Genomic DNA, 60,948 nt, shown 5'->3' on the forward strand with positions numbered 1-60,948 from the left:
ACTATGTATAGAGCAGAGAAACATCTCCTGAGCCATCTGCCATGCACCAAAGCCAAACTCTGCTTAGAGCCTGATGAGGCTTTAAAAAAATATATAAAAACTGACTGGCTTTCATTCAGGGCTTTCAAACCACTTCTCTTTATAGGGCTGTTCAAATATGGCTCCACTAAGCTGCTGTCCATCATAAATAAGCTCTTGTTCTTGCTGTCAAGGAGAAAATTAACCCTACCTCTGCCTCTCCACTCCAGGGAGGGCTGTGTCCAGAGTGGGAAGAGTCCTCATGTCCAACCTCAGCTTTACCAGGCTGAGGGAGCACATCTTTCATTTTCTGCTGCTTCTCAAAGGTCCTGGGAGGGACCTTTGCAAAAGGTGCACAAATATTTTAATCAGTTAACCCACGTTGGTAATCTCCAAGGAGATCCTGCTTCTCTTCCCATCGTCCATTCCTGTGTTTGGTTATTGTGGATTGATGTGAAATCCCTCTTTTCCCAGATCTAGGACCAGCTCTGTATCTCTCCAGGCCTCATCCACAGCCCATCTGTGATTTCTAGGCCTTGTCCAAGCTCATTTTTCCTGCTTCTTTTCCTCCCTCTCATGGCCAGCAATAAAGCCCAAACATCTTTTTGTGAATGCATGGAAGTTCCACACATCCCAGTGCAGAGCCACATTACTGCTGTATAAATCCCTTCCCATTACATGGAAGGTCTGCAAATCACCAGGCTTCAGGATAAAACCCCTTTCATCATGGAGAGATGAATAATCATTTCCCTTTCTGAATGAGACACAGCAGATTTATTGTCCTGACTCAGCCTACAAGTTGATGTGAAGGAGTGAGGTCAGGACAGAGTTTATAAACTCTGTCAATATTCCTGCTCTAGGAGGTTTTCTTCTCCCTGACAAAGTAATTCAGCAATGCTGGTTCCTTGTTTGGTGTCTTTAATACAGCCAGGACATGGATATTTCACTGATAATTCTCTCATCTGCTGTGAAACAAGTAGGAAATCTCTGCATGGTCTCAGCTGATGCTGAAAAATCATTCTGTTCTCCCCAACCCAAGCCCAGATGAGGACAAATCTTCTCTGAACTTCTATATATCTATAGTGTTTCCTGTTCAGAATAATCTCTCAAAATCTGTCCAGAAGCCAAAAGATCTTGTTCTGGTTTTGATTTAAAAAGGACAAACCTCTGGTCTGCTTTGGGAGTTTTTAAATTATTTTTACATGCTTAAGTTAAAATCCCCAAAAGAAGTTCCAGAAGGGAAAATGAGCCTGGTCCATTTCAACTTTACAAGAACACTTTGCTCTGGAGATATTTCAGTGAGTTTTTGAAATTAAACCTCTGAAATGTTGCTCACTGAGGGAGCCCACGGCTCATTCCATGTCAACATCAAATGTTGAATGAGTCCTTATGTCCAAGCTATTCCCCCTTGTCCTGTCCCTCCACCCCTTGTCCCAAGTCCCTCTCCAGCTCTCCTGGAGCCCCTTCAGGCCCAGGAAGGGGCTCTCAGGTCTCCCTGGAACCTTCTCTTCTCCAGGTGAACCCCCCTCAGCTCTCCCAGCCTGGCTCCAGAGCAGAGGGGCTCCAGCCCTGGAGCATCTCCAGGGCCTCCTCTGGACTCTCTCCAGCAGCTCCACGTCCTTCTGCTGTTGTTCCCCAGGGCTGGAGGCAGCTCTGCAGGGGGGTCTCACCTGAGGGGGCAGAGGGACAATCTCCCCCTCCCCTGCTGTGGGATCAGCCCAGGGCAACAGAGGGTTTCTGGGCTGGGTCATGTCCAACCTCTCACCCACCAACACCCCCAGCTCCTTCTCAGCAGGGCTGTTCATCCCCCAGAATGGATTGACACCAACATTTATCATCCTTTTTGCTCTCAGGTCACTTGGGAGGCCACTTTTTATTTCCAGGCATCTCAGAACAGCCTGTGGGGAAAGAAACCCCTGAGGCTTCCTGGTTCCTGCTGTTTCCTCTCGCAGCTCCAGCAGCTCCGTGCTGGAAGGCTCAGCCGAGGAGGAACACACCTCCCTGCAGATGGTGAGAGCTGCTGTCAGCTCCTACAGGGAGATCACAGCTGAAGTGGAGACACAAACTGGCATGTGGGAAGGTAGACAGGGAAATTATTCGGGATGGGTGAGTCTGTCACTACCTGTGAGCAACAGCCCGGTGATTGCCCGTCACAAAGCAGCCCTGCTGAACCTGACTACAAACCTGATCTCACATGTTCCCAGCCAGGCTGTTGGCAGGAACAAGGAAACAGGAGGTTGCACAGGAGTGCCAGCAAGCTCTCTGGGATTAGGGAACACCAGGTTTCCCAGGAGGGGCCGTGGAGGATGTCAGGTCCTGGGCGAGCCCAGGACTGAACCAGTGCTGGTGACCTTGAGCTGGCAATGCAAGGGAGCTCCTAGAAGAGGCAACAGGCAGGAACTGATGCCCAGGGAGTTCCACCTGAACATGAAGAAATTCTTCACTGTGAGCACTGGAACAGGTTGCCCAGGGAGGGTGTGGAGTCTCCCTCACTGGAGATATTCAAGGACCTTATGGACACAATCTTGTGCCATGTGCTCTGGGATGACCCTGCTGGAGCAGGGTGGTAGGACCAGGTGAGCTGCTGTGGTCCCTTCCAACCTGAACCATTTTTTGTGAAAAAAGGAAATCCCTCATCCCAGCTGCCTGCAGAGCTTGCAGGGGGGAGGCAGTGGTACAAGAGGGCTCACAGTTAAGTGTCATCCAACTCTCCAAAGGGAGGACAGGTACCTTACTGGATGCAGAGCGAGTCCCTGCCGTGGTGACTCACAGACCCTTATGTTGCACTTCTTATTTACACTCCCCAGTGGTGACGTTCTGCTTCTTAATGGCTCACAGGACACTATTTCATCTTCTAAATATCCATTCCCATTGTGCTGCTTGAACTGCCTTCATTCCATCATGAGCTGACTGCAGGCATCAGTCATGGCTGTGATAAACACAAACTGCCCTGATATTACTTCCCAGCCTGGGAAGAGCCTGAGCTCAGCTGTGCAGGAGCCAGATGGGAGAGGGAGTGTGGAATAGAGACTTACACTCTGTTAAATGTATGTGACATTTCATTATGACTGCAATAGCTTCTCTCTCATCTCGGGTAACATGAGGCTGAATTCTGCAAATAAGAGGAAAAACCCAGACAATTCAAGCTTTGCTGCTTCCAGACCCAGCCTGGGCATTCATTCACTGCAGCACAACCCTGTTCCTGGAGGATTTATTATCTCAAACACTGCATCACACAAACACAAGAAGCTGCTCAGGGTCAGAAATAACCCACCTGAATCCCTTGTGAGTTTTGTAACTCGGGACTGGAACTGAGCTGCCCACAGAGGGTCGATTATTCCAGTTATTTCTGCTGTTGCAGTGCTGAGGAGCTGCCCTGGGAACTCAATCCCATCTCCAGGTGCTGTGGAAATGCTGGATGGAAAATCAGTGCTGTTTTAATGGGCAGGTATTGGCCCAGGTGGATGGAGACAGCAGCTTCAGCCAGGGGGAGCTACAAGGAGGCAGTTTGGTCACACATTCCTGTGAATCCCACTGCTGTTAGGACTCATCCGAGGAGGGATATAGGAAAGAGCAAGGATGTGGCTGCACTGAAGTTTATGAAGTGAGGAAAAAAATGGAAGAAAGCTCCAAGGATATTCTCCAGAAATTCATCATTACCTGCCACCTTCCAGGCCTGGCTGAGCCAGGCTTTCCATGCTGGAGAAGCAGGGATAGAAAATAATAGGGCTTAAACCAAGGAACAGGAGCTCATGGTGCTTTGGAGAGGTAGAACATGCAAATCAGAGCCTTGGGCAACGATATAAAAGTGTTCTGGGTTGGCCCAGACACGACACGTGGGAATTGCTGCCATGGAGCAGGGCACAAGGATTAGACCTGGACACATCTCCAAATGGGAGAAAGATTTTCCAAGTGGGAAAAGATGCTGCAGAGGGATGTGTGAAAGCAAAGCTCTCCTGGAGTGCAGGACTCAGCTTCGCTGGGCTCTGGGCCATGAACCACTGAGCAAGGGGTGACACTTTCTCGGAATAACACCTTCAATTATTAATATAGTCCTTGATTTCTTTGTTTTAGGGCAAAAGCAGGAGTGGTGACCTCTGGTCTCCCAGTTTCTCTCAGCCTGTCACCTGCTTGCAACAATGTGTGTTCAGGGAAAGGTTGGGTAATCACACAGCTGAAAACCTTACTGATGAGTTCCTATTTTCTCCTGATATCCTTTGTAAAATTAAAGCCTTTTTTTCTTTCTTTTGGAAAGTGGAAAGCACAAATATCAGCAAACAGGAGCCCGTTTAATACCAGACTTTTAGCAATGGGTAAGTCTCTATCCAGCTCTCCAATTCTGATAATGATCTCCTCCCCAAAGCCCTGCTTTCCAAAATAATAAAGCCTTTTTCTCCAGTAACACAGAGCTTTGAGGCAGCTTTATGGGTGGTGGGTACATAAATAGGACCAATTTGTTTCATGCCTGGAGGAATATTTCTTTTCTGGCAAATGAATGTCAGAAAGGCAAGGTGTGAAAATACAGTTTTCTGGGCTGGTTTTCCTTCTCAGGCAACCCCCCACATTCCTCCAGCCCAGTCCTTGGATGACAAACACTCTGGAGCAGGTACAACATCACATATATGTGGAATTAGGGACAGAATGGATTTCTCCATAGCATAAGACAGAGCTTATGGAATCCCAGAAGGGTTTGAAGAGGACCTTAAAGCCAATCCAGTTCCACCCCCTGCCTTGGGCAGGGACAGCTTCCACTAGCCCAGGTTGCTCCAACCTGGCCTTGGACACTTCCAGGGATGGAGCAGCCACAGCTTCTCTGGGCAACCTGTGCCAGGGCCTCCCCACCCTCACAGCAAAGAATTCCTTCCCAATATCCCATCTTTCCCTGCCCTCTGGCAGTGGGAAGCCATTCCCTGTGACCTGTCCCTCCATCCCTTGTCCCCAGTCCCTCTCCAGCTCTCCTGGAGCCCCTTCAGGCCCTGCAAGGGGCTCTCAGCTCTCCCTGGAGCCTTCTCTTCTCCAGGTGAACCCCCCCAGCTCTCCCAGCCTGGCTCCAGAGCAGAGGGGCTCCAGCCCTGGGAGCATCTCCGGGCCCTCCTCTGGACTCTCTCCAGCAGCTCCACATCCTTGTGCTGTTGGGGTCACAGAGCTGGAAGAGGTGTCCTGGAGGAACTTTTCCCAGATAGAAAACCATTAAAAACAGCCTGTTCCCACAAGTATCCAAATAGAGGATCAGCTTCCTCTGACTGTGGGGCTGTGGGATCACAGGGAGTGAGGGGCAGGATCCTTGCCCACCACCCAAGGGCACAGAATCCTGCATGGGAGGGAGTTTTGCAATGCTAAAATATCAGTGTGATTGGGAGAAATGTCCCTGTGCACTCCCACCAGGGGCTGCCTGTGCTGATTCCCCCCTGGAGGAAGCAAACTTCCCCATTCCCATCTCACTGGCACACGCTGGTAGATGAGAACAATACCCAAAGTCAGAAATAAATGGGTTGAATAATTTAGAGGGCTCTGGAACATGGGAATGGCAGAGCACGTCGCCAGGAATAGGAAAGCAGGGCTAATAAAAGCAAGAGACAGAGGGAAATTCATTAAACATTTTTCAGACAAGAACATTTTGCCACTCGCAGGAAAAAAAGATAAATATTAAACTGGAAAGGAGGGAAATTTTGTTCTCCAGATGGGTTTTTTGATAGGAACTACATAAAAAGCTGAAGAAACATTTGATTAGAGATTGGGAGAGAAAAGCTTTAAAAAAAAAATAAATCTACAACCCTAATTTCAATGTTCTGAGGCTCAGATCCACTCCTTTGGGTCCTGCCTGTGCAAACAGCCTGCAGGTTCACCTGCATGTGCAGAGGTGTTTGTAGCAGCACTCAGATAAAGAAATGCCATCAGGTTCCAACACAGGGCATTCAGTGTCTCAGAGACTCACCAACAGCACCTTCCAGCCCCTTTTTCATGGAGCATTTCTCCATTTCTGCCTTTTTTTTCTTCCCACAGTCACTCTCTCTGCTCTCCAATAACCTCCAACCCGGTTGCTGCCACCTCCAGCGCTGGGGAGTCCAAAGTGCTGGCAGGACCCTCCCCACCTAAATTTGCCATCAGCATGTGCATCCACGTTTTAGCTCAGTCATTTTATGTTTTTGGAGCACTTCTGGCACTTTTTGACACCTTGCTGTTGCCCAGGGGCAGAGCACTGTTGTCCCCTGAGTGCAAACCTGCTGAGAACTTAACAGGAAAATCCCTTGTTGAGTGCAAAGAACATAAAAATCCTTCTTTAAATGCCAGGCCAGGCCCAGCACTGTATTGCAGGAAAGTTTTTCAGTGTCTTTATAAGGTTTCACCACCATTTCCCCTCTTTCTTGTCCTCTTTTCACCCCCAACCCCTTCTCTGAACCTACAAGTCTCTAAATTTACCTCCAGTTCGTGGCTTTAACATCAGGATGAGCCTTTTGTGTCATCCCTTCCTTCCCTGTGTTTGCAAACTCCACTGTTTCTGACATTTAAAAACTAAACAAACCAGGCTAAAAGCCTCTGGTCTTTGCAAGAATAATGATTAAAGGGGACAAAATAATCGATGCTTGCAAGGCAAATATGCCTGAATAATTCAGAGTGTTTGCTGGAGCCTTACAAAGACAAACCAGGGCTGGAAACAAGAGGTGGGACAATCAGAACAGGTAAAAGCCTGGAATAAAATCACCCCAAAAAACCAGGAAAACGGCTCCCTAAGGAGCAACAGCTACTGCCTTTGTAGTGAGAGGAATGGAGGAGCCTCATCTCAGCTGCTTTCCAATGGTTTGTGATGTAATTGGGATGCAATTGGTTGTGGATTTATTATTTGGGATGGCCTGAGGAAAAATGAGGATTTCTGTCCAAGCAGCCTCTTTTTCTGATTCTTGGTTGCCCCCACCACACGTTGTGCTCAAGCTGCAGCACAGAAAGCCTCAAACTAACCCAGCACTGCAAAGCCTGGCTCAGATAAATAGACCCAGCCCACCTGAGAGGGGAGAGCTGCAGGGGAGGCTTTTCCATCACAGGTGAGAAAAGGCCTCTGGTATTTCCATCAGCACCTCTGATGTTTCCATCAGGATCCCCATGGATCAGACCCCAAGGAGTCAAGGAGAGGTGGGAGCACCAAGCACACCTGCTTTGGATCAGAGGGGAAAAGTGTCAGAGGACTCTGTAACAGATGACAGGGCAAGAGGAAACAGCCTCAGGTTGAACCAGCCGAGGTTTAAGTTGGATAGGAGGGAAAATTCCTACCTGGAAAGGATTGTCCAGCCCTGGCACAGCTGCCCAGGGCAGTGGTGGAGTCCCCATCCCTGAGGGATTTAACAGCCCTGTGGGTGTGGCACTTGGGGACAGGGCTCAGTGGTGGCCTTGGCAGTGCTGGGGGAGCAGTTGGAATTCTTGGGCTTTTCCGACCTAATTATCCTATGATTTAAGCTCTTCTCATCCCAGCATGTGCTGCTTCCAAAAGGGTCTTTGTGGAACCACAAGGACATAGCAGAGAGCAGTGTCCACGTGAAATACACATTTGTCTCTCCGAGTTTGCCATAAAAGATTTTATTTTCCTGACTAACTGCCTTGCTGGTGGGGAAGAATCAGGGCCCAGAATGAAACCAAGAGTTTTCCTCTGCAGGTACCTTTAAATGTAATCTTCCAGGCCATAAATCCAAGTTTAATCCGACATGGGAGTACAACTCCAGTCCTCATCAATTCGCCTCCCTTGGTTACACGTGAATATAAAAGGCTCCCTGATTTATCCAGCCTGGAAGAGCTGCTCGGGGTCTCTTTTAACAGCTGATGCTTTATCTATCAATTCCTCACTCCCCTGTGTCTGTTCCTGGGCACCTGATTGGAATTTATGGAGATCTGCACTCTGCCTCAGAGCAAACCCACTTCCCCTTACAGTTCCAAAGCACAGGCTTTTACCAAGGGAAATGGGAATATTTATCAGCCCCCGGGTACAGAGACATCAGAAAAATAAGAAAATGCCATTTTAAGCCTTATTTCATTGCCTTTTTTTTTAAATGCCACTTTTCTGCTAAACCAAGACTAACAGCCCTTCTCTCAAGACTGTGTTGCTTCTGGAAATCAGGAGGAAGGGCTGATCTCACCCAAATCCTGAGCTTCATTCCCTGGGATCCCATTTTATTTGCTAAGCTTTGTTGACTTTAGATTAACTATAGGAGCAAAGTAACATCAAAATATATCAAGTGTTAATTGCCTTCTGAAGGGACAATGCTGTTTCTGTGGCCATCCATTGCTTTCCCTCATAATCTCAGCGTGTCCTTAGATTTTTCCAGCTTGAATTCCCAGTCCCTGGCCCTCTGCCTTCTCCTTCTCCTTGCCCATCTTCCTCCTTCCCCATCTTTTCCATCGGCAGCACATGGTAAACATGCTCAACTCCTCCACCCCGTCACACTCTGTTGTGCAGGAAATCACCTTTGGATCTTGGGGTGTGGAATTCCCACTGCCACAGGGCAGGGTTAGGTGGGACCTTGGGAAGGAATTCTTCCCTGGGAGGGTGGTGAGGCCAGAGAAGCTGTGGCTGCCCCATCCCTGCAAATGTCCAAGCCAGGTTGGAGCAACCTGGGATAGTGCAAGGTGTCCCTGCCCACGGCAGGGGGTGGAATGAGATGATCTTTAAAGTCCCTCCCAACCCAAACCATTGTGTGATTCCATGATTTCTCTCCCAGAAGGATCACCACAGTGCAGCTCTCGAGGCAGAGCACAGCACGTTATCCCCATTCCAGGGCCACTTTCCATCAGGGAACCTGCCAGAAAGAAGTAAGATCACTGGGCACTCCACAACGAGTCCCCTGTGTCCCATCCCTGCACCGAAACCCTCCGTGCTGAGCTGTTATTTCTATTACCCACCATTTAAGTCCCTCATTAAGACCTGTTAACACTCACTTAATTCTCTCCCAGGACATAAAGTGCTCGTGTTTAATGAACTCTCTGCAGAGCCAGAGACACCTGGGGAGATTTAAAACAAGCTCTCCAGCAGCTGGTCAGGGTGTGATTAATGCTGTGGACTCGGGAGGAGCAGAACCGAGGGGACAAAAACTCCGAGAGGAAGAGGCACAAGCTCTGCCTTGGTGAGCAAAGCTTGTTCCTTCCCCAAAACCAGGCCACATTGTAGTGAGGGGTCAGGCAGCAGTGACATCCACCATCTCTGGCTGTTTTGGAGTGAAGGGTGAGGAGCTCCAAGCAGAAATTATGACCTAGAAGGAGAGAATGAACTATTTGGGGAATGGGACACAAGGATTTTCAAGGCATTGGAACAGGCAGAGTGGTACCTCTAAACCACAAAAGTATTTGTCCATGGAAAGGAAGGTACTCTGGGGTACATAACCTGGCCACAGTGCCGTGGGATGTCCCCAGGAGGGAATTCCCACCTAGATACTCTTATTTCCACTGCCCAAACTCCTGGAGGTATAAAGACAACCCAAAGATGCTTTTCACTTTTTCTGTTTCTGCAAACGAGGTGTCTCTATCCCTGCAAAGATGCCCCCTCCCCCTTTTCACTTTTTCTGCCATTAAATAGTTAAATATTTGCATCCTCCACAATATCCCCGAAAGATCCTTAAGGAATCTGTCCCAGGGAGAAACCCGTGCTGAAAAAAGGGGTCCAGAACCAGCAATTCCCTCTGCTCTGGGACTGTTCCTGCCTCATCCACCTCCTGCCAGTTAGCCAGGGAGGAGCCAGGGAGGGTCACTGGAAACATCTTCCAGCTGCAGGCTTTGCAAGGAAAGCTCTGACAGCTCGGGAGCCATCGATGGAGCAAGGAATAATTTGGCAATAATCCCGTGTCCCGAGCAAAGATAACGAAATTGCAGTCAGCTCCTGACAGAAAATGCAGAGAAAATTCATTTACAAATAACTTCCCAGGCACCTGGGGCACAGTCCGTGTCTCTCTATGTGCACACCAGGCATTTATCAACTTTATTCCCCCCCTTTTTTTTTTTTAATGTTAAAGCATTCTTCCCCAGCTGTCTCTTGGTGCTCTACATATCCTGTACAGCAACAGATCACGGCCACGCTCCTCTCCTGCCCTTTGCCATCCACAGCCTTCAGGGATTCATCGAGCTGGAAGTACTGGAATATTGACACACATGAGGCATTTGCTGTTCAGAGTGTATTGGTTGGAATTTAGTCCTTTTGCTGCTTGGATGAGGCTCTTAAAATCCCCCTCCAAGAGAAGGCTGAACAACCACCCCTCAGTTTGCAGAGAGGTCATTAGACTTTACCAGCAGTGGCATTTACCCAGCGCTGTGCCAGGGGAACACTGAAGCTCCAGAATGTCACGGCATTGTGTTAGGGCTGTAAAGGTCCAGCTTTCTCCCAGATAGATCATATTTCCATGTCAGAAGGCAGCAAGCAAGGGAAGTTGTTTATCTCTGCAGTGCCTGGCTGCTGGGTCACCTTCCCACACCACCAGCTGCAAAGCCAGCTGTGATTTTCCTCTCTTGACCCCAAAGGGTTTTTCCCCCCATTCTCGTGCAGGAGCTGTAAATTCTTTCAATCCATTTATTTGTTTCTTCTTCTCTCTCATTATCTGTCCCTTGCATATCCCAGGATCCCAGGGAGGAGGATGCTCCTCCGTTGCACCCATCCATCACCTGCTGGCATTTCTGGCTCTCCTCCTCTGACAGCCCCCTGTCCCTCAGTACACAAACACTCTCTTTACCATCATCATCCATTTTCAGGTCCAACAGACTCCTCTTAAAGAGCAACAACCACTGGGAAAGCAGCCAGCACAAAGGAGGGGTGGGACGAACTGGGATAATTCTGGAAAAGACGGGAAGAGATGAACTGAGGCCATGAAGATCCCTGTGCTGCACATTTTTACAGGAACTTCAGGATGAAGGTGATGCTGAGGTATCACTTGAACAGAACTCTGCCCTCCTTGTGCTCCTCCTTTGCAGCTCCTGCTGTAAAGGAACACGATGAATGAGGCTTTGGGATGAAAACAACCCAAAAGAGTTTCCAGTCAATGTAAGAGGGTAATTGCCAACCACATCCTGAGCTGCATCCAGAGAGGAGTGGCCACAAGTCAAGGGAGGTGATTCTCCTCCTCTGCTCCTCTCTGGTGAGACCCCCCTGCAGAACTGCCTCCAGCTCTGGGGTCCCAGCACAAGAAAGACATGGAGATGGTCCAGAGGAGGCCCTGGAGATGCTGCCAGGGCTGGAGCCCCTCTGCTCTGGAGCCAGGCTGGGAGAGCTGGGGGGGTTCACCTGGAGGAGAGAAGGCTCCAGGGAGAGCTGAGAGCCCCTTGCAGGGCCTAAAGGGGCTCCAGGAGAGCTGGAGAGGGACTGGGGACAAGGGATAGAGGGACAGAACAAAGGGAATCTATCCCACTGCCAGGGGGCAGGGTTAGACGGGATATTGGGAAGGAATTCCTCCCTGTGAGGGGGAGAGGCCCTGGCCCAGGTTGCCCAGAGAAGCTGTGGCTGCCCCTGGATCCCTGGAAGTGTCCAAGGCCAGGCTGGAACCTGGTGTAGTGGAAGATGTCCCTGCCCATAGCAGAGATCTTTAAATGTCCCTTCCAACCCACACCCAGGCAGTTCCAAAGGGGCCAACACAGAACCTCCCACCCTGTGCTGGAAGATCCTTTCTGCAGAGGGGTCTGTTCCCACCCTCCTGCCCAGGGAGGTGTTTTGCCCCCAGTCACCCCCAGGACTCAGGAGAGGGGGCTGTGACCAGGAGAGCACTGAGGACACATCCTTTGGGATGGTGGCATGACTCCCAGCACACACACAGATCAATCCCTCTGGCTGCTGCTGGAGCCATCAGACTGATGCAGCACTTTCATTCCCACACTGAATTGCTCCCTTCCTCCTCATCCCTCATGTGGAGGCCTTTTTTTCCTCCCTCAGTTGCTTATTCATACCTTAATGGCACTTGATTTTCAATGGGCTCTCAGAGCCCTTTCTATGCCTGCTTTGCAATGCTGTTGGGATTTTCCACATTCCTTTGTTCTTTAAACAACCTTTTGCCTGCTTTCCCTGCAGAGACATCAAATGGTGCCAGGGTTACACAACTTCCCCTCTTGGATTTGCCATCGAGCTGGATGTGGCCATTCTCAAACTGAAACAGGAATAGCAGCAAAGCCTTTGGAATATATAAATACACTGAGCTGAGCCCCTCTTGGTCTCTGTTCCAAAGCAGGGACACCTCCCTGTAGACCAGATTGCTTAAGGCCTTATCCAAGCTGGCCTTGAACACTTGCAGGGTTGGGGCATCCACAGTCTCCCTGAGCAACCTGTTCCAGTACCTCACCACCTCAAGGTGAATAATTTCATCCTAAAATCCAGCCTAAATTTCCCCTCTTTCAGTTTGTATCTGTGACTCCCTGTCTGCAGCTCTTGATGAAGAGTCAGGAGAGTTTCTGAGTGTGAGCTGGGCCTGAGGAGATTGGGCTGGCAAACAAAATCCAGCTGCAAACAAGGCATCTCAATCCCTGCCCAGCCTTTTGCACGTCTGCTCTGGGTGAAGTCCTGTCCTTTTTCCCCTCTCTCAGAAGTGTTTTCTGAATATTTTAAGCCTCTACATTTCCCTTCTTCAGAGCAGCTGTTCTGCCTGACTTCCTTCCCTGGATGACAAGGAAGAAGGGATTGTGAACCCTCCAGTGGACATTGATACTGGCATTTGTTGTTCCATTTGACAGCCCATCTTTCCTTGAGCCATTTGCTTTCCAAGGCGTTCAGTGCCTGGTGCACCTCCAGCTTTCACATCCATCTGCTGAAAACCCCCAGCACAATAGCATTTGAGTCCCTTTCATCATTAAATTGTTGAGGTTTTCCCTGATCAGATCATTCCAAGCTGGATGTGGGTGTCAGTCCCTGGTAGTGGTTCCTGGGGTGACAACCAGTCTCCAAATATCTGCATGGGATCAGAAGGAGCCTCCTGTGGAGCAAGAATTGAGCCTATGGATGTTCTCTTTCCGTGGGGCTGATGAGGGATGGATGAAGAGGGAGCTCCTCCAGAGGCAGCTGGAAGGCCTGCCCTGGACTGTTGGGATCTCACAGCTCACTCACTGAGGGTGTTTTTCAGTGCCCAAAGCACAGATACTTTAACTTGCTCCTTAATTTGCTCCTTAAAGCAGTTAGCAAAATTCCAGTCATCCATCAGCCCTGGCAGCCCTTCCAAAAGGCATGGCCAGGAACTGCACATTAATTGGGAATGCTTTGCTGAATTTACTGCGTGGCAGGACCGAATTTTTCACTCTGAGATGAAGCATGAATGTGCTGTTTGGCACAATCAATACTCTTCTAGGTTGCTAGGAAATGATTCAGGGATTCAGTGGGGTATTACCACCCCTCCTGGGCAATGTACAGAAACATAGCAACTCCTCCTCTGCAGCGGAGCATCTGTGGATCAGCATTGGAAACTGCTGTTTCCATCAGGGGATGGAGATAAAATAGGACATGACCACCAAGGGCATCACCAAAGGCATAAAGAATTAATTATCCCACTCTACTCAGCACTTGTCAGGCCACACCTGGAACACCTGGAACACTGTGCCCAGTTTTGGTCCACACTATGCAAAAAAAGTGGGAAAAGGTCCATAAAAGGGGCACAGAGGTGATCCAAGGACTGAGAAGCTGCCACATGAGGAAAGGCTGAGAGCCCTGGGTTTGCTCAGAGAAAAGAAGGGCCAGGGAGGACCTCATCACCACGTTCCAGTATTTAAAGGGTGGCTACAGAGCAGGCAATATCTCTCCTCCCACCTCCATCCAAGGATTCTTGGCTGGTTCCCCATGCCCCTGGGAGGCTGAGATAGCATCTTGGAGGAGGCAGGGCACGTGGTGTGGCACTGGTCCTGCTGGGAGCTCTAAAAAAAGGTTTAATTAGCAAAAGGCATCGGTTCCTGCTGAGAGGTTGATACGGCCCTGCCTGGGTTATTCACGAGATTTTTAGAGCAGCTTCCATCAAGACCTTCTAATTTTTTTCAGCTCAGCCTGAGTGGTGATGGCTGGAGAGAGTGAAAATGGGGCAGTTTGTTACAGCCAGGGTGAGATCTTTCTGTGACAAGGTGCCATCTCCTGAAGGAGTGGTCTTCAGGATGTCTTAGGAGGGCTTTAGGATACAAGTCCAATGCCCATATCCCAGATCCTCTCTCCCAGGTCAGTGCTACCTTTATTTCAATTTTATACTTAATTTTTATGTTTCCCTTGTGGCCCTTTTTCCTGCTTGGATGGAGAAATATCAGACATCACTCGGTCAGAGTTGCAGGAGTGTTTTGTTTGTTTTTTTTTTTTGGGATGAACAACAAAAATCTCACTTCCTGGAGAATTTTTCTATTTTTCAGTGAGAATCTCTGTTTCTCAATGAGATGTTGCAACTTGTGAGGTGTTGCAGCTTTTCCTGAAAGGAAAAAAAGGATCCATGTTCCTGACTGAGGGTTGAATAGCTCCCAGTGCTCTGCACATCTTCAGATTCACACAGGTCAGGAACTGAAGGTCTGAGCCAGCAAAGTCTGAAGTTTCAAGCAGTCCCACAGCACCTGGGACAATCCTTCAGGCACTTGCTTGGGTCCCCCGGGTTTTCTGAAGTGCAAATGCACCAGAAATCAGGCCAGGAAGGGTCTGATTGCACCCTGGAAATGTGGAAGTATGTTGGACCCAGGAGACAAAGCAACAATGGTATTTCCCAAACACGTGGGTTTATGCATTTGTATATCCTTGGACCAGCCATAAATCCACACTTCTCCAGTGGGAAAGGCAACACTCCCTTTTAAGCAGCCTTAGCTGAGGGCCAGCTTATTAAATTTTGTTTATCTTAACTAAGCTGCATATGATTGGAGTTAAAATTACCCCATGACTTTGATCAGCCCTGAACCATTCCCTGGCCGCCAGTAAGTTCTCACTCCCCGTGGATCTCCAGAGTCTCCTGCTGGTGTCACTGTGTCCCAGAGTGAGCTGCACCTTCCTCAGCAGCCCCATCACAGGTCTACTCTCATGGTCTACTCCATGACCTCTTGCTTTTCCCACAAAAGCTCAGCCTGAGGATTTTAAGTCCCATCCCCAGCACTTCAACCCTTGGCTGCTGAGCCTTGCAGGAAGGAGCAGGCGTTTTTCATCCTTTACAGTAAACAAAGCCTTAACCCAGGCCCTTAAATCTGTCTAGATTTTGAAATAGTTGCAAGCAGCCTCCTAACTTGTATGAAGTTTGATTTAAGCCTTAATTTAATGGTTTATCTGGAGAGCAGGAAGTAAGCTGGCACTGCCAATTAGGAGCCATCTGTTTTCTCCTAATCTTTTGCAGGCTCCAGCCCAGTAAACAAGATCCACCGCAGCTGGGCCATCCCTTGTGCCAGTCAGAAACAATCCACCAGAGCTGCCTCTGGGGACCATGTCCCAGAGTCTTCATGGATCAGTGACTCCTTCCAGCCCTGGGAATAGTGGTGAGTGTGGCAAGGTGTGAGTGGGATGCTCCAGAGAGAGGGTCAAGGACCAGTGTGGATCAGTGCTGGAGAGGAGGGAGATGCTTCCTCAACAGAGGTGGCTGCTTTGAGCAGGACCCTGCACCCTGATGGCCCCTGGAGGAAGACCCTGAGATGGATGGGACAACCCTGAAGGAGGGGTGGGCAGATTCCTCGTGCAGAAGCAGCTGTTCCACACAGCAGACCACGGAGAAGGTGCCAAGGAGCATCTTTCAGCCTGGAGAGGTGATTGTGGCTGGGAGAGCAGCAGGGCTGCCAAAGGCTAAACCATTTCCCCTGCCCAGAACAAGACACCAGGGACAGCCATGTGTCCTTCCCTGCTCCCATTCCCTGTGTGCACCAACCTCCAGCTGAGGATGGATACTGGCTCTGCTCCCAGGCCAGCTGGCCCCATGCCCTTGGTACACCACCACAGTCAAGCAATTCTGGCAGCTCTGAAGTGAACAACAACCCTGGACATAACCACATCAGGCTTGTTCATCCCTAAAATCTTGCCCATGTAGCAGATTTTTTTAAAAAAAGCCTCTATTCTAAGCCCATAAAAGCTATTTCTGGGGTGCTGAGAGGTATCTGCCCTCCCTGGGGTAGGGACCCTGTGGAGATGACATCTGCCTCAGCTCCCACGGCATCAGAGAGGTCCCTGGGGAAGGTGAGTCAGGAAATACCTTTGAAAAGTCAAAGACTGGGGGCTTTCCTTGCCCCCCACTTCCACACAGCAGTTTCAGAGCAGCCCTTTCTTTGGTTCTCGGGAGCTTTCATCACAACCTTGATGAAGCTTGTTGGGGTTTTATATGCTAGCCATTAAACAACAATAAAGCAGCAATTAGAGAAGGATCATTTACCAGATGTTATCACCTCCCTTGCCAGCATTTTCCTCTGCAAAACCTTCTGGCTGCAGCATTTTGCTCCGGTGCCACCTCCGCTGCCCTGCCCTGCTGGCACAGGTCTCTCTGGTGGCACAGCAAAGCCCACCCTGCTTGGATGCACAGCCTGAAGAGCAGCAGAAGGAGAAGAGCCAAACCCAGGTTCCTGAAGCTTTGGAGGGCTTTTTCCTTGGGGGTTGTTCATGACTTTGATTGATGGAGATGCTCCTGCAGGAAATATCTCTTTCCTGGCTCTGCTGAGTCACAACACTGCTTTCCATGGCATTCCCACCCTGCAAGCACCTTCCCCACCCAGCTGGAAGCCTTCTGGCCACAACAATGACTTCCCTACCTCATTTTGGCCAAGGGTGACAATCATGAAAGGTCCAGGAGAGCTGTCAGGGCTCTCCAGCCCTTCGCCTGACATTGCACTCCTCAATCCCTCAAAAATGGGACTTCATGTTGTAATTTGGGCTGAAGGACGAAGACAGTGGCCAGGGAGAGTGAGGGAAGGTCAGGGAAAGACTTGGAGGAGGCTTGGACATGTCACCAGGGATGGGGAGAGGCAAAGTCCTCCAAGCAGGAACAGTCCTGCCGCTCACATCTCGCAAAGCAGCCCAAGTTCCCCACAGCTCTGGTTGGTGCTGGCTGCTCCAAGCACAGCTCCATGAGACCTGCCCATGTGGGGGCACAGGGAGGCTCATCCACCCCACACCCACCCACAGTTTTGCTGCAACTACTTGGGTTGGTTGGGGTTGGGAGGGACCTTAAACTCATCCAGTTCCATGGGCAGGGACACCTTCCACTAGACCAGGTTGCTCAGCCCCCCCTGCAAACTGGCCTTGCATCCCCAGCCCCACCCTGTTTCACCTCAGAATCCCATCTCTTCCTCACAGTTCCACCAAGGACAGTGTCCAAGGCCACAGCATCACCATCAGGTGCAGGATAACCTGATGGATTGTGCCAGGACACGTTTTCATCACCTTTATTTGAACAACTTACCCTCTGGGTAAACCTCAGAGGCGACTCTGTCCTTGCTGGGCTTTAGTTTGTGAATCTCCTAAGGCACATTTTAAGCCAGCAGATCACTGTGGTCCATAAAAGAAAATGGGATTCATTTTCCTGCCCCTCTTTTTGCTGCAGTTTCAGTCGGTGGTGCCAAGGCACAGCCCTTGATGCTTTACAGCCCTCACTAATGCACTGGTGCTTCCCAGAGCAAACTATTTATGACCCTGCCACAGAAGGGAAGGTGGAAGGTCCCCACAGCAAGTTATTTATAGTCCTGCTGGTCCCTGGCCTCAGCTTTTCCCCCTGGAGCATCCCTCCTGCAGTCAGGAGGCAGTTTTATATGTTGCCATTAGCTCTGTTGTCACTCCCTGCTCAGAAATCATCATCAGTGTAGGGGTTTTTTTCTCAGTTTTTCAGGAATTCAGGAAGAATTCACCACAAACCTCACCTGCAGAGCCCAGGCTCACCTCAGGGGAGCTGCTGGATGCTGCACACATCACCCCACCAAAGCCAAGGTAGTCCCAAATACCATGAAAATCCTGATGCCCGTGGGAGGTGGGGAACAAAGGCTGAGCTGTAATTTAGGGTTTCTGGGGACTATGGGACACTCTTCCATTGGGTTCTCCTTGTCTCCAAGGAGGCCAGAGCAGGGCTGTCACTGGTGAGGGTCACCCCCAGTCACCTCCTGCAAGGAGGAGTCTCAGCATGGCCACAGCTGCTCTTTTTGACCCCTCTAGACTCAGGACATGATTTATATCACCTGAATAATGTAAAACCAGGTCCTACCTCAGCGTTTCAGCAGCTGGAAGACAGAAATTCCCTGAGGGGGTGGGGTGCACAGACCTCCCCAGCTCACTGCACCCCAGTGTGGGACTGGCCACCAGTTTGCTGGGTGGGAGAAGCCCCCAGAGCTTATTGCAGGGACCTGCCCCAAGCACTGCTGGCCCTGGTGTGTTCCCCAGTGCAGATCCAGGCAGGACACATCCCCATCCCTGCTGGGGGTTGCAGGGAAGTGTTTTTGCAGGACTGTAGCACTCCAGTGACACCAAATCTGGGTGGCCACCACTGAGCACCCCCAGGGAAGCCCAGCTGGGTCCATGCACCACCTTCATCCTCACCTAAACCCCAGCAGACACAGAACAGGCAGGGACAGAGGAGGGTGAGGCCACAGGACCCCGTGTGTCCCCCCTTTTTATCCTACATAGCCCCAGGCAAGGAGATCCATCCCCACCATCATCATCATCATTGCACAGCCTCATGGGGACAGGAATCTCCTCCCTGCCACCACCCACCCTGCAAGGATGGAGAGGGACACCCAAGCTTCCCAAGCCCAGGAGCAGGCTGCTCTGAGTGGGTGCCCCCATAGCAGTGTCCCCAGCTGGCAGCCCTGATCCCAAGGATGCCCATCCTTCCATCCTGGGAAGGAGCTTTGAGTTCAGCTCTGCCATCAGGACTTCAGGGTTCCTGGGAGCTGCAGCCCTGAGCTTCCATTAAATATTGTCCAGGTGCTGTGAGTGATCACAGGTGAGGTGTAATCTGTCATATCTCCGTTATTGATTGTCAGCTCCAATGTGAGTGATTGTGACCCTCCCCCAGTTCAAAGTCGAGGAAATGTGTTATCTTTTTATTTGCTTGGTGTAGTAGCAAAAGCTCAGCTGGCTGCCAATGGAAAACATCCAGGGAAACACATGTTGGAGCCACGGAGGGAGTGGCAGCCCATCAGCTGCTTCAGTCCCTTGGCTTCCACTTGATTTGAGAATTTGGGATGCTCAAGCAGCTTTGCATCAGCCATGGCCTGGGAATAAAGCTCCACCACCATCCTGCTCATCCTCTCCAGCGGCCCATGGCATTGACACGTGGTTTCCAAGGCACTCACTGAAGTCTGCAAGTGGATTTGTCACCCTGAAAAGCAGGGGAATATTATTATTATTATTATTATTATTATTATTAATAATAATAATAATAATAATAATAATAACATCACCACAACAACCACAACCACCATAACAGCTGATTTCCAGTGAAATGCAGAGAGACAAGCAGGTCAGAAGGGCTCTGGGGGGTGGAGGTTTCTGCAACCATGAGGGAGACAATACAATGAAGGAGCAATTTGGAGCCCTTTGCCGAATTACCCATCCTGCAGCAGCCAGAAGGTGTCAGGCAGATAATTAAACTGCACCACTGTTATCAGCTGGTTTAGCCACACCAGGGAATCAGTGATGGACAGAGATGGGTGTCCACTGCACTCCAGTAAATAGGAATAAATAGGAATTTATTATCCTTTTTGAATGTATGTTCATGGCCTATGTATTCACTCCTGCCATTACAGACTGGTCCTGGTTGTGGGGATGGGTGGGAGGTAAAATGCACATGAAATTTTATGGGGGATGTTCTTCCCCTCCTCTTTTAGCAGCTCAAATGCACAAATCACAGAACCATGGGTTGGAAGTGACCTTGAAGCTCATCCAGTGCCACCCCCTGCCATGGGCAGGGACACCTCCCACTAGCCCAGGTTGCTCCAAGCCCCGTCCAACCTGGCCTTGGACACTCCCAGGGATGAGGCAGCCACAGCTTCTCTGGGCAACTTGTGCTAGGGCCTGCCCACCCTCCCAGGGAAGAATTCCTTCCGTGGGACACACAGCCTGCCCACTTCCAGAGCCCCTCCCAAGAGCACAACCAGACTGTGACACTCTGGCTTTGCTGGGAGCTGACCCTGTGCTGGGCTGGCCCAGCTCCCAGATCCCATCCCAGCGTGAGGCTCCCGTGAAAACTGGGCAGATGAAGAGCTCATCCCTTTCCTCTCTCTTGAAGCAGAGCCACTCCTGAGCTGTTTGCAGCCAGCTGATGTATTGGTGCCCAGCTTTGGCAGAGCAAGGTTGTGGGAGGAGAAGGGCTCTGAGCCAACAGCCCGGTTTTCCAGGCCCCATTCTCCTCACCAGGAGGGTGGTGGACGCTGGGATGGATCATTTACAGCTGGTAACAAGAGGGTTTGCTTTTATTTGGGGATGTGAGGAGCCTTTTGAAGCAGCACAGGACCCTGGTGATGAACAAACACAGACTGAACGCCTGTGATCAGCCTCCTGTGACCTCTCCAGCACAGGAGTCCCCTCCCCAAATGACCCCATGTCACACCCATAAATTCATTGCATCTCCTTTTCTCTCTGCACCTCAGGTGGGTGTTCGTGATTCCCTTGGGACCAGCTGTGAGCATGATCCCCATGGTGATGGGGACAATTCCCCCCCCCCAAGTTGGGAATGGGGTCACCTTGAGTCACAGGGCAGTGACTTTTAGGGACCATATCCAGCTGGCACAGCTCACCACTTCTTGCTACACCCAAAGGGGATAAACCCTCCCAAATCAGGGGCACTCCCAAGCCTTCTGGGAGTGGAGAGTGCCACAGAGAGGATTGTGACTCCTTGGGAGAGTCAGCCTGTGCAGGCTGAGAAGCATCACAGGCAAAAATGCTGATGTAAGCAAACCCATCATGGCATGGGGAGGGAGACTGTGCCCTCTGGACTATTTCTGGCTTGTTTTTCCCAACTATGGAGCCACTGATCTATGATATTGTCAGTGCTGTGACTAAGGGCTCTGCAGTTGGAGTCACATCGAGCCGGAGTTGGAGAGAGGGATGTGAGTGGCTCTCGGGGGACCGGTAATGGGAGAGAGCCCTTCACCTCCTGTTTACACTTTAATGCCCAGCCAGGTCATTCATTATTTATTGCTAATGTATTTATAGAGCATTACCAGCACGCAGGAGCTCTGCAGACAGCTGGGGGAAAGGTGCTCTCTCCTTCGGATATTGTGGGATTAACAGGGCGGTTAAACACAACCTGAGCTCTGCTGACCCACTGCCTTTGTACCCTGGAGGGGCCACCTTTCCCCTCCTGGATCTTGTGGCTTTTCCATGAGTGGTATTTTTTCCTTCTGGGCTGGTGTAGCATTTTCTCCATGCATCTGTCGGGCCCTGGACACACATCAAAGCCTGGTTGTGGGCCCCGGAGGCACCTGCTCCCTCATGCCCACTCATCTGCACCCTTGTGCTGCCCATCACAGTCCAGCACTGTGGGGTTCCACTTCTTTGGGGTGAAAAATCACCCCGATGACTCCAGGTCAGCCAGTGAGATCCTAATTCACTGCCTTCCCTTGCCTCCTCCTCTCCCACCCCTTCAGGAACCAGCTCCAGCTTTGACCACAAGAATCAGCCCCACTGGACCTGCCCACCCACAGCTGCACCACATGTCTGTTCTGTTTAAAAGCAAATCTTTGATACTATCTTAAAATATGCACCAATTAACTCAGCTGTGTCCAGTTCCACCTGGATCTCTGGATGCCAATGAATCCATTAGCAGCCCTGTCCAACCTTGCCTTGCAGACTTCCAGGGATAGGGCAGATATCAGTTATCACCTGGGAGGGTGAAGGGACCCAAGCAGGCTCGGAAGCACAGGGACACAACCCTGCAATTCTCAGGGGTGCTGCAGGATGTCCGGCTTGTGGGGCAGGTCAGAAAATGGGGACCAGGGCTAGAAGGGGAGCAGGACAGCCGTAGATCCTTCCCGGGCTGGAGAGGGGCTGACACAACCCCAAATCCTGCCTGAGAGGGAGGCAGACTGAAACAATCCCCCAAAATCCCCCTGGGATGGAGGCGGACTGACACAACCCCAAATCCTCCCTGGGATGGAGCAGGACTCAGACAATCCCCCAAATCCTGCCTAGGCTGGAGGGGGGCTGAGGCAATCCCCCAAATCCTCCCTGGAATAGAAAGACACCGTGACAGCCCCCATCTCCTCCCCAGGGCTGGGTGGGGACACACCGCAGCATCCTCCCAAATCCCACCTTGCTGGGTGCCGGACAGCTCCCAAATTCTCCCCGGGCTTGACGGAGACCGGGACAGCTCCTAAATCCTGCCCGGGCTTCATGGGGACCGGGACAGCTCCTAAATCCTCCCCGGGCTTGATGGGGGCCGCGACATCCCCTAACCCCTCCCCGGGCTGGAAGGGGACAGAGCCAGCCCCCTCCCCCCGCAGCGGCGGGGTCTAGGCGGGGACCGGTGCCGAGCCGAGCTCAGCCGAGCCCGGCTCAGCTCCCCCCGACGGCCGCTGCCCGCGGCGCTCCTCCGCCCAGCCCGCAGCGCCGGGCAGCCCCAACCCGTCCCCTTCCTCCTTCTCCTCCTCCTCCTTCTCCTCCTCCTCCCCCTCCACCCCCCCAGCCCGATTTGGGCAGCGGCGCGCCCAGCGCTGCCGGCAGAGCCGCCGTGTGCGGGCGCCGCGCCGGAGGCAGCTCAGCCCCGGAGGGGGGGCTGCGGCGAGGCAGGAGCGACCCCCGCACGCCCCTCCGTCCCCCCGCAACCCCCCCCCCCCATCGCGCCCCGGCCCCCCCGCCCTGCCCTGCATGCCCGCGCAGGCAGCATGGCCCGCAGGCAGGCGCGGGCAGCGGGCGGCGGGCGCTGGCTGCCCTGGCTGGGGCTCGCCCTGCTGCCGCTGGCCGTGCCCCCCGCCGCCGCCCCCGGGGGCTGCCCCTCCGCCTGCTACTGCGTGGCCACCCCGGAGCTGGTCACATGCCGCTACGAGCGGCTGGAGGAGCCCCCGAGGGAGCTGCCGGCCGCCGTCCACAACCTCAGCATCGCCGGCAGCAACCTGAGCATCCTGCCCCGCGCCGCCTTCGCCGCCCGCCCGCTGCGCGACCTCCGCCTGCTCCGCCTGCGCCACGACAACATCCACACCATCGAGGACATGGCCCTGCAGGGCCTGCCCGCCCTGCGCACCCTCGACCTGAGCCACAACCCGCTGCTCTCGGTGGCCGCGGGGGCCTTCGCCGGGGTCCCGCTGCTGCGCACGCTGCAGCTCAACCAGGCTCTGCTGGCGGCCCCGCTCGAGGAGCAGCTCGCCCTGGCCATGCAAAACCTCACTCTGCGGCGCCTGGAGCTGGCGGGCAACGCTCTGCAGGCGCTGCCGGCCTCCCTTCTTCCCCCCGGGCTGGAGGAGCTGGACCTGCGGAACAACTCCCTGCAGCGGCTGGCGGCCGCCGAGCTCCGCAGCCTGGAGGCACCGGAGCTGCGGGGGCTGCGGCTCAACCTGGGGTCCAACCCGCTGAGCTGCGACTGTGCCCTGCGGCCCTTCCTGGCCTGGCTGCGCTCCGCGGGCTCCCGGGTGCTCGACGCGCGCAGCCTGCGCTGCGCGGGACCCCCGGCCCTGCGCGGGGCCGTGCTGCTCCGCCTGCGGCCCGAGGGGCTCGTGTGCGCGGGCAGCGAGGGCGGCGAGCCCGGCCAGCTGGAGACGGCCTCCTACGTCTTCTTCGGCATCGTCCTGGCGCTCATCGGCATCGTCTTCCTCATGGTGCTCTACCTGAACCGCCGCGGCATCAAGCGCTGGCTCCACAACCTGCGCGAGGCTTGTCGCGACCAGATGGAGGGGTACCACTACCGCTACGAGCAGGACGCCGACCCCCGCTGTGCCAGCGCCGTGGGCACCCCCGGCCTCTGACGGCGCCCTCGGCATCACCCGCCGTGCCCCTCGACGCCTCTCCGCTCCCAACATCCACACCTCGCACCAGCCCCGTCCATCCCCTTGCCATGGCACCGCCGAAAATTAGTCTCCGAGGACGAGCCGGGAGCGGGTGCTGGGGGGCAGCAGAGCGGGGTGACCCTGGAGGGCTCTCCCTGCCCGTGCCCTCACCTTAGCGCTGATTCCCACAGGGGACCAGGCTGGATCCTTCCCCCCCCTTCCCAGTGCCCGCGGGAAGGGGAAGCACACCGGGATGGGCCCCGCGGGGTGCTGGCAGGCAAGGCCTCGGTGCTCCCGGGAGGATTAGGAGCCTCTTCCCGCACCTGCTCTCCAGCGGCGGGTTTTCTTCGGCGGCCCGCGGGATTCCAGGCTGCCGGCGGGAATCGGCACCGCGCGCGCGTGAGTGTTTGCTTGGCGCATCCAGGCGATACCCGAAACTGTCCTCCTGGATGTTCCTGGAGCCTGGACTTGACTTTGACCATGTACAGCTCTCTTTCCTATTAGATTTCTATTTGACAGATGCAAAGTTCAACTCGATTTCTTTTTTCTTTTCTTTCGCTCCGAAGAGGGAAGCACACCGTCCAGCCGCCCCCCGCCCCCGAGAAGCGACGTGCTTTGCCGAGCCCGTTTATCCATTTAGTTTTGTTCCATGACATTTCCAGCTCGTTCCAGGCACAAAACGATGCAGCTGCGTAGGAAACGCCTCCGTTTGCTGCGTGCATGTTCCCCGGGGCACTTTTCTGACTCTGAAATCTATCGTAGACTCGGCTGTCTCGGCACTTTGTTATTTAAAACGAGCGAAGCAGAAGCTCCCGTCCTAATTCCCCCGCCAGTGTTTGCTTTAGTGCCTGTTACTATATCCTAGAGCAAATATATTGAAAGCTGCACCCACTCCATCGTCTATTTTCTGTAGAGCTCCTTGCAATGATTTCTAAATATCCCCGGAGTTATTGTGGCTGGTTTGCCAGAGGAAGGCAGCCCTGGGCTTCTCCGTGGCTTCTCTGGTGCTTAGAAACTTCTTTTCCTGGGCTGGTTTGGCGGCTAGGGATTGCAGAGAGGTTTTGTGGGGCTTGTGCACAGATCTCAGGCTCTGCCTGTCCTAATACTTCCCTGGGGCTCAGGAGAATTGTCCAGGAAATAGTTTTCTAAAGCAGTTTTTCTCTCCCGGGTGGTTTGGCACCTAATCCATGAGACATTGGAGTGCTGAGCATCGACAGATGCAGGGCTGCAACTCCCAGGGCTTCCCAAAAGGAAGCTTTTGCAATGTGGCATCTTAAAATGCTGAATTCCAGTGCTGGGATGAAAACTGGAGTGCTGCATTTTGATCCATCTGTGTTTGCCTTTCTCCATAGGGGGAGGGTGATACAGGCAAGCCGTGCTGGGACCAGCACCAGTGTTTGCCAGGTGTTTTGGGATCCTCAGGAGCAGCTGGTATTTGGTGTGCTGGGTTAGTAAGGGAGAGTTTTGTGGGAGTTGTGTTCCCTAAGATTGTGTGGACTCAGCTGCCGGGTGGAAAGCTCTGCTGGAGGAAAACACAGTTATTTCCATCCCAGGTGTGCCCAGAGGCCCCCAGAAGGATGGTTTTGGTGCATTTTGTCCCTTTTCTTCTTCCCTTTTTGCAGTTTTCCCCTCTGAACTTCCTCCCCTTGAAATCCCAGTATCAACATGGTCAAGCTGGGAAAGGGGAGCTGGAATAGAGCCTAGATTCTGGTAGGGATATAGCACTGAGCACCAAAATAATTTTCCTGAGTGCTTTGAGCTGATCCTGCTGAGCAGGGAGCTGGTTCCTGATGAACCCTGAGAGCACCCTGGCTCAGCTCATTGAAGAAACTTGGAGCATTTTGGGGATCTTTTCCTGAGGTTTCCTCCCCATCGTAGGAGCTTGTGGGCTCTGGTCCCACTTTGCCACCTCATGCAATGAGGGAGGGGTGAGAAAGCTCAGCCTGCCCCTCACCTTCATCCACTTCCCCGCTTCCTCCCTTCACTTCCCACCCCTGTGCAGCCAAAATGCAGCCCCTGAGCAGTAGAAAGGGCTGTGGGGTGGATTTGCACATGTGGCAGAGCATGGCCCAGGCTGTGACTCCACAGGCACAGCAGGTCATGGGGATGGAGCAGGGAAACCCTGGTGAGATTTAACATCTTGCAAGGAGAAGCCTGGAGAGCGCTGCAGGCAGAGGGGTGGTTGTTGGATCAAGGAACACCAGAGCCTGGGATAGATAACAGGAAACAAATCACCTCCAGGACATAGGAAAAGTGGCCAAACATCCTGGCCTCAAAATCCCTTGGCTAACAGGGTGGGCTGGTGTGTACAGCTGGTTGCTCCAGCTTTTCCTGAGGCTGGAGGGAGGGATGTGGTGGCTTTCAGGCCCCAGGGCTGAGAGTTCTTCTCCTTTTGGCAGCGAGCAGCAGGAGGTTGGGAACATCCTCTCCACCCAGAGTGGGTGCAGCAAGACCCTGTGTGTGTGTGCACTGACCCCCTCCAGGGAGGCAAAGGCCCGGGGTGTGGGTGGATAACCAGCTGTAGGAGCATAATTCCTGTGGCTTGTTAACATCAACATTACTCTGTGCAGCACATACCCCACGCATGACAAACCAGCAGGATTAGGGAACCTCAGGATTAGCGAATTGTCACCGAGCTGAGACTCAAAATGTGCTTTTTGGGTTCCCAGAGACAGCCCTGTGTTTGGAGAAGCCCAGCTGTTTGCATGCAGTCCCTTTCCACAAAGGGGAACGTGGACCTCCCAGCGTCCCAAGCCCATGGCTGCTGCCCCAGGGGAAAGTTACCCCAACAGCTCCTGAAGCCAGATGAATTTCAGGATCTGAACAGCATCTGTGATAGGAATCAAGCAAAGGATGCTCAGAGCCCCCTGCAGTGGCTCATCACCGAAAAAGAGGAGGGGGAAAAAAAAGCCCCAAAATGCCTATTTATATGCCCTCCAAATGAGATGCCACCAGCACTTTGCAGCCCAGAGTGGGCTTTCAGATCTGCTTTTCCTTCCTTATTTTCCAAAGAGCTCGGAGGTTCTCCTGGGCTGATCCAGCCAAGAGGCAGGCAAGGAGGGGGATGTGGATGGAGCCAGAGCTGTGCCAGGATCCCCTCCCTGCCCTGCCTGCACCCACCTGCCCCCACACACATCCTTGGGGGGTTCAGGTGCTCTGAGTATCTCAGGTGTGTTCCAAGTTGCTCCATGGTGCCAGAGCTGTAGGAAAGAGGCTGAGGGTGGTCTCCTTTAGTGCAGAAGAGGCCAAAAGTCCCAGGGTGGAGTGCAGCTGGATTCATCCAGGGGAAATAACTGAGCTGGAGTACCAGCCTTGTCCCCTCTGAGTGTGGGGTTGTGATGCTCCTACGCAGGGGCAGGGAAGGAATTCAACCACCAGCTGCCCCCTCCTGACAAAAATACAAAGAATTAATAATCATTATTTCTCCCCAGGCAGCTTCACCCCTGCAAACCTTCACACCAGGCTCCCTCACCCTCTGTTATCAGGGATTAACCCAAACCTACAGAGGGAGGAAAAATACCCCTCTGCTTTTTACTTTTTGCTTTAGAAAGAGCAAGAAGGAGGTGTTACCCTCATGCCTTGGGGAAACTGAGGCATGAACAAAGCAAGAGTGAGTTCCTGATAGCAGGGAAGGCTTTGGGCAGGGAAAAAAACCCCACAGAAATGGATTTCAGACCTCAGCAGGACTCAAAACTCGGGGCAGCTGTGGGACCTCCAAGCCCAGGACAACCCCTGCTCTGTTTGTCCTTCTTCCAGCTCAGAGGTGGCTCCCGCGCCCTGTCAAAGAAATTGGGATCATTGAGGACCCCCCCCATTACCTGTGGATGCTTCTAATTAGCCAGTTTGGGATAATTCTGGGGGATGGAAGCTCCTTGCTGAGCACTGACCTGCCACTGGCAGGAAGGAGGGGGTGGAGGTGACAACACCAGGGATCTGAGGGCTTTTCATGAGGGAGAGGGGCTGGGGACACTCAGCTGGGCCAGGGAAGCAGGTCAAAGCCCCCAGCAGCAGCAGAGCTGTGTGTTTTCCCAAGCCTGGCTCTGGGCAGCCCCAGAGGGAGCTGGCACAGCACTGCCCGGGCAGATGGGCAAGGACGTGTTTCCACTAATCTGCCCCAATCTGGATTATTTTTCCAAATAAACTTGCTTTCCCAGCTGTTTTATACAAGATTTTGGCACATTGGGGACAGGTGGGGTTCTGGGGATGGGGGAGAATCTGTCGGGGTGGAGGTGATGGAGGGGTGTCCCTGTGCCCTCGTCTCCATGGAGAGGGGGGACCAGAACATCTCTGAGGTGGTTTTGGCAGCACGTCACCCAATTCCTGAGGCTGGGATCATCCTGTGGTGCTTTCTGAGGGCAAGGTCTTCAGTGAAGTTTTCTCCTATGAAAATCCACTGAAAAATAATTGATGCTGAGGGCCTGGTGTCACCCCACCTCATCTCCCATCCAAAGCAGAGCTGGGATCTTCTGCAGCTCCCATTGGGATAAAACAGCACAGAAAACCCCTCTGGTGCTGCATGTCCAGGATGATCCACATCAGCCAGTTTCTGGGTGTTTGGGGATCTCTCAGGGAGCCAGGGGGAGCAGGAGCAACCCAGGGCAGATCAGTGTTGTTCCTGCTCCTGTGTAAGGACACACCAGCACAGACAGTCCTGTGGAGCTGCTCCATCCTCCCAGCACGTTTCCCAGCCCCTCGGCAGCCTGACATTTACAAATCCCTATTTTTAGATGATCTTCATCCCTTTTAATTGTTCAGGTGGCTCAGAGATGCTGCTCTGCACAGGCAGGACAGATCCCTGAGCCCCTGTTTCTCTCTTCCTCTGTGCCTCAGTCTCCTTTTGGAAAACAGTGGAGTTGACTCCCGTTGACTCCCATTGACTCTAGGGACCAGGTTTTGGGGGATGTTGGTCCCACTCCAACCCCAAACCCTCTGGTGGGACTTCAGGAGCTTCATACACACAGAAACCATTCCTTAACTTCCCCAAATAACATCACAAGAGGAGGCAACCAACCCTCATCCCTTCTTGCTGCCCTGACACCACCGGCAGCCCAGCACCCAGGGCACCATCCTCATTCTCCCATAGCAAGGTGGAGCCAACCAGGACCTATCCACGAGCCCCCAGGGAGCTGAGCCCAAGGGACAGCCCACGCAGGCTGGGCTTGGCACATTAATTATTAACTTATTAATTTAGTTACTAAATTAACATTTAAATTGACAAGACCTAAACGTGAAGCCAGGCACCACTGCCTGCCAGCACTCCAGAGCTTCCAGCAGCCCTGGAGCTCCCAGGCTGATGTTCCCAGGTCCTGGTGCTGTGCCAGCAGCACAGAAAGACCCTGGAACCCTCAGGTACCCAAACTGCTCACACAAGCCCTGAGGAGGCTGCACCAGCCCAGTCATGCTGTTCCTGGCAGAAGTATCCGTGTTCAGCAGGGAAGCAGCAGGACGTGGTGCCAGGGTCCTCCTCCCTGTGCTGAAGCACATCCCACTGCCCTGCACCCCAATCCCAAAGCCCAGGTTGCCCACACAGGCTCAGGGGGTGCAGCTGGCCAGTGGCAGCACCTCCGGGGCTGTGTCCCTCTGCACGGGCTGCTGGTGACATCCAGTGCTGGCTCCTGCAACTACAGCCCGGTGGAGCCTCAGCCACGTCCTGTGTCCCTCACTCCCTGCCCTGCTGTGTCCTTGGGTGATCCTGCTGCTCTCCTCACCCCCAGCCCAAACAAACCTGTTCATCTCCATGTCCCTCCCCTGTCTTGACATCACAACCCCTCAGAGGGGGTAGGGTTAAGTCTCTCCCTAGAGAGCTGCCCAGCTGTTGAGCTGCCCAGCACAGGACAATGGGTGGTAATTTGGAGTAGTTCTGGGGAGCTGGGAGGAGAAGGGCTCCAAGAAGAGCCTTACAAAAGAGATAAACCCACCACTAATATGCAGGATGAAGCCTGTGGCCATCACTGAAGAGATGCAAGAACCCTCCTGGATGTGCTGCTGTGCCCTCAGGAACCACCTTCCATCAACCTCCAGGGTGCTTTAACCTTAAAATACTGAAGCCAAGCTGGGGAGAGCTTCTAGCACCTTCCAGTGCCCTAAAGGGGCTCCAAGCAAGCTGGAGAGGGACTTTGACAAGGGATGGAGGGACAGGACAAGGGGGAATGGCTTCCCACTGCCAGAGGGCAGGGTTAGATGGGATATTAGGAAGGAATTCTTCCCTGGGAGGGTGGGGAGGCCCTGGTACAGGTTGCCCAGAGAAGCTGTGGCTGCCCCATCCTTGGAAGTGTCCAAGGCCAGGCTGGAGCAACCTGGGAGAGTGGAAGAAGCCCATGGCAGGGGATGGAACTGGACAGGTCCCTCTCCAATTGCCCAGGATGTGGAACTAAAATCCCTTTGGGGTCAGTCCCACCCTTGGATGGGTCTGCTCTCCCCTGCAGTGCCCACCCCAGCTCACCTGCATGAGAGGCTGCTCCTCCCCCCATCCCCTTTTCCCTCTAACAGACCCTCTTCCCTCCCTTTGCCAGTTCCCTTCCTTTCCTGAAGCAACTTCACCCCAAAATTCTTTAGACACCCAAGTGCCACATGGATATTCCCCCAGCTCAGCTTTTGGGGCAACAGTGTTTGGCTAAAGAAGGTGGAAGAAATAGGAAGGATTGCAACTACAAAGGGAATACTTTATTATTTTTAACACTTCATTCAGCTAAATCCACATAGCAATACACAGAAACTCTTCAGAAAAGTGCAAATTCTCACTCTATTTTGTAATATGCCCAAGTTTTACAGAACAGACACTGGGTAAACAGGAGCACAGATCCAGAACTCCCCAAGATTCCAGGCAAGGGAAACAATGCAACTTCAGATACTTCAATCACCTTGAACAGAGCTACTCTTGAGCAGGGGGGTGGCAAATGTTCTGGGAATCAAGTTGGAAGCACCCAGGTGTCACCATGCAGAGAGCCCCCTCTCAGTCAGGGAGAGAAGAGGACAAAAAGTGGGGGGGAAAGACAAAATAAAGTGGTAACAATATCAGTTTTAAAATTAAAGGGAACATCCAAGAGCTTCCTAAAGCAGCACACACATTCCACCTGCCTCACTCCACCTTGTGGCTTCTCCATCAATGCTCCCAGAATTTCACAAACACACTTGTTTATAACATAACAGGAGTTGAAACCCCTAATCCTTCAGGAGCCTGGCAGAGAGGGCACACAAAGTGCTACCTGAGCACAAATAAACCAGGGAATAACACCAGGAATGTCAACATGCAGGTAACCAACAACCTGGGACAGCAACAGCTTTGGATCAGTGAGGGCAGGGAAGGGAGCCCCAGGCAGAGTGTGGGCAACTCACCTCAACTTCAGAGAGGGTTTTATGTCTTCACCCACCCTGTGGACAACACAAGGCCATGAACCCTCCTTAGAAGGAAGTGCTGAGGGAAATTAGTAGCTCCTCAAGCAACATCCCAGTTCTCCCACAGCCCAAGGGAATCCCAGCTCCTCTGAGTCACATCCTGCTGGGAATGCAAGGGAAGCAGACCTGGCTCAGCACCCCAACACCAAGTGGGGGCTACTGTGCTCCTTTGGGCCACAGCCAGCCTGGTGCTGGAGGTTTCCAGCCCACCTTTCCCTGTTCAACACATTCCCTCCTTCTCTCCCATGCAGAGTTTATGATTCCCTCATGCCCCAGCAGGAATCATCCTGTAGAGATGCAGGAGACATGGGCAGCCCTTGAAACTATTTAAGCCACACACTGGACGGTGTTTCACAACTAGAATAAGAAATCCAGCTACAAGCTGTGTCTCACTGACATTGAGCCTTGCCTGGCAAGTCCCCCAAACTTGGAAAGCTCCTGTCCCAGACCCAGGGAAACACAGCTTTGCCACAGAGATTAAACCTGTCACATCAGAAGGGAAAAGGCAAAACCAAGCCCTCTGGGTTTTATCAAACACTAAACCCAACTCACTGGCCCTGTGATTGCATTTTAAGTCAATGTCCAACCATTAAAAAGGTGTATTTTACCTGGAAGCACCTCGTGAACAACACCCAGAGGTGTCCTTTGATCTGTGACCTGCTCCCTACTCAAGTCAGAAAAGCCTTTGTTCTTATCTGAGAAGCAGGAAAAAAAAACAAACAGCTGAACAACTGAAAGAAGGTTGTGCAGGAGCCAGATGAACTCTAACACAATGCATAACAAAGTTACAGGGCAGGGAAACAAGAGAATTCCAGTCCTTCACAGTAACAGAGGTAAGGGATGCGAGATCAGAAGGAAATAAAGGAGTTCCACAAATGGAACAGTATAAATATATCCAACAGTTCCAATACAGTAGGAGAACAACAGTAGCAGCAGTTTCAAAAGAGCAAATAGTTATTCTACCCTTAAAGTACATTCAACACGTTGTGCCTGTTGCTGTCATCCCAAAAGCATCACTAACAGCTACAACTCACTGCCAAACCCATCCAGGGGAAGAATCCCAGATACACAACACCCACATCTGGGTTTTTTCATTTAATTATAGATATTCAGACTATCAACAGTTATACCAACTTCCAACAATGCTTATTCAAAAACCCAGATTGTCTTCATTTATAACACTTGGCTACTGATGCAAAGCAGGTCTCTGGGAAATGGCAGATTCCTGCTCTTTGTAGGAGCACAAACATCACTCACAAGACAGAACTGCTACAATAACACAGCACACACACACACACTATGCTTTTTACAGCCTTTGTTCAAAGTTATGTCCCAAGTCACTTGTTCTCTTCTGTACCACCAGGAGAAGAAAATCTTCAATTCTTCAGGGTTTAATCTGCTGCCAAAGGCAGGAATGGCAAGAGTTCCTGCAAATTCGGTGCAGATCTCCACCTTTTTTGGGAAAACTGAAGGCAAAGCAGCATCACAAATGCCTTCACACCTTCCACACCTACCCAGAACTACACAACAACATAAGCATATTCTGATTTACCTGTTTTCCCCCCACATCAATCAAATGTACAATTAAAAGAACAACAAAAAAAAGGCAGTTTTTTGGCATTAGATACATTTCACTCAATGGTAGAACAATTTGGAGATACTTTCTCTTAAAATAAAAAAAAAATAAATAGTGACAGGTCAGAATTTGTGCAACACAGACCTTCTGCGGCACATGTACATTCATATACATCAGAATACTTCTCCATGGATATAGTGCAGGAAAAACCCAAACCAAGGGGCTCTTTAAAGCCATGGAGAGGCAGCACACACAAACCCACCCTGTGCCATCCAGCTGGAAGGGTAAAATCAGATGGAGGACAAATCTGGAGAGTTAACAATAGTGGCAAACAACAGCTTGAACTGAAGTGCATCTTGAGTTCTTCTCACATCACCTTCAACACAACAATTCAGTGCTGGGTTTTACCTATTTTTTATTTACTCCCTGTCAGTGATAACGAGGAGATGCCCAGAACCAGCTCTCCTGTGCCAAAGTGTGGCTTTGATCTTCTGAAATACCACATCTCTGCAGGAGAACTTGTGTATTGGCTTATTTTTTTCTGGAAATGTGATTAGCTGCATCACTTTCTACTCAGAAAACAGATAATGAGAAGTTGTTAAATATTTGCCCTAAAAGATAAAGAACAATAGTATTTACAAAGTGCTACTCAAACAGAAATTAGCTGACAAGACACGACAAAAAAAAAAAAAAACAACAACATGACTCAGTAACTGTGTCAGTGTCTCACCTCCACTTTTTTTTTTTAAACACAAATAATATAAATTTAGGTCAGAAAAATCCAAAAAGTCACTGACTGAGTACAGAAAAACTTAATGAACACTGAAAAACCAAAAAACATTAAGACCCTTGAGGGAAGTGGGACAAAAAGGAGCTACAAAGCCTATGATAGTCAGAATGGGCAATTTAACCAAGTAATGACCAATTCCTGCTCCTTTGGAAGCCTTGGAAAGGCACTACACAATTCCAACCCCAAAGCAGAACTGCAGGTGTTGCCACTATTGTTTCACTGCCAAGTTTTTTGAGACAGACACAGAAAATGCACCAAGAACACCTTCACCAACAGAAGAATTAATTAAGCAGCTGAAAAACATCAACAGTTGGCCTAAATCAGAAATGCTGAGCTCTACTTCCATGTTTTTGGAAGCGCAGACCTGTTCTGAGGGTCACACAGAGCTGAGAGGAAGCAGCAGGATTTGTATCAGTCTGGAGTGATCATTTCTACCTGACTTTCAAGGCTTTTCACACAAAGAAAACATATTTTCAGTATCTGGAGTGAGTTTAAGACAAGATCCAGTGGCTAAGATCACCTGCCTTCAACATATTAGGGCAGTTCATTTGCATTGGTGTGGGTTAATTAACCTTTTGGTCAAAAGGATGGAAAATTATAACAATTAATTCCACTGTTTTCTCCCACTTCCTCCCCTTTTTCTAGCCCAGACTTTGGTGAAAAGCCTGACAAAAGAATGCTGCTTCTTTACAGAACAAAAATGCAGCTGTTCAACACACAGACACACAGAAACATTTGGAACTGATCCTGTTCTTGGGCCCTTTGTTCCATGTGGAGGCTCCTGGGAACACCAGGGACAGCCCTACGCCGAGCGCCAGGTCAGCCCGTTCTTGTCAGGCTCCAGGAAGTTCTCAATCAGAGCCCCAATCAGCTTCTGGAGTTCTTCTTCCAGCACGCTCCTGTCACTGGAAAAAGGAACAACAAGGCCATGTCAGAGCTTTGGGGAACGCCAGGGAGTTATTTAAAGTAAATAAATAAACAGCAAGACCTGAGGGGGATGGATTTGCTCTGCTGTGTTTCCTACCAGCATAAACATGTAGAGACTCCAACCTGTTCCTTTTTGAGAGGGATTATCATGGAATCACACTGATTTGGATTGGACAGGACATTTAAAGATGGTGCTCAGAGCCCTCTAGTGGCCCTTATTTTTCTCTTTAATTAGTTTTAATGAAGACAGCAATAATAAGGTGGTGAAGCCCTGGCACAGGTTGTGCCCTCTTCACGATCTACCCCTCACTATCCACTGACCACCTAAATCTGACCAAGTATTCAGTGAGATGAATGCTCACCCTGAATTCAGTATGTAGAAATAAATACCAAACCGAGCCTCCTTTATGTTGTTTTCAACTCTCTGCCCCACAGAAACGTTGGGATACAAATCTAAAAATGAGGAATCATGCAACTCATGTTGGGGATCCAATCCAAAAGCTTCTTCCCACCATCTGGACTGCACCTCAGCTCCTCATTCTCACTCCTGATTTCAGTGGTATAAATATACCCTAGATGTTTTTCCCACCCTCCTTTCACATTGGAAACAGCTCAATCCAGGTGACTCTCAAAAGAGAGCTGATCTCCAGTTATTAATCCAGGAGCTCCCAACAGCTTCCCAAAGGAAACGGGAAACCACCTGGCTTTAAGAGCATTTGCCAGCAACAGCACAACTTAAGAAAAAGAAAAGACTGGACATGGCACATGGGTGACAAGGTCAAAGGTTGGATTCAGTCCCAGAGGTCTTTACCAAACCTAAGTTATTCTGTGATTCTGTAACTTCATCACTTTTTAATTCTAAGTAAATGAGGAGCTGGATTAACTAAACAAGCCTCCTGTAGCAGATGCTGAAAAATCAGTATTTTTCTTTTCTTATCCACTACAGTGGAAATCCCTTATGAGCAGGAATGTGCATCCCTCTGGCCAGTTTAGGAGGCTGGGAGTCAGCTGAGGCTCGGGTTTGCTGACCTCTGCTCAGGCAGGGCACACATCTCAGCGTAGTATTTGATCTTTGGCTCTGTCCCACTGGTCCGAAGGGTGGCCACACAACCGTTCTGGAACGTGAAGGTGATCATCTGACTGCTTTTGCTCACTGGCAGCACCTACAAAAACAACAACAAGCCTCTTTACTCCCACTGGAACCCCAATATCTGAAAGCCTGCTGGGCAGCTTAAGAGTTGCCAGAGCATCAGGTTTAATTAGTTAATCAAGTTCATTCATTGCTGTACCAGAACAGTCAACACATTTCACATTTAAGCTGTTTTCTCCCCCAGTAAATGATGTTAAGCAGCCCGATGATGGAATTATTCTGCCATCTTAGCTGACACAGGGCATCTCTGCCTTGTTCATGCTGTTCTTTACCTTTTAGTTTCCCCAAAACCAGACCCTCCTGTGCAGAAATACTTCACAACTCACCGATTTCTTGTTGGGCTGGCTGCTGTCATAGCCAGTGGTAACATCTCTTACATGTAATATATTGTAAATTCCACAACATTTGGGATAAGACTGAGGGCCATCAAAGTTCCGAAGTCTCTCAAATATCCTTTTGATCGTAGGAGGGTCATAACACAAGAAATAGGAAGTCTTGGATATGTGATATCCATACCTACAAGCAGATGAACATTTTCTGTTACAAGATTCAGAAGTTTTTGGCACATTTGGTATCTAAAGAAAGCCCCTGCTGGTTGGAAAAGCAGCAACACAAAAAGAATTCAGTTGTCAGAGCTGTGGGAACAGGTATTTATAGGCAAGTGTTTCGACTCTGAAGCAGATTTTGCTGCATTACTCAGATCATCTTAAGCTATTTTTAAGTTCAAGCAAAGTTTTCAGCCCCCAAAGAAATAAAAGCCAACCATTTGGGTAAGTGCAGCCTTGGTGGCCCTCGAAAAATGGATATCCAGTGTCATTCCCCCCAACCAAAAATTGACTAGAGCCATGTGGCAGCCACAATGAGGAAGGTGGTTGATTATTCCATCCAAGTTAAAACCACCATCCCAAAAAATCAGACCTAGTGCTCACTAGGAACAACCACTATATTTGCACACTGAAATTTAAGTTGTTCTTCATCATATTCCACCCACTTCTATGGAGACCCTTATCCACAGCTGGGAGTGGGAGAGGAATCCTGCTGCTATCCCTTGTCATTTGATCCACCTGCACAGAGTTGTTTCAGCTACAGTTTGCACAGGACAGAGCAAAATCCTGAGTACTATGGAGAGACAAAAGCTGATCATCCTTTGTGCTTCCTCATTCCAGGTTTCTAAAGGCCACAGTGTCTTCCTGCTGGGCTGGCAGGAAAGGGAATGACATCCATGACACTGCTCTGTGCTGTAAGTTCTGCTGAAGCACAGGAATTGCTGCTGATGATCTGGGCTCATATCTCAGTACCTGGCTTAATTCTGACATCCGTGATCCTCGTTTTATTGCTGGGATTGTGTCTGTAGCTGTTGTACACACACCCTTCCTTTCACCTCTGCTCTGTTACAGATCTCAGCATGGAATAAAACAATCCCCAGCACATGTTCAAGGAGAAATGGGAAGTGTTTAAAGAGACCACAACTAAGATATGGCTCCCATGCAAGCATAAGAGAAGTACCACAGCAGGAATCAAACATGAAAAAAGAGCTTGCCCTGGTAGATCCACATGCAAAATTTCACTATTTATTGCAGAAATACAATAGAAAGGGCCTCTTCAGTCCTTGGTATTCACAGAACCCATGGAAATTCATAGATAGAGAGTGGTTTGGATTGGAGGGGATGTTGAAGACCACTCAGTTCCAAGCCCCTGCCATGGCAGGGACACCTTCCACTAACCCAGGTTGCTCCAACCTGGCCTTGGACACTTCCAGGGATGGGGCAGCCACAGCTTCTCTGGGCAACCTGTTCCAGGGCCTCCCCACCCTCCCAGGGAAGAATTCCTTCCCAATATCCCCTCTAACCCTGCCCTCTGGCTGTGGGAAGCCATTCCCCCTTGTCCTGTCCCTCCATCCCTTGTCCAAAGTCCCTCTCCAGCTCTCCTGGAGCCCCTTTAGGTACAGTGGGATCTGCACTGTACCGATGGACTGTAATCCATAATACATCAGAAAACCCAACTTAAAATGAGAAAACATTCAGAGGACACATTAAAATTGTTTATTAGATCATTCCCACTCTAAAATAGTTAAGTAGAACATACTAATGAAGAATACAACTCACATTTCATATATCTCAACAAGCTTCTGTGCCAGTGTGAGGTTCTGGCCCTCCAGGTACGTTGCCATTTCAGCAATGACCACAGCAGCACTTACACCATCTTTATCCAACACTGATGTGCCACACATAAAGCCTAGAAAGAAAAAAAAAATTGATAAATTATTACACTGATTTCCTTGATTAGGTTTTAACCTTTTATCCTGTAAAAGAAAATTGGTCAGTACACATAAGTTGGTTTATTACTGCATATGCAGGGGAAATCTAATTAACTTGGGGGTTATAGGGCTGGAAAGATCCGTGCTGTAGTCAATTAATTCCAGATTGATAACATCTGCTCCCTGGGGAGTTCTGTCATAGTGCAGTGCTAAACAAACACAAATACAGCCATGAACCAGTGCTGCACAAAGCTTCCTTCTTCCTGAAGGGATGCACCAGCAAAATCCTAACTCCTTAGGGTTAAAAGCTTGAATTTTAGGAATAGAACTGGCAGGGACACACACCCCTCTTCAGTGTGTGCTTCATTTTCAGATATTCTGAGGGAAATTGTTTGCCCCCACATTCTGAGGGAAATTACTGTCCCAGAAAGCTTCCACTTATCCCAAGAAACGGAGAACTCCTACAGCAAACGTTCACTAGACAGATCTCTACAGGTAAGTGGTGTCTGCAAGATCAGCAAAGTGCTCAAGGCAAGGTCAGCAGGAACATTTACACACCTCCATAAGGTATTTAATGCTATTCCTGCCACAGCTGGATCCCTCACACTGTTCTGAGGGAGGGAATAGATACAGCTCCCAGAAGAACTGGTGTGGTGGGTGGCACAAGCCACCTCCCAGTTCCACATGGCCACTGGTATTAAGTCCTCACTAAGAGGACCTGTAAGGTATCAAAAACTCATTAAGAACAGATCCTGTGCTTTGTCTTAGCTAAGAAGCCACAAAGCAATTGGAGTTTGGCTCTGGAATCTCGGGACTTTCAAGCTGTAGAAGAACATGTTTGTATCCAAAGCACAACACCAGAATCAGAGGGTCATATGTAAGTAATTTACTATAGTAGTTGGCAAGTTGATTTAGGGAGAGCAAAATATCAATGCCAGTAACTACAAGGACAAAAATAAAGTACTTTTTGGGTGATTTGTTTCATAACTAAGATCAGTCCTTCCTAATCACATTCCCCCCCCCAGTTCTCAACATTTTACAGGGATATTAACAAGCCTACCAATAGACTCTTCAAATGCAAAGAGAACTTCTTTCCCATTATCCAGGAGATTTTTTACTCTGCTTCCAATCCATTTGAAACCAGGGAGTGTTTCCTAAAACAGGAAAAAAAATAGTGCTTAAAAAAAAATCCCATTTTCAATTAAGTCAAAGAAGGTAAAGCCACTATTCCTGCACTTCAGACTCAAAAAGCACCCAAAGAAAAAACAAAACATATTGTGAATTTTAGGGTCAATGGGAAAGTCTCCTGCAGTCAAAACACTAAAGCTTAAAGACATTTTTCTGATTTTCTTGAAGTAATTTCCCTAAATTTAAATCTAATTAATCAACAGAAAGAATAGAGACAGCAAAGAAACAGCAGACAGGTAATCACTTCAGTTTAGATTATGAATTTAAGGCAAAGAGTTGCTGGATAGCATTTTCCTAGTGGATACTCAACTAGGACATGAGTATCAAATCAAGGAGTAAACGTGTTTGAGAGACTGTGGTTCTCTGAGGTCACATCTTCTGTGGTGCTTATCAGATGAGACAAAGTTATTCAAAAGGAAAAGCTACAGAAATATAAGCAACAATTTCAGGTGATGGGAAGGAAAAGCACTGCTTTTTTTTGGTAAGTCACTCAAAAGCAGTCAAAAAGCTTAGAAAGTCTTGATGAGAAGGAAAGGACAAAGAGGGGAAGTTTTTACAGGAGACCAAGGGGCCCCCAGTCAAATACATCCCTTTCCAGAAAAAACCCATCCACAAAAAAAGACCAGCATTTTACTGAGATAATGAAATTCACTACAAGGAACTGAGATTCCACCTGATTAAACTTATCTGGCCAGTCACTCAAAATGGTTTTCACAGTTGCTTTCAATTTTAAATTCCTCACTGTTTGCCAAAACATTTATTCCTATAGCACATAGCTCTAATTAAGACATGGATTAAACAAGACCTGGACCTTTGTATGTTTGTGCTAAGCTTTAAGGCACTTGCTCCTCTTCTGGCAAAGATCCAACAGCCTCAGAAATCAGACTTAATCCTTGAATGTAGGAACTAAAATAAACTGTCAGTCTGTGGGGTATCCATTTTCTTTTTTAGCAAGTTCTTAATGAAGCTACATTAAAGATCTGAATGTAAGAGTCCCTGTGTCTGTCACAACTTGAAGTAAAACCCAATTAAAAGCCCTACTGGGACCTGAAGGAACATTGTGTGACCTCAAAATGCTTATTAAAAATCCATCAGCATTTTGTAGTGAACACAGCAGGCTGCACAAGCTTTCATCCTCACACACAAGAATTTCTCTCTAGGAAAATAACCATGGCAAAGGCATTTATGTGTAATTTAGGTGTTAATCTGTATTGCCAGTTAATGCAGCTTTGCTTAAGTTGATCTCACAGTCTGCAAGCTGACATGCCCTGAGGATGCTGCAGGGGATGAAATCAGGCTTGTCTGGGTAAAAACATTCTCTGTAGGTTGAAATGCACCAAAATTCCAGGCAAAAAGAGTGGAAGTCATTTACTTTTCATGTCACGAAATCACAAGTGGGGTTCAGATAGGGGATGTGGCAACCAGATCTTACCCTGCACCAAGACATCACAAAACCCAGGCTTACCTCAAAGTGAAATCCCTCTTTAAGGGCAATTGCTCTCAAAATTTTTGAGGAGACTGTGGTGGCCAACATGTAAACATTCCTCACATCAGCATCTTGGGAGCAGTTCTCCTTCCAGCAGGAAAACATCCACCACCCGAACAGAGCCGCCAGCTCGTTGCCAGTGAACACCTTCCAGCAGCCACTGCAGAGAGCAGAGGGAGATCTAAGAGCTCTCCCAGGATTCCCAGAAGCATCCACTCAGGGGGAAGAGGTTTTCTGCAGCCACTGGGACAACAGGGATCTGAGCACACCACTGACAAGCTGCTCTAGACAAAGCCACTGGACCAACAGGACTCCACACTCATCACATCCCGAGGATTTACAAGCCCAGAGGATTCTGTGAGCAAAGACACCACAGAGTATCCTCACTGTGAGCCTTAACCCAGCTCAGCTCTTCTGGATTTATCCACCAGCAGCAGAGCAGGCTAGAACTGATTCATACAGAGCAGTCTATGCCATCTATACACTGCAGACAGGCAATGCCTGCACAACTCTTACTTACACGAGCAGAATTGGGGCCTGTTAGTGGAAGAAAAATAATTTCTATTCAATATGGACAAGCAGGGAAAACAAAAAAAACCTCACACCCCAACAAAAAGCCCACAACACTTAACTGTGCCAAGGCAGGTTTGACCAATATAAGTGAAAAAAAACAGTAACAACAAGATTTTACTGCCTTTAGTAACCATTCAGTTTTCAGTTGAGCTTTATCTGGCCATTTACACCAGTAAGTATTTAATCTAATCTTTGAGTTATTAACTGATTTTATTCAAGATGCAGTTGGAGCTATACCAAAATATGTAACTAGGAGGAAAAAACACCCAAATAGCTAAGCCACAAAGGAAAGAAAAAGATAAAAGGTCCCATCACTTACTTTTCCTGCTGTTCTGCCACTGCCAGTCTATCTGCATCTGGATCAGTGGCCACTACTACTTTAGCATTTTCTTTCTCTGCAAGCCTCAGTGACAATTCCTGATGGGAGAAGGAGGGGGTAAAAAATGTAAAAATATAAAATAAGAGCAAATAACCACAGCCTTCCTACTTACATCTAACACAATGAAAGAGAAATCCCATAATGGATTTCCCACTGTATCAACAGAGCTGAAAACCAGGTTCTCCCAGTCCCCTTCCCCCTTTTGTTTTTTTCCCCCCCAACAGAAATCTGATGAAGTAAAAACCAAAAATACCAGCACAGACTCTCCCTCTTCAGGATTGGGGCATTTGACAGTAGAGAAGTCTGGGTCTGGATCTTTTTGCTCAGGTACTGGGATGGGGGGCTGGAAGCCAAAGGCTTTGAAAGCCAACTGCACGTAGTCGTGTCCAACTCCATGGAAAGAGGTGTGAACAAACTTCAAACTCGTCTGCACGTTCAGCTCCCTGAGGAGGAAAACAAAACTTCTGTAAGATTTTGGTCATTTAACAGGACTATTTTCATGAGGGAGAGCAAAAGAAAATGCAGTCCCACTGTGCACTGCTCTGCTGCTCTCTGCATTCATTTCAGAGATGGAAGGAGTGAAAAGTGCTTATTTGGACTTTCACTAGAAATTGCTGGTTTAAAGCTTCCCCTGGAAAATGAAGTATTTACCTTCTGCTGAATTGGATTAAAGTCTCCCAAGAATGAACTGCTGATTTCTACATCAAACTCAAGCTCCTCCACCACCTTAAAGATGTTACTCTGGTTCTACTCTGCCTGTCATTCATCCTCCTCCTTTTAGTCTTGTTTTCTGCCTCACCTAAACTTGAATTTCCTCACCTCTATGTCATACACCTTTACTCTGAATTTCTGCATTTTATTCAGGACTCTTTGAGCATATCCCTTTGCATGAAATAGTTTTAGCTTTATCTTCAGCAAAAGGGTTTAATCCTAAGGATGGTGATTTTACTAATTTACTGACAGAGAAGACACTGAAGTCTGTCTGCAGTCAGTTTTCCCACATATAGCCCAGAGCTTACTTAAAAACATAATTTAAGCACATTTTGCTTTATACAATACCTATGATAGCAGATCTTTTTCAGGTCCTCCATGTAGCAGTCACATATTTTCTTCAGAGGATCCTGCCTAAGGGGACTGGTGTCCACTAGATTTTCATTCCAAGAGCCATTCCATGGTTCAACACACTCCTCTATACATTTTATAATTTCTTTGTCATGAGGAGAAGTGATCTGTGCTCCATTTTCCCAATAAACCTGATGGAAGTTGAGGGAAAACAAGATAGTTTATTTACAAAAGATTATTAATTTGATAAATTACTTTAACTGTAGGACTTCACATACTTTCTGCTTTTTCAAATGATATAGAAAATTCAGCATCTGACTGGCTTGATTCTCAAAAGCCATCTGGAAACACTTACAATAAGCTTTTGAATTCACGATTTCAGTTCTATAATGATAAAACCACCCAGCAAAACTACCTGTTTTAAAAAACAAAGCTGGTATTTAACTATTATGACTGAAATATCAGGATGTGAGAAACCAGAGCTGGGCTTTTACACCTGAGATTGTTGTACAAAGCATAAGAGAAGAAAAATGTCACCTTCTCCATGGTCTGGCATTCCTTTGGAAAAAGAAACACTACTTGCTTTTGAACCCAGAGCAGAAGAGATAAGCAGAGTGCCAAGGTATGTGTTTTTCCATGGCTGAACAACTGTAATCTTTCAGCTGGGAACACTATCAAACCCTGAACTATGAGAGTCTTTGTTGAAGAATTATTTAGATGCCAGTTTTCCCACACTTGGCTGAGTTCACACTGCAGACTTTCTGCTCAGAGAATCTGCCTCTGTTTTCTTGTCAGTTTGTCACATTTGGTTCAAATTGTCCAGAACCTGCTGAATTCACAGAAGAAATTGTGAAAGATGAAACAGTTCTGGCAAAAGACCAGGAAAACCCACAGTATCCTGACAAAAGTGCTGTGTACCAGACATACACATAAAAGCTTCTTGAGAAATGAAGCACCTGGAAAACTGATGTGGTTTCTTTCCTTATTCTGAGCAAAAGCAAGGGCTGGTGCAGTACTTTACAAGTTTTTCCAGGGAAGACAAGTGCAAGAGTTCTCTCTGTGCACAGGAGGATTGGTTTTCCCAACATTGCCATCACCTGTTACGAAGCTTCCGGAATGCTCAGCTTAGTTAGACTTGAGCTTAGTTCAGACTCTTATAAAAATTCAGAAATTAAATACTGTGTTACAATAGTGCCTGAGCAGCACTTGCTGTTGTGAAGGTATTGCTGCCCCAGCTTTTGAAGTGAAGCCACCCACACTCCCAGACAAACACCCTGACAGGAACAGCACGTTAAGTTTTATTAATCAACTTTTAAACTGTTCCCATCTTCAGCACAGTCACACTGTGTGCACTAATTCACCTCAGTTCTAGCTTAGTTTTAAACTAAATTTGTACTTCTAAGAAGTGAACACAAATTGCTGAAGCATTTCTTCAGCTGCTGATCAGGCTCCAGGGAACGTCACGACAGATTTTGCTCACCACACACACCCAGTGTGGCCTCATGTTCTCACTGCAGGACAGTAATTCAGGTTATAGAAGGATGAATTATTTGAAATAATTTATCTACTAATGTACACCCATGTGTGCTCCCAAAAAAGCCTCTTTATGCTGAGGGTGGGGAGGCCCTGGCACAGACTGCCCAGAGAAGCTGTGGCTGCCCCTGGATCCCTGGAAGTGTCTAAAGCCAGGTTGGAACCTGGTCTAAGGGGAAGGTGTCCCTGCCCATGGCAGGGGTTGGAATGAGATGATCTTCAAGGTCTTTTCCAACCCAAACCATTCTGTGGTTCCACAACAAGCCAAAATGGGAATACTGGAACTTCACAAGCTTTACCTTGTACCCATTGTCCTCCTTCCTGTTGTGGGATGCTGTGATCATCACTCCAGCCACAGCTCCGAGCTGCTGCACAGCATAGGGCTACAAAGGAAACCCAGAAATGTCCATTTACCCAAGAGTTCTGCCACACACATCGTATTAGGACAGTTATGCAACAGGATGCTACAGAAGTGGCTTTTCATGTTGCACCAGCTTATCTGGAAAATGTATAAATGAACACTCATCACTGTCTCCTGTAGCCAGTAACAAAAGCTTGTCCTACTCTGCTGCATGAAAACATTATTCTTTTTATCAGTCACATAAATGCAGTAGTTAACTGGCCAACTAAATTCCATACTCAGATGACATGAGCACTTCAGAGAAACAGGCTGAAGCAGAACGAAGGAATTCATCAAAAGGCTTAAAACACAAATTAAAGGTATTCCCAGCATTTCAGTCCTCCCCTCAAAACAAGATCCACACCTTGGGGAACAGAAACGAGGATTTTAAAACCCTGCAAGGAAAAGCTGCTGTGACTAGAAGAGACAGCTCTGTTTCTGAGATATTAAAAGCAGAGGCACAGAAGAATTCAGTGATATTTTTACAGCCTCCTTGAAGGACCAAGTACACTGAGCAGCCTCTATTTTTCCATTTAGATAACAATTTAGGAGGCAAATTGCTGGTTCACATTTTTAGTAAACTCAAATATGGAAGAGAAGGTGACTCACCACAAAGGGTGTGGGGACATAGGTAGAGAAGAAGTACACAGGGACATCTTTGGCCAGCAGCACTGCTGCAGTGAGCTTTGCAAGCCTAATAACAGGAAAACCAAAATATTCAGTCAATCCAACCCCCCAGAGCAATGCAGTAACCTGATGGCATTCCTGTCACCTCCAGGCAATTGTTTCTCCAATCCCTCCATTGCTTTTTGGCTTAATCTTCAGTCTATCACCCCAACAAATCAAACACAAAGATACAGAACCTGCTGGAGGGACACTTGTCCTTCACGCAAGGAGAGAACCAACTTCCCAGAAAGTCTGAAGGACCAGATGTCTGCAACAGCAGGTTTGGAAAAGGACTTTGTATCCCACACAATGCTTGTTCAGCAGCTTCAGACAATACCCATGAAATCTATTCTTAAAATATCCATCTGCAAAGCAACTCACTCTCATTCCAGAATGTTCAGAAATTGGAACAGCACCCATGGTTTTAAACCTTGCCTTTACTATGAGCTGGGAAAAGTGCTGGAAAAGCACTGCTCCCATTGGAAACCCCCTTTCTGAGGAGGCTCAGTTTGATTTCAGCACTGCTGTCACTGTGTGTCACCCCAAGGGGACACAAGAAACATGCAGGTGAGAACTGATCTTCGGACAGGTTCGAATTCCAGGCTTTGTGTGGCTAAAGAGGAATGTTGTTCTTACACTTCCCCATTTTTAAGCTGTGCATAAACCCCCACAATTTGGATTTGCAAACACTGTAACAGGTGAGTTTAAACCCCTTAAGCCAAAGCCTGGTGAATAATGGGCCACACACATCAAGGCCCAAAGGAAAGGAGAGGCACAATTCCAGGGAAAGGAGAAACTCTTGGAAGACAGTCACTACACTCTGTGCTCTGTCACACCAAGAACTTTTACATCCCTAAAATATGCAGTGCTGACAAAGATAATATTAAAAAACAGAAACAACTTTGTTAATTACTGTAGTTAATTGCTGTAACTAACTACTCTTTACCTAAATACTAATTAGCTAACTAATTAGGTTGGTTGCATAAGGAATGCCATTATCACATGTTTTTTGCTCCTGGAATGACAAGGGATTAAGATTCCTCATAGAACTCGGAAAGTTCTCTCCCCTTTTGTTACAAAGGGCACAATTTGACATCACTGAAATTTAAATTTTAAGCACTCCAGGTCAAATATTCCCAAAGTGAAAATACACTGGGTTACAGCAGACCACAGGTGGAATTCCCCCCCCCCAACAAGCTTAAATCAGGTGCAAAATACAAAAGAATGACAGTGTTAGAAGCACATTAACACACTGATTTCAAGCTAAATGTTAATATTCTGAATTTACCTTCATATTCAAATTTTTCTCCAGGCATATCAACTTCAACATCTGCCTCATGTTCTTGTGCACTTAACCTGTAAATTCTTTGGAGTGACCAGCCTTACACTCCACATTTCTGGCAAACTGGTACCATAAAGAATTTATTTCCAGCCTCTCTTCACTACTATTTAAATGGACTAAAGGAGGGGGAAGAGAGTGCCCAGTTCATCACAAAAAATGCTGACAGAACAGAAAGCATTCAAAGCCACAATTTCATTTCTAGTCTTGCAAATGTAATCAATACTCATACTTCTTACTGCTGCAGTTGCTGGTGACCTGACCTCGTGTGTCATATCCAACAACAAAGCCTCTCTGCTTAAAGTCTGAAAAATTCCTCTCAAGATATTTGTAGATCCCCTGGAAAGAGAAAAAAAACAAACAAACGAGGGAAAAATAACAATTAGCACACAAACATCAAAAATGATCTTTCAAGGAGGATGGATAATGTTAGTAGGCAAAATACAGCTCAAAAACCTCAATAATGACATTCACAAGAGCAGCAGTGATTTTTCCCCAGTGTTCACTGAAAGAAAGCAACCAGAGAAACAGCTGTGGGAAATGAAAGTGTTACAACAGTAAATCCTCAGGCAGCAAACACTTGTTTTCAATTCATACTGTGCTTTTATTTATTCAAATTATGTTCTTAAAGACTCAATTGGAAAAAAAAAAAATCCATTTTTTTGGGAGTCCATCCACTCAGCCAATATAAGGTTTGTTCCAGTCTGGTCTTTATCCTTGAGCTCACAGCACAAGTCAAGACACCTTTTCAACACTGTTTCCAAAGTGTTAGTCCTAAATTTGCCTTAAAATCATGGAATGGTTTGCATTGGAAGGGACTTTTTTTAAAGATCTTGTGCTCCAGTTTCACCTCCCCTGTGGCCTCAACATCCATTCACCTCCCAGTTAGAGTCTCTCTGGAGATCCATCACGGAAACAACCCAGGGCAGATCAGCAGTTTTAGATAAAAAGATGGAAGCACTATTGTTAATGGAAGTTTCCAGAGGCTACAGTTCACTACAGTCAGACAACAGCACTGGGAACTTAACCCTAAAAACGCTGCCTTTCACAGGGTACAAGTTGCCTCTTGGTAGCAGTGAGGGTGTTTCGTACCAGAAATCAACAGATTTTTCCCCCCACCAGTATTAAATGCAATTCTTTGGGATGTTTTTATCTGGCTCTGACTCTCCCTCAGCTGCTCCTGGTGCTCCAGACCCTTCCCCAGCTCCGTTCCCTTCCCTGGACTCTAAAAGGATGCGTTTCAAAGCATGACCAAAGGAGTACTGGCATCTCTTTGGAGAACTACTTCAGCTGCAGATGATGAGGGATTCACAGAGAGAAAAGCTTTAAAATAAATATAAAGACAAAAACTTTAAAAGAAATATAAATCTTTGAATAGTGACAGGACTGGAGGCTGTGCTATGGCACAACCACCAGCCCAAGTCACACAGAGGAATGGGGAAAACATGTTTAAGTTTGAGTTGAACGCACTGAATAATGTCTAGAGAAGTGAACAGCAGATTTCTTATCAATAGATCCCTTGTTTAGACTCCCAGTACCTGGATGTCAGAGCACACTGCAGAATTTTGTCTGAGCTAGTCCCTCAAACATCAAGAACTGCATAAAAAGACAATTTATGGAAGAAACAGGATTTTAGACAAACTGGTCCTAGTCAGAAACAGCCAACAAAGGCATATAAACTATTCAGAAGCAGCACAGATCGAGTTGAGACAGAACAATTAATACTCCTGTGCACAGTCAGTGCATTACAAACCACTCAGGACAGATGGAAAGCTGCTGCACGTGGTTTCCATTTCACATCAACCCCCTGGGGGCTTTCCCACCACAGCAGAGCATCCCTGGAACTTTCTAGCAAGCCTGGGTACCTCAAGGATTCTGCAAATCCAATGTGTTCCTCACCCCTTCCTTACTTCCCAACAACCACCACCAAAGCTCTTTTGGGTTTTTGGCTCTCCAGCCCACACCCTCACGCTGTTCCCAGCTTTCCATTCCCTCATTCCTGGAACACAGAGGAATGCATTTGTTTTTGTTGTAAATGAATAGCCTGTGCTGCTCTTTTTAGCAGATTAGATCTTCTGTATTTTCTCATCCCCGGGATTTCTGCCCAAGCATTTTTGGCAGCTATTTGGTGCCACCACAATCCAGGTAACACTCTCAAGGCCGAGGTAAGGTTTTTCCCAGGAAATCCTCTTAAACCAGCTTCTCTGTTTGACAGGAATCAAAGATTCCACGTGAATAAACCCAGGAATGTCTTTACTTTCTGCCAAGGAGCAGTTAGCTTAAAATTAACAAAATCCCTTAAGCTCAGCCAGAGATCCCACAGCTAAAGTTAACCCAGTCCTACTGGCCTTGTTTACTATCCAAATACCTCTATTAAAGCTGCAGGAAATGAAAGTAAATATGTCAGTGAGAGGGAGAGTAGAGTCTCTCCACTGTCTGAACCCTCCACTGGAGTTCACACCATCCTCCCTTTCCCTGAGGGCACTGAGTAACTCCAACACCTCTGGGGATAAATCCTCTCTTGATTAAGTTTCTCAGTGTAAAGAATTTGTTTCCTTTTAACAAGACTCAGGTTGACAGTGTCCCTTGCTATTAAGTTCCTAATATTTCTAAATGAGAACCATGTGCATCTGGTGGTGATAATGATTTCTTAGCAGGTGTCAGCACTCAAGTGTGTAACCCCCTCAGATCTACACCAATATTCACTGGAGTATCGCAATTCCCCATCCCACTGCACAGTTCAGGTGATTTCCAGATACAAAATCCATGGAAAAAAACAGGTGTGCATCTACAGCCATGTTTTAATTAATCCTCTTGCAAGCCCAGCCCCTTATGCTCAAGTGCAAAAGAAGTGAGGGAAAAGTGATGCTATCAATGAGATCAAAAGATTTTTGCTTGGTGAAATCAAGAGAGCTACAAACAGCTTCATGAAATCCTGCATTTACAGTTTTTCAACTATTACCCTTAGGTCTGCTTTTACAGCAACAGGAATCTCCTTGTGCAAAGGTGGTTTTGTCACTGTGGAAGCCAGTGACAGGTTTCTTACCCATTAATAAAACCATTTGGACATTATTAAAAAGCACAGAAGAAGCAGTGCTTGAGCAGGAAAATTAGGGCTTTACATGCAGGTTATGTACCTACAGTTTTCAGGAGAGTCCAAAGCAGCTGCTGGATATTCTGTACCTTCCTGGATCCGACTTTTCATAATATCAGTATAATCAAATCAAGATCAAATGAAGGGCACAGCATATGATTAAGGGTGTGAATTCACTACAGTTTCTTTTAATTGAAGGAAATGTTAATTATACTCAAGTCTGCTGTTTGGCCATTTATCCCTGTCCCAGGTAAAGACAAATACAGAGAGATAGAGCTGCCCATTTTCAGACTCAGTTCAGCAAAACTGCTCCTGCTATTAAACTTCTGACACAGAGTGCTCAAACAAAGACTAAACTCAACACAGTTTACTTCAAAAACAAGTTCTAATCCACTTCGCAGAGGCTGCTTTTCCTAACTTGATATCTGGCTTCAATAAACAACTAAAAATAGCAGCTCTACAGAGGGAGTGAACAGACACAAACCCGGTCTGCTGCTCTCAAAAAAACAGTAATTCCCATGAAACTGAGCTTGCCCTCCCACTCCCTGCCAGGCAAAGGGAAACTTTTCCCTTTCTGCCAAGAATGTGGCTCAGTCAGCAGAGCCACGCTCGGCCACGCTCCCGGGAGCCCAGGAGCACAAAGGCACCACGAGCTCCAAATCCAACAGGCTGCACAGGCCAAGGAGTAAAAGGATTCTTACAAACTTCCTCTGCACGAGTAAGAGGTTTACTCTGCTTCAAAGAAAAGTGGACTTGTTTAAATCAGCCCATTAACCGTTCCACCACTGGTGACAAAATGATAGTTTTTAAACTGGTTTTTTTTTTCCTTAATCTCTTCAGTTTGTTCCCACTGCATCCACAGGGACCACCTGGGCCACAGCAGTTAAGTTTTGTTCGTACTATTACAGCATTCCTGAATGGCAGATGAATTTGGCAGGACCTTCTGGTTGTAAATCAACTGAAACAGCTCCTCAAAAGAATCTAAAACATGGTTCAGGGCAGCGAGGAGTCTCTCCCACCACTCTACCAACGATACCAGTCACGACTCCACAGCTGCCTCATATCCAGATCTTCAACTCCATGTACCAGTTCTTTTGCACCAGCACCAAGCAGAGCCTGACCCCTGGCAGAGGAGCAGGAATTAGGACTGAAGCCTCCCTGGACAGAGCTCTACCCCATGAGCACAGACCTTTCCCAACAACACTAACAACTATCAAAAGGGCAGCGTCTTGGTTTAACCCCGGGCACGAGCTGTGTCTGAGTTCCAAGATCTCCCTGTCTATTCAAATCAAGAAGTCCATCCCAAAATACTCTACTCCAAAATTCAAAGCACTAGTCCTCAAAGAGATCACATGACAATGTTTTCCTGGAAAAAAAAAATCCATGATATCTGTAACCCAATGCACAAATATTAAATCACCAATAAATCAGGAATCACCAACACCTCCAATCCAACATGTAACACTAGATTTGTAGTTTGAGACCTTTACAGTTCATATCTTAAATTACTTTCTTGTCTACTTAAAAGAGTAGAAAGAGCCACATGCAGAGCTACAGTAACACCAGGCCACTTAACCAACAACTATCTAACCCAGCTGGTGGGAAGCATAACCAGTAATATTGGAAAGATTCCCCAAAAGCTAAACAATTCCCAATATAGATCTTCAGTCGGCCTACTTTGCTTTTTTATCTTAACTCCTCTGTATTTGCTTAGTAAAATCTGCTATTTTTGTGTGGTTATTCCCAACTGGGGCTAAAAATGAAAGAAAAGGTTTGTTTGGGGGTGGCTTTGCTTTTTGGGGTTTTCTTGTTGCTTTTTCATTTAGCTTTTTAAAATATGACAGCAAATGATTCCCAAGTACAGAGCGGTTTAGCAGACTAACTACTGGCCAAATTCCAGTGGAAGTGATTACATTCTGCCTCCTAGAATGTGCAGTTAAACCTCCTCGAGCTACTTAATTCCCTTTCATCACCAAACACTTCACATGCTACCACCCAGCTGTTGAACAGCCACTGCATTCCAGTCTCTGCTTGTGTTCCAGTGGGACACTGGGACCAAACCCTTCCTGGGGAGCCACTGAGCCCTCTCCCAACACGTGTCCAGCTCACCTGTGTTGACTGGATGACTGTGAGGTCGTTGATGTAGCAGAATCCTGCTCCCATGGCCGAGCGGAGCCCGGCGGTGCCGAAGCTCAGTCGGCAGCACAGACGATCCCGCAGCTCCTTGTGCTTCCCATCCTGCAGCAAGCTCTCAATCTGTTCCTTTGTTTTCTGATTCTGCAAAAGAAGATTAAGGCCTTCATTTAGTGCTTGAAATCAGGAACTGAACTATATGCACTCCTTGGTTTTCACTAATTCCAAGTGCAAGTTCTTCCTGTCCTATAAAATGTCTGTGCACCAACTGGCCTTCATTCAACTCATTTTTATCACGTTCCCTTTCCCATCTCATCCTTATTAATAAAAGATTCCAGAGCTCTTGCTCTGGAAACTGATATGTTTGCCTGGTCATTAATACACCTTCCAGCTACACAAAGCCTGTGAGTGGCGAGCACAGAGACTTTGGAACCGGTTTTTCCAAGGCAGGTAACACAATTCAATCTTTCATCTGTGCTGCTGGAAGACAGACAAATCTGAGCTGCAGAGCAGTGCTTCCTTCCTCCCCACCCACAGGAAAGGCCTGTGAAGAGGCACAGTAAAATCATGGAAGCACAGGATTGTTTGGGTTGGGAGGGAATTTAAGGATCATCCATTTCCACCCTTGTGCCATGGCCAGAGACACCTTCCACTGCAATAGGTTTCTCCAAACCCCATTCCGCTCTGCACAGGATGGATTCTTATCCAGTGATCCCTCTGTTCATTCAGGCTTTTCCTAAACTTCCATAACAGCTAAAAACTTCCAAGCGTACAAACTGCATGTTGTACACACCCAACTATTTGTTCTTTGTAGTTATTAAAGCAATATTGAACTCACTCGCTCACCAGAAAACCCACACCCAGGTCAGACAAGACACTTCCCAGATCCTACACACACAGTGTAGAAGGCAATGGATACACAGCTGGAAAAAAAATGACTCCAGAAGTATAAAACACAGCTCAGGTGGCACAAGTGCTTCTCCAAAGCAGGGTCACAAGGAAGGGTTAAAAAAGGCAAATGGAATCTGCAGGGTAAGAGTGAAGCACCCCTGACATTTAAAGTAGAGGTCAGCCAGCTCCAGCAGCACCAGGACACACAGCTCTGCACAGAGAGGGGGAACTTCTTCAGGAGGATTGGGAAAATGCTGGGAAAAGCACAGAGATAGGAGCTGCACATACTCCCCAGGAGAAAAAACACACAGTAAAGCTCGTTGAAAAAACTGAAATTATTTCTGCAGCTTGGTAACAGATCCTGAACACCCGATGTGTGAATTTAAGATAAATCTTCATTCCTTTGTGCCTTAAAATAAAAGCCATTATTGTCCATGCTCTTGGGTGGCTCAGCAACTAAAGCAAAACACTGCTAGCAACACAGCTAAAGCCAGGCCTAAAAAGAAACCAAAACAATGGGGCAAAACAAATATTAAACCACAGGAGTGAAGGTTTCTCTTTTAGCTGCTCACAGGCAGCCAACCACAAAACAAATGACTGACCTGAAAAGAGTCTAAGTAATGAAAAACCTCATTTCACACTATCATATTACATGGTTTTGTTTTAAAAATCAGGTTATTAAATTACACAGCATCTTTGATAGCTCTTCAGGACACGCTGCATTGCTTCCCTGTAAAAACAGAATAAAAATTGCACATTGCAGGCTTCATGGAGCTTTGCAAAACTGAGGCAAGACCTCCCTGAAGCAACAAAGCACAAAGGTTTATTTTACAAATAGATTAAAAGGCATTTTTGAGTGAAGCTATTCCATTTATTTCCTAAGGAATAAAAATAAGCCAGCCAAAATAGCACCCAAATAACATTTTAATTTCCAAAGTTAAGCTAAAGTTTGATAAAGAGAAGAGGGAAAAAAAATAAAATCACAATTGAAAACCTCCAATCTTTCCACAGATGATCTGAAACTCCTGGGCCAACAGAAAGAGGGCATTTTACAAGATTTGGCATAAATTCAGCTGTGCTGATGATCAGTGCCATGCTCTGGGTTACACATTCAGTAGCGTTGGAACCCTGATCTCCTGACAGGTTATCCCAACCTGGTACAATCCCTACTGCTTTTACTCTTCCCAGTTTGTCTTTTTTATTCCAAGCTGGAGTTTCAAAGCCCATTGGATTAGTTTCTTGCACCATCCTGCCTGGGTATGAGCAGCATTTACCCCCTGGGAATTTTGAAAACAGCTTCCACTGCTGACATTTAACCCAATTGCAAATCCGGGGAGGAAAAAAAAAAAAGAAAAAAAAAAGGATTCTTTGCTGGTTTGCTTTGCAGTTATGAAATCAAGTCATAAAACTGAAGGTCTCATGGTGGCTTTTATGATGGTTCATTTTTCTGAGTGTAATAGCTGATGGAATCATTCAGGTTGGAAAAGCCCTCTAAGATGACAGAGTCCAACCATGGACAACCAAGGCCTCCACTGACCCCTGTCCCCAAGTGCCACATCCACACAGCTTTTAAATCCCTCCAGGGATGGGGACTCCACCCCTGCCCTGGGCAGGACAACCCTTTTGGGGAAGAAATTTCCCCTAATATCCAACCTAAACCTCCCCTGGCACAACTTGAGGTTGTTCCCTTTTCTCTTGTTACTTGGGTAAGCAAAAGAAGTTCCTTAGAGATTTTAGACTCCAAGTCCTTGGATGACTTTTAATATCACTAAAAAAAAAACCCAACATAAAACAACCTAGATATTCCTGTCTTAAGCAAAAATAAACTAGGCTGTTGGATACAAAAATAGTCATTCCTTAAAAAAAAAAAGCGATGTTCTAAGATACCCCTGAATCCCCAGTGGCTCCAACAAAGCAACTTAAATTCTCATGGATTGAGCGGTCTGAAAAGTAAACAGGTTTTTAGGGAGACACAGTCCCTGCTACTGGTTTTCCAAGGGTTTTTTACTGGTGGAAAAAGCATCTGGCAGAGAGCAGGGTCCTTGGAGTCCACGGGGACCAAGGCTTCCAAAGTGGAAAAGAGAAGGGAAGAGGGAGGCTCTGCAGCACAGGGACCCACCCCCTGCACACACACATTATAAATACAAATATAAGTGAATACACAAACAGAAAAATACATATCAATAGATAAAACTATTTGTAAGTATGTGTATTTATATATATTGTTATACTTATGTTTATTTCTATATATATTTTTATATACTTGTGTATATTTTTTTATATATAGATCTAAGCAATATCAATATTTATATATGTGTGTACATATTTATATATATCATATATATAAGTATATCTACATGTATAAATATATATAGGCATCTACAGGTATGTGTAACTATAAATGTATATAGAAATACATGTACATATGCAAATAATATAAATGTAAACATAAATGAATGCATATATATGTATATATATAAATGTATAAACACAAAACTATAATATAAATACGTATACATATAAATATGTATATAAAATATAAATACATAAAACTATTATAATATTATATATGTATATATTTGTAATATTTCTATCTAGATCACAGAATCTGTTGAGTTGGAAGGGACCCACAAGGATCATCGAGTCCAACCCCTGGCCCTGCAAAGGATCATCCCCAAGAACCACATCATGTGCCCAACAGTATTAAATATATATATTAAAAATTAAAAATCTGAATAAATAAAAATGACATATACCTATAAAAATACACTATAAAGGGCAGTGGGAGGACAAGGCAGCAATCAAGAGCCAACAGATGCCATCCCTCCTGCTCCCAGAGCACAAGGGGTCCTGCCCTTGCCTGTGCAAGGAGGTGGCAGATAAGGGGACAGGGGCAGGAGGGCCCTGGGAGGAGCTCCTGGTACCTGCTGGGGCCAGAAAAGGGACAGGGAGGGACAGAGGGGCCTTTGGCTGGGGTTTGGACTAGAGGTGGCTTTGTGGCTGTGGCTCTCACAGGGGATTCCTCCTCCTGGACAGCCTGTCCTCGCTGGATTTACCTTGGTGTCCCTCCCTGCTGGTCCTTTCCCCAGCCCTGGACTCTCCCCCTCAGTAGCAGCTCTGCCCTCACCTAATTCCCAACCTGGCAGCACCCAAAACATGCTGTGAGTGCCCTCAGACACCTCAACCCACCACTTCAGGAGGTAAACTCGTTAAAAATTCCTAATTTTTCAGCAGCTTTGAGGCCATTCAACACCTGGGAAGTGAAGAGCAACCAGAGCCCAGGCAATGTTTTCCCATCCCACTCCAAGCAGACTCTTTCACTCACACAAACACCAGGAAAAAAAAAAAAGACAGTTCTGCATCATGTTTTTCCTGTAAAATTATTCCACTAATACACACACAAGCCACCTCTATGAAGTCAGCACTGCCTCCTCATAAAATGTGGTTTTGCCAGCTACCTGGGCTGCTTCTGACTCCAGTTCTCAGACAGGAACTTTACAAAGCCTATTTCAGTGGTGCTCCAGAGTTAAATTTGGAAGGGGCTATTAAGGTTTTTAAAAAGAAGGAAGGGGGTTGAGCCTGCTGGCGATGTCAGATACACTTTAAGCAACTACTTATAAAAATTTACTGCCAGAATCAGAATCACAACCTGCAGAAGACCAACATAGCATCAACACTTTTCAGAAAGGCTGGAGGTTTTATTAAAAAAATAAATATATTCTCTAATAAATTCAGTGTTATGCTCCTACATTTTCAGTTTTCCACTTGCCTTCTGAGGCAGCAGCACACTTTTTTTTGTAGCTCATCAGGATACAAAATTGGAAACAACTGGAGAATCAAAGACAAGGGCATCAGCTGAGTATTTCTTACAGGTTCTTTCACTCCCAATCACATTAATCCTGTGTACTTAGTGCCAGAGTTAGGTTTCACAGCTAATACCCTGTCAAAATAAGTGGCAATTCACTACCCTCAGCCATCATCATTTTTTATTTTGCAGGCACTTTTAGCCTGGGAGAAGGGAAAAATGGTCTCAAGTTTGCTTAGAATTCAGCAAATTTGACAGCCACAAATTAAGTGCATCAAGCTTTGCCAGCCTTTGGTTTCTAAGCAGAAATTAAGCTTTTTTTTTTTCCAAATAAAGTCAGGTTCAGTCCCTCAGAACACACCAGAGTATCCGTGGGAATTCCTAGTGCAGAGAAAGGGAACATTATCCACGGCATAGCTCATCACCTTAATTACACAATTCAGACCAGCAGTGGCACCTGCATCGAGTTGTCATTTATAATTTCTCTTAGAAACTGTATGTTCTCATTTCTTGTTAAGAAAGAAATGTTTTTCTTGTGAGCAACCTCATCACCATTTTTATGGGAAAATCAGTTAAGTAACTGCACCACTTCTTATCTTGGCCCAACACAAAACAAGAAACAAAAAAACACACCTCTTAGAACTGCCTTTTTTTTTTTACACTCCTTTCCACACTTTTAAACTAAAGTAGACTGAAAATATACAAGGGAAGTCTTAATGCTCAAGTCTTGTTTCTAATACCTGAAAATCAGTGTGGAAACGCTGACCAGGGATGTTCTTTCCTGCCTCCATAGTTTATTTATCACTTTATTTATCAAACAATATAGACAACAATGCCACCAAGTGCAAGTTCCAAGACTATCCTGATGGATTTCAGGGACTTTAATGTCTCAAAACAGGTACTAAAGCACAAAACTTGTGTTATTTCAGAGCTCACCCCATTCCAAGTTGCTCCCAGTAACACTGGTTGTACCAACATGTTTCTGCCCCAGTCTACCCAAAATCAGCTATTTCAGTAATTCATAACTTTATCTTTTATGTTTTAACATTAGAACTTGCAGTGCACATGTGTAGTTACAATGGATTTTTCAGGGGCCAATTCCTAGACTTGATTTTCCCGTTTTTACTCTTAAAAAGTTGACTTGAAAATCTTATTAAGAAAAAACACCACAAGTCAAATGACTGGAGAAAGTTCCTGGTCTACCACACAAGTCCATTTCTTGCTGAAAGGCATCTCAAAAGCTACAAAAATTAAAAGAACACTGAGAGACACCCCAAAAGCACCTCAAAACCAACCAAGCCATCTTATGAGCAAGGAATGAGCTCTCCAAGCTACACCTGAGACAATGACACCGAGTCCATGAAATAAAATAAAGTAAAATTGAGCAAAATGAGTCCAATAAAATGAGTGCAGTGAACAGGACCTGCACAAACAGCTGCTGGAGGGCTAATTCCAGTTTTTCTCCCCAGGGATGTTATAACGGTGCTTTTGTAACAGCCAAAGCATCCCCTTCTCCCAGGCACATCCACCACCATCCAGGAGCAGTCTGGGAACAAAGACCACAACCCAGGCTCCTTTAGGAGACTGCAAAGTACAACAGGACAACTGGGAAGTGGATGAAAGGGAATTAAAGGCACAAAAAGTAGAACAATGACTGATTGTTCGCACAGTTTACCAAAGAGAACCGAACAAAAGGCGGGTGGCTTTGAGCCTCCAAGACAAAAAGCAAACGGGCAGCAATTAAGGAGAGGGAATGGGAAAGCAGGGAGAATGCCAGGAGCATTAATGAAGATGCAGGATGCTGGTGAGAAGGGGAGGAGAGCGGAGAGATCATCACACGGTCAGGTTTCCCTCACCCACCCACTCCCCAGCCCACCACCAGCACATCGTCAAACCACAGAGGACAACGAGCACGGCTCTGGCAATTAATTACAGCGAGCAATTTTCAATTAAGTCACAGGACAAAAGCCTCCCACAGCTGGGAATGTGGTGCATAGATTTTCCCTTGATCAGAGGCAGCAAAAAAAAAAATCCCCGAGGCTCAGGAAGCTGGGGGTGGGAAGGGAGGGAGGCACAGGCGGCTCCTCATAAAGTTGGATAAGCAATAAATCTCCAAGGCCTCGTTTCCCATAAAATACGAGGCCATTGGACCAATAACGCTCCTCATGCCCTATTTCCTGGTTTCTCTTTGCCCAAAAGACCTTCACCTGGTTTGTTTACAGCCACTCCAGGGGATTTTGAGTTGTCAAATCTCCCAGCAACTCTCTTGGAAACCCCTAAGTAGTTCCAATTCTCCAAGTTCCTTATAGGAAATTAAATTATTATCACCTAAGAAAGCAGGGCAAACAGGTGCAGCCAAACTGACTCTGCAGTTTGTATTTTATTGCTTAATTATGGCCTTAGAAAGAGCTCTAGAAACGATATTCCACTATTCCTGGTTTTAATTAAAATGTTTTTTCCCCATTGCGAGTTCTACTTTATAGGAAAAGCACAAACAACAAAAACCTGGCAAAACACTAACCAGAAGTTATCTAAAAAAATATTTGCTGGAGCTCAATCTGGGTTATCAAATGTATTATCAGCAATGCCATTTCCCTTTTCCACTCCTTCCCTGCCACTATTCCCGGATATTTTCGCAGCAGCAGTTCCGAGAGCAGGAGGTGCAGATGGCAACTGTTAATTCCTGCAAAACTGAAAGGGGAGAGCATATTTGCGAGCAGGAGAGAGCTCATCCGAGAGCCATCAGGTGGGGTGTGCTCTCAGCCCTCCTGCTTTCATCCTGGCAGGATGAAATTAAAGAGGAAACGGTATAAACACACTAGAAATCACCATCACTAAAGAAACAAAATTAAAAAGAAAAATCAAGAGGTAGAAACCTAAAAAAAAAACAAAACGAAAAAAATAAGTCAAAAGCCCAAACCACTGGTGTACTGGTAGTTTACCCTCCTCGAAGATGTTTTTTTTAAAGCACAGGGCATCATGGTTGGACAAACCAGCTGCAAAAAGACACCCTAAAATAACCCTTACAACAATGAGATAAGCAAAACAACCTCCAACATCACTCCGTTTTCATTGCTTCGGATGGTTTAATCTGAATTAATCAAGCCTGCAGTGCTCTTGAAACACCGTGTTGGAGCTGGAAAAGGGACATGCCAGAATTTGGACCCTCCGTGGCCTGTTTGTTTCCTGGGGAGAGAGAGTTAAATTTGGGAAGCTGAGGAAAACGGGCTCAGCGTTTTAAGCCACCCTGGCACCCGGTTTCACCTTGTTCTTTAAGGATGAGCCATCCTTGCGCGGGTACAGCCCCGGGATAGGCGCAGCATCACCTTTCCCGTCTCCCAGGTGAGGAATTCCACAGGCACGGAATTCCACAGGCAGGACCTGGCCGGATCCAGACGGTATTTTTTTTCCAGTGTTAGGGAAGGAGAAGGGACCAAACCGCGGGCAGGATGGGATGGAGACGGAATTCCCGAAGGCACATCACCCCTGGGAGGGTGGGGCAGCCTCCGGGGGGAGGGGGATGGTTTTTTGGGAGGATCTCCCCCGGTCACCCACCTTGTCCCAGCTCAGCCACTGCCACACCGCCTTGTCCAGCTGCGCGTCCCCGGTGCTGCGGGCCACCAGCACGTTGGAGTTCACGTCCCCGGGGGCTCCGCAGTCGCCCATGGTCGAGGAGGACGAGGAAGAGGAAGGAGCCTCTTCTTCACTTCGCCACGCCCGTGGCGGCACCGCGCATCGCCCGGGGGGGAAGGGAGAAGCAAAAGGGGGAGATGAGCGCTGGGGGGGTACACCCTGGGCTGGTCTTTATGCGCGACTAACGGGGAGCGACCGCCCCCTCCGCCCTCCTCCTCCTCCTCCTCCTCCTCCTCCTGCTCCGGCCCCTCCCGGCCCCGCCCCGAGACACCGCCCCACACACGCCCCTGCCCCGCGGGGCATCATGGGAAATGTAGTTCGAGCGCGGCGGAGTACCCGCGGAGGGGAGGAGGTGGTGGGGAGAAGAAACTACAACTCACATCGGCCCCCGCGCCGCGCGGCGCCTCAGGGAGAAGGGGAGGGCGGGCAGGGCTGAGGGACTCAGGTTCGAGTCCCGCCTCCTGCCTGATGTGGAAAACAACGGACCGTGTGTCCATCGCTGACCCGCTGAACAGGCACTGCCCGAGGCCTCGGTGATGGATCCGAGGCAAAGCTAAAACCTCCCTGGTTACGCCCCTCGGGCTGCCCAGAGCATCATCTGTTCCCTCTGAGAGGATAATGGACATGGTGCTGCCGCGCAGGATGAGCTCCTTGCTCAGAAGCATTTCCAGATGGGCTTCGGGAACAATTCCATTGCCATTAGAAAGAGAGTCATAGCCCGCAGCTCTCCTCCCTTGGCTGCATCGGCTCTAATTGAATTTCCTGGCCTTGAGTAGCAGGGGCGGGGTGACTGTATCCTGCTGAGCATCCTCATCCCAGAC

At 48.0% G+C, this 60,948-nt stretch overlaps 2 protein-coding genes across 3 annotated transcripts; one reads left to right on the forward strand and one right to left on the reverse strand.

Moving 5' to 3' along the window:
• The first annotated feature begins 22,636 nt into the window (after positions 1-22,636).
• On the forward strand, positions 22,637-23,938 carry TPBGL (trophoblast glycoprotein like). The gene has a single exon (XM_027699844.1). It carries the CDS (start codon positions 22,756-22,758, stop codon positions 23,827-23,829), a length of 1,074 nt encoding a protein of 357 aa, XP_027555645.1. The 5' UTR covers positions 22,637-22,755; the 3' UTR covers positions 23,830-23,938.
• Positions 23,939-30,491: 6,553 nt separating this feature from the next.
• PGM2L1 (phosphoglucomutase 2 like 1) lies at positions 30,492-60,357 on the reverse strand. Of its 2 annotated transcripts, none has more exons than XM_027699786.1 (14): positions 60,050-60,357; positions 51,775-51,942; positions 46,804-46,910; positions 45,176-45,260; positions 44,466-44,549; positions 42,631-42,824; positions 41,825-42,014; positions 41,512-41,609; positions 40,599-40,779; positions 39,006-39,099; positions 37,794-37,923; positions 36,015-36,204; positions 35,568-35,701; positions 30,492-34,516 (listed from the first exon to the last, which is right to left on the reverse strand). In XM_027699786.1, exons 1-14 carry the CDS (start codon positions 60,158-60,160, stop codon positions 34,414-34,416), a joined length of 1,869 nt encoding a protein of 622 aa, XP_027555587.1. In that variant the 5' UTR covers positions 60,161-60,357; the 3' UTR covers positions 30,492-34,413. The 2 variants fall into 2 exon arrangements, with proteins under 2 accessions (XP_027555587.1, XP_027555586.1); XM_027699785.1 differs by having other exon boundaries at positions 40,599-40,782.
• Positions 60,358-60,948: the final 591 nt, after the last annotated feature.

This window comes from Neopelma chrysocephalum, unplaced genomic scaffold (assembly GCF_003984885.1).
Source record: "Neopelma chrysocephalum unplaced genomic scaffold, ASM398488v2 Primary Assembly neopelma1_141, whole genome shotgun sequence".
NCBI lineage: Eukaryota > Metazoa > Chordata > Aves > Passeriformes > Pipridae > Neopelma > Neopelma chrysocephalum.

Coding starts and splice junctions, on each gene's coding strand:
- TPBGL (XM_027699844.1), top strand. CDS start 22,756: ATGGCCCGCAGGCAGGCGCGGGCAGCGGGCGGCGGGCGCTGGCTGCCC.
- PGM2L1 (XM_027699785.1), bottom strand. CDS start 60,160: ATGGGCGACTGCGGAGCCCCCGGGGACGTGAACTCCAACGTGCTGGTG. Junction 40,783..41,511: donor GTGGCAGAACAGCAGGAAAA/GTAAGTGATGGG, acceptor CTCTGCTCTCTG/CAGTGGCTGCTGGAAGGTGT. Junction 37,924..39,005: donor TGCATTTGAAGAGTCTATTG/GTAGGCTTGTTA, acceptor TTTTCTTTCTAG/GCTTTATGTGTGGCACATCA.